Consider the following 72,089-nt stretch of genomic DNA (forward strand, 5'->3'; position numbering starts at 1 on the left):
AGTATGCTGTTTTAATGACTTTACAATATCATTTACATTGTGTTCCTTACATTTTCCCTAATTGTATGTTATATTAATCCTATATTTCCATCCATCCATCTTCATCCGCTTTATCCGAGGCCGGGTCGCGGGGGCAGCAGCCTAAGCAAAGAGGCCCAGACCTCCCTCTCCCCAGCCACCTCCTCCAGCTTATCCGGGGTAATACCAAGGCGTTCCCAGGCCAGCCGAGAGATATAATCTCTCCAGCGTGTCCTGGGTCTGCCCCGGGGCCTCCTCCCGGTGGGACATGCCTGGAACACCTCACCCAGGAGGCGCCCAGGGGGCATCCTTGTCAGATGCCCGAACCACCTCAGCTGGCTCCTTTCGATGTGGAGCAGCAGCTGCTCTACTCTGAGCCCCTCCCGGATGGCCGACCTTCTCACCCTATCTCTAAGGGAGAGGCCAGCCACCCTTCGGAGGAAGCTCATTTCTGCCGCTTGTATCCGCGATCTCGTTCTTTCGGTCACTACCCACAGCTCGTGGCCATAGGTGAGGGTAGGGACGTAGATCGACCGGTGAATTGAGAGCTTCGCTTTTACACTCAGCTCCCTCTTCACCACGACGGACCGGTGCAGCGTCCGCATTACTGCAGCTACAGCCCCAATCCGTCTGTCGATCTCCGGCTCCCTTCTCCCATCACTCGCGAACAAGACCCCGAGATACTTGAACTCCTCCACTTGGGGCAGGAACTCATCCCCGACTCATCCTATATTTCCGTTTTTATATTTCTAATGTTTGCCTTGTTTTCTTCACTGTCTGGTCTGCCTCTGTCTTGCCTGTATGGATGCATTTACACCGAAATGTCCCCAACAAAGGATGTTTTAATTCACCACTATTCCAGTGAAACACGAGTCTCCCATCTTCCTGCTACCAGTCTGGAGTTTTTGTTCACCAAAGCACACACCAACTTCATACTGACGGACAGATCACTGCCCTTTTGCCGCCTTGTCTGACCGTGTTTTGTGGCTGTGGTTCACTTCACCTCACTCTTCCCCATTCTTGTCATTAAATCAGGCTGTTCTGCAACCATGGCAGCCATTCACCCTATGGCTTTATTCATGGTGTATTTTACCCCTTCACCAAAGGCCGTTCTCGTTTCCAACATTATATTTGCAGTGTTCGTCTATCTATCAATATCTGCGGAGTATTTTTTTAACGAGTATCCTATTTTCTAAAGCACAGCATGTAAAGGGTAGCTCGGTTAGCAGGATGCTAGCATGTAGCGCTTAGTGAGACACGCCTCAGACGAGTTGAGCAAAGACCCCGTCTGTGTACTTTATACGTGAGCAATGGATTTAAATAAAATTAAGGTTTCAAAAGACAAACTTGAAGATAAAAAAATATATATACTCACCGGAGAGCCGCCAGGGTTTGCCGCTGGCATCTTGGCGCTCCTAAATTCAAAACTGCCTCTGCAGTCAGGCAGGGGAGGCGTGGAAATTGTCTTTGAGTTAGTCAAACGTTTTCCTTAGTTCGAGTAGATGATAAAAAAAAAAATAATAATAAATGGGATTTTAAGTAGGACTAGGCGTTCTGTAATGATCTCTATTTAGGAGAAAAACTTAATCACTCACCTTTAAACAGCTCTCTTTTAGGAGACACACTGCTGGCTAACGGTGTCATGTGATCAAACAGCGTAATTTAATTGGCTGAGAGCCACTCGACTCGATCTGGTGCTGATTGCTCTGGCTTGGGTCATTAAAGTTCATCACTTTTGCAGTTGAATTTTTGCAGGTCAATTTTTGCAGGTCAATTTTTTTCAGGTGAATTTTTGCAGGTGAATTTTTTTCAGGTGAATTTTTTGCAGGTGAATTTTTGCAGGTGAATTTTTGCAGGTGAATATTTTTGCAGGGAAATTTGGAGAATAAAAATTCAGTGTCATAAATTCAATGTCTAAAAATACTTGAATTCTGATGATACTATATTTCTTCCATAACTTGTAGTCAGTATTTTTGCAGCATTTGTATTTGCAGAAGTTGTTTTCGCAGCTTTCAAAGGTTCACCAGAGAAGTATTTTGAAACATTTGGATTGTTTTCAGAGTCACAGTTTACAGACCACGACATGTCTCAGAGAAAACACCAAAAAAGACCAAAAGTTCACACTAACTCTCCTCTCTTGACACAAATGGAAAAAATGATTCAGGGGCTCCAACGAAAGCGTAATCAAGCGCTGGAAGAAAATGAAGGTTTGCCCAAGAAGTATTTTGAAACATTTGGGTTGTTTTCAGAGTCACTGTTTACAGACCACGACATGTCTCAGAGAAAACACCAGAAAAGACCAAAAGTTCACACTGACTCTCCTTCCTGTAGACAAATGGACAAAAATAATCAGGAGCTCCAACAAAAGCTTAATCAAGCGCTGGAAGAAAATGAAGAAATTCTTTTTGAGAAGGAAGACTTGAACATAAAGCTAAGAGACGTGGAAAACAAACTCAAAGGCATGGTGGAAAAATACAGAGTGCTCCAAAAAAGGCATGAAGAAACACTGGTAAGAAATGAACAGTTACTTCAGGAGAACAAGCAACTACAAAAAAGACAGAAAGAAATGGATCGTAATCTTCAGAACACAGAGGACCAACAAACTAACAATAAGCAGCGCCAGCCTGACATAAAGATTATTAATGAGGGCTGGGGAATTTTATTTGGTCAAACCCAGGAGAGGATTATGAACCTGATGGACAAAGACAAGAAAAACAAAGCTGAATTAAAAGAAATGGCCAAGAGCTTCAAGACAGTGACACTCTTAATGGGGAGTTACATTGTGAAGTCCAACAAATGTTCACAGTGAATCAGGAGCTTAAACAAAAACTTGATGAAACACTGGACAGAAATGAACAGTTACTTCATGAGAACGAGCAACTACAAGAAAGACAGAAAGAAATGGATCGTAATCTTCAGAACACAGAGGACTAAAAAACTAACAACAGTACACAAGCCCAAGAGCAGATTCTGTTCCTGAGGAACAAAATCAAGAAAAAAAAAGCTGAATTGAAAGAAATGTCCAAGCAGCTTCAAGACAGGGAAGCTATTAATGAGGAGTTACAGTGTGACCTCCAACAAATGAACATAAAGAATCAGGAGCTCTCAAGGAAATTTCGATGAAGCGCTGGAAAGAAATAAAGAAATTCTTTATGAGAAGGAGGAATTGGACATAAAGCACAAAGGCACGCAGGACAAACTCAAACACGTGGAGGGAAAATACAAAGTGCTGGAAAAAAGGTTTGATGACACAGCACACAAAATGAAAGAGTTACTTCAAGAGAAAGCGCAACAGCAAGAAATACAGAAAGAAGAAAAACTTATTTCCCAGGACTTTATGAGGAACCATCTAAAACTGCAAGAATTTTATTTTGAAATGAACGACAAAACAACTGGGCTGAAAGTAGCAATGGAAAAACTGGAAAAACAATGTTCAGAGATGCAGAGTAGGATTGCTGAAATGCTGAGAAAAAACACAAAGCTTGAAGAACTTTCTAACAACTTAAAGCGCAAAAACACTGAAATGCAGGTGCAAAAGGCAGCATCTAAAGAACTTAAGAAAAGCTTGAAGAAAAACAAGCAAAATTAGAAGAAGTGGAGCAAAGATGCAAGAAACTTGAGATGCAAAATGCAGAAACAATCAATGAATTGAGAACCCTCATCCTAGAGAAAAAAACACTCGTGGAACAGCAACTGAAAAAGAAGAAAAAACGCTTCTGCTTGTTCTGGAGGAGGGACGCTGCTGCTTCTTCACCTGATGCCTCATCTTTCTCAACCTCTGTTCCATCAAAAAAAACAAAAAAAAACACCCCAAAGAGGCAGGCTCTCGCTTCAGCCACTAAGAGACCTGGGGACGGTATTGATCTGACCAATGAGCCCAATTTGTCTTCTGACGAGGGAAGCGCACAGAGTATTTGAAATCAACCAAGACAACTTTGCAGACTCCCCAGAAATAAACAAATCCTTACCAGCTGTCCCAAAACTCAGTGCTGCGGGCTGGATCAGATATCCTTGTGTTTGCATTGTTCCCACATCATCATAATTTGTTTCTCCAGGTTCAACATGGCAAGTGACCAAACGCCACAGCTGTTCGACTTCGAAAAAAAAAAAAGCCTTAAAAACTACTTTTCGAATTCTCTACCCTTAAGAAGACCACAAAAAATGTGTGATCTTCCTAAGGGTACAGAATTTTAATTGCTGGAGATTAGAGATCTCTCAAGTGAAGTAGATTTTTTTTTTTAAGATGTTTTGTTTGGTACTCTAAATACTATGACATCAAAACAATGTGATTTGTCACTTGCAAAGGATCAACCTTATTGCATTTTATATTTTCAAATGAAAGCACGGTGACATGGAAAGGTATTTTTCTTTAATGATCTTGCTTCAGCAATCTCAAATACTAAAGATTAGCATCTCAATACTGTGGATGCTTAATCAGCTTGTGTTTGGAGTAAAATGATCTTTGTCTGATGATTACTCTGACAACACGAACTGTTTTTAAAGCAGAAACAGTCTGTCTTATAGTTCTCAGATGTTACTGTTAGTTTTACAAACACATTCTTTTTCATGTCTGTCCATGTGGCTTTTATGGGTAAAGTGATTTTCAATAGTACAAGCATCATCTAACTTTTCTTTGCTCTTCAGTATAAATGCAGGAACTTAAAGGCTTTATTAAAAGTGTCACAATTTAACACTCAATGCCAAAAACAGATGCATGTTTTATCAACAGCTCTGAAAAAAAAAAGAAATGTAGAACATGGTCCCTCTCACTCTCTCTGTCTGTAAAAACCCCCAGTGAACTGGTAATCACTTTTAAACAATGGGGGTAGTTTATGGCTCTCATTAGCTGCAACGCCATGTAACACCTGGATGTTAGAATCCACCTAGGGTTTCTGTCTGTTTTTCCATGCTATCAGTATTTTTTTGTAAAATACTCTTTTTTTTGTTAAACTAAAATGATATCCATATATGCAGAAGCTGTATCCTTGCACTCCAAATGTCTAATTCTTGAAAGTTATCTAATCCTTCAGATTTGTGAATTTCAAAGCTTTGTCATTCAACTAAGCTTTCATTTAGCATTCTGATACACTGTTGAAGGGATGGATTAGCATAACCCGATTACTGACTTGCCCTGCATCTGTAAGAGAGGTTTTTATAATGTACACAAGGAAAAGTTTCTAATTAGTATGCCTTGTATTCCCTAGACGTTATACTGTTTTTTTTTTTTTTTGTTTTTTTTTTTTTTTAAATGACATCAGAAACAGCAGTATGCGACATTACGTGATGGCAGAGCTTCAGTTCATCCTTTGTCATTTTTTTTTTTTTTTTTAATAAATAGGACAGGGGGAATGAATGAGAGAGAGAGGGGGAGAGAAAGAAAGAAAACCAAAGGGGAGAAGAGACGGTGAGAAGGGGGGGGGAAGAGAGAGAAAAAAAAAAAACTCCTGGGTCACCTGTATGGAGAAAAAAAACAAACAAACAAACAAACAAAAACAAACAGAGGAGACAGCAAACAACAAAGAGCAACATAATAATAGAGAAAACAAAGCACCATCACAATAAACTAGCTAGTCATAGATATCAGTATTTACTAAGTAATAAACGATATTGTGCAGCACGCAAGATAGACAGCGCACAGTGTGCTTTGAGGCAGCAGCCAAGAAAGCTTTAGTCCGCGTCTGTGAATACCCATGTGTGCATACCTGTGTGGATCAGCATGCTTGCATTCCAAAGGTTTCTCCATGTAATGATCTGCTAGGGAGTGTGGGGGGGGCCACAGCCCCGTCCTCCAGGGTGTGAAGCGGGTATGGAGGAGATCAAAACTCCAGACATCCAGAGGCCCCCAGAACACAAGAGACCATGGAAGACCAACAGAGGGGCAGCCGCGCCACTGTCCCAGAAAGAGCTGAGGAGAGTCCCAGATGAGGGCTCGCCCAGCAGCCGCGGAGCAGAAGTCAGGGGGAGTTGCAGTGACGCGCCCGTGAGCTCCGCCGGCCCCCAGCTGCGCCTGAGTGACCGAGCCCTAGGCCGAGAGGCCGGGGGCACCCCACCTCCAAAGGGGCCCGAGCGAGCCCCAGGCCCCAGGCCCCGACAAGCGGCCGCCAAGGAGTGAGCCGGTGTGCACCCGGACGCCCACCCCCAGACACAAAGAACCACCAACACACCGACACCTGAGGGAGTCCGCCACCGGCAGGGGAAGTGGTGGTGGGTGGAGATAGGCCTCCAAACCTTGGAGGGCCTGAGGTGTCCCCAGAGAGGTGGCGTCTGATACCCAACCTGACATATAGACACAGACATACAGGCACACACAGACACAAACATCCATTCCCACCCTCATGCTCTCATATGCACTCACTCCACACTCAACCAACGTGGAGACAGACATAAAGAGACGCTGTACACACAATCACACTCCCCAAGCGTACTCTACAAACCGGGTCTAGGTACCCTTGCCCCTGGAGGGGGGAATTGCACCCAGACCCAGGTGGTGTTACCCTTTTCCCTGCGGTGGGGAGAGGCAGACCACCCCGACTCCGCAGCAGCAGGGAGGCCCCACACCCCAGACCGCAGTCGGACGGCCAACTCCTCCTACTAGCCCTCCCGCTCCAGCAGGCCGCAGAGAATGGGGGTGGGAGAAGACTCCAAACCTCCCTCCACCCGCTCATTGTAGTGTTGATGCATATGTGTTCTAAGGTGCAATTAAAACCCAGGAGGGCATGGAGCTACCTGCCAAGGAGCAGCAGGTAAGCGCATAGTCCCTCCTGCTAACCCTCAATGACTAAGTGTATTTAAAATTGAGAGGTGGGCAACGACGTCAGGGGTGAGGTATACACCCTGATGGTGATTTGGACTCCGTGATTGTGCCCACCCCCAAGATCCTATATGTATGTGTAATGAGAGTGTGAATAATGTGAATGTCTAAGTTGTGGGATAAAATTGAGGCATAACGTTATACTGTTATTAACACGAAAGAAAAGTTCACACTGTCTTCTGTGATTATAGTCTCACCAAAATGTGGCTATGGAAAAAAGTTCTGTGATTAGGTGAATCAGGCTTATAGTTTTTGTTTTAACGTGCTCATTGGAAAGGTTAGAGTAGAAAAGCACTTTACGAATACCATTGGTGAGATTGTCCTCTGAATACTTTCCTGTACTTCTTCATTCCAGCACCATGTCTCCTTGTCCTCTATCTGCTGTCGAGAGAAGACACCAAACACATTTTCTTGGTAGTTTGCCTCAGCACTGCAGCTGTACTTTGCCAGTCATCTGGTAATGATTCTGCAACATAGTCCTTGCTAACCCAAGCCCCAACCAATCTGATATGAAAATCACATTTTTTATGATTCACATTTAATTTGGGAAATATTTTTCACAGGATGCTCTTCCTGACACAACCCTCCCTATTTTTGCAGACTTGGGACTTGTGCTAGACTGTGCCCCCCTTTTCTTGGTTATGCTACCATGTTAAATATTGCATTAAAATAACATTTAGGGCTGTGTGTATATATAGATGTAATGCTAGTTTTCACTCATTGGTGGCTACTTCCTAATTTTATCAAAGAATAAAAAATTATTGATGGATCTAATTCTTCACGATTGCATGAGTACCACAGATATTGGGGAAACAGCTAAAGATTAAGGAAATGTTAAAATTTTTCCTACAAATTAATGAGATGCCTCTGCAGTTTAGAAACAACAAAGCAATGCAACCACCAACGCATAAAATACAAAATGTATCTTGTGGGAAGATATTAGTCAGTATGCTGTATCATTTCATGAGCTTTCCGGGGGAAATCTGCACAGAGATAATCATCATGGAGCAAAAAATTACTCCGACCCTTCTTACTGAACCTAGAGAAACTCGATGTAGGCAAAGTAAAAACATGCCGCAAGCCATGTGAGGGATCACTTTGTAAGTCTCTGCGTGTTCAGCTAAAGCAGACAGCAGAAAAAGTAGCTGCACTGTTTGTCCTGTGGGAAGAAGAATATGGTCGATACCCTCCTCTTACTCTGTCAGCTTAGGAAGCAGACTCAGTCAACTTCCTGGAATGTCTGAAAGAAAGAGACCGTTGCTATGGCAACATGTCTGTGGATGGTTTCTGAATAAAGAGTTGAAGTAGTTCAAACTGAAAAAAATAGCTTTAATAAATATCATACAAAGAAGTTGTCTTTCTTTTGAGCTCTAACCTGTTACACATTTGAAGATTCTCCCAGAGGAAATTGCTAAGTAAAACAACAACAATTTATTTCTGGTGTGTACCCCCAGGACCCTGGAGAATTTTGATCTGAGGGAGAATCTCATGTTGCTTAACAGCGGTGGCATCAGGAAAATTTTTGGCGTTTCCTTCTAATCATCTATTGAATTCGCTCCGGGTAATGACCTAATTCTCATTGAGCTTCATACTGTGGCTCCCCATCTATCCATCCCTTCAGTCATTGCTGCATTCATCCAAAAGATGCAAAGGGACAGATATGTAGACAAGCAGGAGAAACCATTGGCTCAATAATGGTCGCTTGAGAGGACTCACATGAGAGAGGGGTCAGTTTAGTCCGTCACGCCTGGCTTCATCATTATAGCTCTGGCCAGCTGTAAGGGATGTGTTTTGAGTGTGGCAGGACACGAAGCACAACCTTTTTTCAGGATAAGGACACAGTGACATTGAGTACCTCTTATACACGCTCACACATCATCATAAGCTGTAATAGAAAGTGGTTCACTAAAGAAAAGAATCCAGGTGTGTTCCTCTGAGCTTCTTTTTTTTTTATCTGAAAGCCTCATCATTTCTCAGTTACATGGCAATGTTCATGATGAAGGACCCTGTTATTCCTGCACTGAAGACTAGATGGTTCTTCAAGAAATAAATTGTCCAGACTGCCGGTGACCCCCTGCCTTTCTGCTACCTCTCCCGCTGCCTGTCATTTGGACTAATCTCCTGCCATCACTGAGGAAGTGTAATGGACAGTAATCCTCTGAACCATTCCACAAAGTAATACTCTCAGTGATGAGACTGTCTTTAAAGAGAAAAAAAAACTCTGACACCTCAAATCCATTTTACATTTTTCACCATCAATCACATTACATTCCTTATAGTTTAAATATTTTAAGGGATTCTGAGTAGGCACATTAACTGCCACTGACAAAGTAGTTGTCAAATTGGTAAAGAATATGTGTAAAGTAGCAGCACTGATGTGCATAGGGAGCCAGATGATCATAATCCTTTGATAGCTGGAATCCCATTAGCAACAGGTCTGTGACTTACAAAAGGAAGGATCAGATTATTGCTGTGATCGAGCATCATAAGCTGTTGACATTTGTCTGCTGAAGCTAGTGCTGCTGCATCCCCACACCGGTGTGGAGAACTCCCACAGACTACACACTGTTGGACTGATCTAAGAGACAAGCTTTATGTTCTCATCAGTGCTTGCATGAGGACTGTTAATGTACAGTAGCTGCAGTACAGCTGGATGATGAAAGCAGTAATTAATGCTACTCCTGGTATACATAGCACACTCCTCTCACTTTATTAAAATAGTCTTTTAGAAGCAAAACTTCATGTAGCTGCAAATAATATTAACCTACTTTATTTAACTTTGAAAAAAATGAATTTGTTGTCAGTATTGACTAGTAGTATAAATAATTTTCTTCTTTCATCAAAATTATTCAAACCCCTTCCAAAGCATTCTCACTCCCAACTCTTGAAAACACACGTAAGACCCTTTATGACATGAAAGACACTGATTCACAATACCTACTCACAGAACAAAGATGTCAAACAACCTACAAAAGCTTCCAAGTCAGAAGTCTTGTGTTCAGTTCCTGTCAGCAGGGCTTCAGTCTCATGCACTGCCATGCATGTTAAAACGTTATAGTGTACATTGAAGCATAGCATCTGTTGATGTTTGACTTTTGATATATAGGTACAGTAAAAAAAGAAAAAAGAAAAAAAAGATTGGAAACCTTTTTGAATCACCAAAATCTCTAAAAGTTTTACGAGCAACTATGGGAAATAGGGGGTTCATTGTGTTTGTTTTTTTCCCAGCCTGCTCAATGAAGCTATTAACTCTTTTTTTTTATTTTAACAAACAGATGACCAGTACAACTTTTTGTGAGTTAATATTGTGTATTTGTCTATAACTTTAACTTAATTTGTCCTTTATTTTTGTCAATTTTTTTCTCTTTTGATATATTTTTATTCTCTGAAAACAAGTTAGTGTTGAAAACATGACTTAAATTAATAATTCTACTTTATGCAAGTGCAGTTATTTGGGATTTGCATCAACAATAATGTTTATATGTGTGGTGTACCAAACTCAGGGGAAACTTCAGCATTGTGCCCACTTAGCCCCACGGTTTACTCACTACCATATGGTTTTCTCCCAGTATGCCTACACTGTGCCAACAGTATGTGTGGCAGAACCCAAACACAGGACTCACAAAGCACAACATGAAAACTTGTTTATAGCTGCAAAAACTGCAAAACAGTTAATCTGGGAGAAAACATGAGTAGGAAGGAAGAATCACAGCTAGAGGAAGAATGCAACAAGGAACAAAGGTAAACTTGGGCAATCTATCCACACAGAAGAACTCAGAAGGGACAGACGGAGGAAGCAAAACTGAACATCATACACACGAGACTAACAAAATAAAACAGGAAGTAACAAACACTGAGGTCAGGACTAGGACATGAACTTGACTGTGCAACAGGAGAATAAACATGCAAAGACATGACTGACTGGGGTGGAAAGAAAGGAAACACAAAAGATGAAACCTAACCTAATAAGGAACACAGAGTGGAAAAAAGGTTAACTAAAATAATCAAACAATAACATGTTTGATAACATATATAACGGAACTATAAATACTGAAAAAGAATGAGAACAAACCCCAAAACGTCCCACATGACAGCCAATAAATTACTTTTATTTATAGAAATAAAGTAATGTGTTATCTTTGTCTGCCTGCGTTCCTATCATGATCAACCATCACCGTGCTGAAGAGGTGGAGAATTTCACATATCTTGGCAGCATCATCTCGAATGAGGGGATCTCTGACCGAGATGTCGACGTCAGAGCAGGGAGGGCGGCCGGTGTCCTCCGACATCTCCAACCTATTTGGAACGTGACCTCCCTAAATGTTAGGGTCAAGATCAATCTATTGAACTCTATCGTCATTCCGATTGTCCTTTTCTGAGTGCCCTTGATTATGTTGCTTAAGTGTTTTGGAAGGATAGTTTGAATAATTTGTCAGATTTAGATTAAAACATATGTCAGCCTGCACAAACAAAGATAGCAAGATTTTACAGTGGGCTGTAGGAACCTAAACTGAACCTAATCTGAACCACAAAGTGCAGGTCCACAGTACTTTACCATCTGTGTAGTGCAGCATGTTGCCAGTTCTGTGTCTGCAACTACAAAGTGTAAACGTCTGCTCCATGTGGGTTTACAATTTCTTTTCTTTCAGTAGGCTGGCTCTCACGTAGTAGTGGTGACTCCCTAGATGACTGTAACACAATTTTGCCTTTTCAGCAACCCAGACATTCATGGAGGATTGCACAGTAGTAGAAATTGGCATCTGAAGACGATGCAGAGGAAATGATTTACAGTGCTCTCTTCTCTCTGTTGGGATAATAACTGCACCAGATCTTAGACAGGAAAAAAGCCAACAATGTTCCAATGGGCCAGGACCACAGCCAGAGGACTGACAATGTGAGGTGGTTCACCAATATTCCATGTTGTATTGAAAAGCATTTTGGGATTTCAAATTTTTATAGATATTGTAAATAAGGGCAGCTGTGCAGTTAAGTCCATGGGTATTTGGACAATGAAACCGTTCTTATAATTTATCAATCTTTGCAGTGGATTTTAAATTACCCGGTCAAGATGTTGAATATGCATTTGCTAGCTAATAAATCAATACAAGGTCCAAAGAGATGCCAATGAAATGCAAGGATGTTGTAATTAGGCTGAATAAAACAAAATAAACCATAAGAGCAACCAGATAAATAATCTGATACATCTTTAAAAAGAAGTAAAGCAGTGACCGGCTCAGCATCACCAAAAGGAAAAAAGTGAATGATCACAGAATTTTTTCCTTGCTTAAGAAAAACAACTATATGGCCAAGCTGAGTAACAGGAACACAGGAACATCTTTGCTGGAGTCGCTTTCATGAATGCAAATTCAAAGGGTTCATCACAAGGTGCACAAAAAGACTGTCAAATTTGACCTAGTGAAGGTGTTAACGGTTAGTTATAGTGCAAGAGAATAGTGCAAACTGCTGCGATGTTCTAATGATGACTAAACTGTACTAGTTAGGCGCAGGTCTTCTGGGGACTCGGTAGGTCACCAAAGAGCAAATGTGCACATTAGTGAAGTGAACTTGAAAGTCAAATTATGTTGGGTGGAGACACAATGGTTGCCTGTCATTTAATGCAGCAATTATATTGTGTCCAAAAGCATTGTATTTAATCCCAAAGATGTGAGCTATTGAGCAAAATTCTTCTGTTCAGTCTCATCAGGCTGCATCCGGCCTGATGAGACTGTGGTCAGCAGACTGCAAACGCAATCACCGAGAGCCCTTCTCATAATATCAGGGGACTTCAATCATGCCTCACTGGACTCCACACTGCCCACCTTCACCCAGTATGTGACCTGCCCAACCAGAGTCAATAAAACACTGGACTTACTGTATGCCAATGCAGAAGAGGCATACAGTTCATCACCTCTCCCTCCCCTGGGCAGATCTGATCACAACCTGGTGCACCTTGTCCCTGTGTATGAGCCCTTAGTGCGCAGGGAGCCACCAGCCACCCGCACAGTACAGAGATGGTCAGAGGAGAGCGAGGAGGCTCTTAAGGATTGTTTTGAGTCGACTGTGTGGGAGGTGATTTGTGATGACCACGGAGAGGACATCGACAGCCTTACTACATGCATTACTGACTATATAAACTTCTGTGTGGATAACACTGTACCTACCAGGACTGTACGGTGTTTCTCCAACAACAAACCTTGGATTACCCCAGAAATTAAAACCGTCCTCAAGCAGAAGAGGAGGGCCTTCAAATCCAGAGACAAAGAGGAGTTGAAAAGGGTGCAGAGAGAGCTGAGGGGACTGATAAGGAATGGGAAGGAGAGCTACAGGCAGAAGATGGAGAACCAGCTTCAACAAAACAACGTTGGTGAAGTCTGGAGAGGCCTCAGAACCATCTCGGGCCACAAACAGCAGACCTCTCTGCCTGGGAGGGATGTGAGATGGGCAAATGAACTGAATCATTTCTTCAACAGATTTGATTCAGCCATGAGGCAGTCTGCAACATCGGCTGCAGACTCACCCACCCCCACTGCTGCTGTTCCACCTCAGACACTTCACACCTCCTCTATTCACCCTGCTCACTCCCCCCCCACCCCCAACTGCAGCATCCAATACACACTCAACACAAGGCTCCAGCCTGTCTCTCTCAACCACCCAGGTTAGGAGGGAACTGAGGAGGATTAATGGCAAGAAGGCAGCGGGCCCAGATGGCATCAGCTCGAGGGTCGTCAGGTCCTGCGCGGACCAACTGTGTGGGGTGATGGAGCACCTCTTCAACCTGAGCCTGAGGTTGGGAAGAGTCCCACAGCTCTGGAAAACCTCCTGTGTTGTACCAGTGCCAAAGACTTCACGCCCCAAGGACCTCAACAGCTACAGGCCGGTGGCTCTGACATCCCACCTGATGAAGACCCTGGAGCGGTTGGTCCTGGCTCAGCTTCGGCGCCTAATAAGCTCATCACTGGACCCACTTCAGTTTGCCTACCAGCCTGGCATTGGAGCGGATGATGCCGTCATTCACCTCCTACATCGTTCCCTCGCTCACCTGGAGACCGCTGGAAGCACTGTGAGAATCATGTTCTTTGATTTCTCCAGTGCCTTCAACACCATTCTTCCCTCGGTTCTAAAGGACAAGCTGGTGAACTCTGGAGTGGACCATCACCTCACTACCTGGATCCTGGACTACCTCACCGACCGACCACAGTATGTGAGGACTCAGGGCTGTGTGTCGGACAGGGTCGTCTGCAGTACGGGGGCCCCACAGGGAACGGTTCTGGCTCCGTTCCTCTTCACCATCTACACTGCAGACTTCTCCCACAATTCCACCCAGTGCTTCCTGCAAAAGTTCTCTGATGACTCTGCAATAGTCGGCCTCATCACTGATGGGGACGACAAGGAGTACAGAGGTCTGACCCAAGACTTTGTGGACTGGTGCCAGCTGAACTACCTCCAGATCAACGCCAGTAAAACCAAGGAACTGGTGGTAGACTTCCGCAGGCACAAGCATTCTCCACTGCAACCACTGAACATCCAAGGTATGGACATTGAGGCTGTGGACAGCTACAGGTACCTTGGTGTTCATCTGAACAATAGACTGGACTGGACTCATAACTCAGACGCCCTCTACAGGAAAGGGCAGAGCAGGCTGTACCTGCTGCGGAGACTCAGGTCGTTTGGAGTGGAGGGCCCACTCCTGAAGACCTTCTATGACTCTGTTGTGGCTTCTGCTATCTTTTATGGCGTGGTCTGCTGGGGCGGCAGCATCTCTGCTGGGGACAGGAAGAGACTGAACAGGGTGATCCGAAGGGCCAGCTCTGTTCTAGGATGCCCTCTGGACCCAGTGGAGGTGGTGAGTGACAGGAGAACGGCGGCTAAGCTGTCATCCCTGATGGACAACATCTCCCACCCCATGCAGCAGACTGTGACAGCACTGAGCAGCTCCTTCAGTGGGAGACTGCGGCACCCACGGTGTGGGACGGAGAGATTTCGCAGGTCTTTCCTCCCCACTGCTGTCAGACTCCATAATAAAGACTTTAACTGATCAAGCACACACATCCATACATATGCAATAATACTAAGTGCAATAATCCTTTCTGTCATCGTTGTATTTTTACTCAGTTGTATATAGTATTTGTATTTGTATTCTATTTTTATCTTATTGTATATTTATTTTATTTTATTCTGCTGTATATAGTATTTTATTTTATTCTATTCTGTACAGTTGTGTACTGTATTTATTCTTATTGTATTCTAATTTTTGCCTCATAACTTTTGCACTGTCCACTTCCTGCTGTGACAAAACAAATTTCCCACGTGTGGGACTAATAAAGGTTATCTTATCTTATCTTATCTTATCTTATCTTATCTTATCTTATCTTATCTTATAATGACTGGCCTTGAAGGCATAGATGGAAATTCAGAAGTAGCTATCAGGCCGAACAGAAGTGACCCATCAACATATTTTATTGCAATGATCATTTTATATGAGGTTCAACAGGATACTGTTTGTGGTGGAAGCTTAGAGACAGACCGCATTCTGAAACGGTTTGGGATTTGGGAGCAGGTCTGGGTAATGTGGAGACAATAGTGGCACTATGAGGCAGACAGCTGGGTTTCCACCCCCATGTTCCATCCCCTGCCAGCCCCCACCAACGTGGCTTTGTTCCACTGGCTTAGATCACAGCAGACTCAGGGCTTCCCCAAACCCTCTGACATCACTGCCCAGCTGATAGGAGGCACAAAAGATCCTGCAGAAAAAATGCCTTCTATTTATAAACCGTGAATGAGCACCATGATTTCTCTCTGCACCTTCAGGCCAAACACTGCATTACAAGCCAGACAAGGGTGGCTGGGGGGTTGGGCACACTTTACAAAAAGCTTTGCTAATATCCAAAGGGAAACTGTCATTCTACAAACACCTGTTCCCTGAAGGGTTTCTATGCTTAAAACCCACAATGGCTCATATACACATTTATATGAAGTTCAAAGACTGTTTAAGTGTTTTACTCAAGCGAGAGTTTGTATTTATGTGTAAGCACCTCAGGCTGTAGGTTGTAGTCGAGGGTAAATGCAGGTCAATGCACCACTCACATTCTGAAATTGTTTTTGTACTCCATGTGATGGGTGACACGGGACACAATAAATTTGCTATATACAGGGTTCCTGCGGGTAAGTAAATTCTGAAATTTAAATCAACAAAATAAATATATATCAATATATTTTCTGAAATGTTGCTGAAGGAATTAAAATTGCAGGTGAAACTGTAAAGAATGAGATGGCCATGATTCAAGTTTCAGCCAGGTTATTAAAAATCTAGCAGTTTTATGTTAATTTTTTAACATTAATCGTTGACCATAACACCAGGTGCAGGATCCTAAGCTAGTGCAGAGATAAGTGTACATATGTTTATGGCTCTTATGCTCGAGTTAAAGTTATGTCAGGGTTTGAGCTTAAAAAAAAAAACAATTAAAGTAAGGTCTTCAAATTGCTTTCTTCTCTGAATAATGGTCAAAAATGCAAAAGGATTCAAAGCATCAAATTGCCATGATTATCAGATTATCACAAGCAGATTGCATTTAACTCCTAACTGAACTCCAAACTGATATTGCACTATTTCTGTCTTATTGCCTTTTAATCACTCTCTGCACCAAAGCCACTTTGAGGACAGCAAATAGAAACATCTTGTCTCAGAATGATGCTAAAAAACTAGTTCATGTGTATTACTTTTAGGCCGGACTTGTTATTTATTTTATTTCATTATTATCAGGTTGTTCTTAAAGCTCCCTGAAATGCCTTCAGTTGATCCAGAATGTTACAGCGACAGTACCGACAAGGAGAGAGCATAATTCTCCCATATCGGCTTTTTTCTCCACTGTCTCCAGCTGAATCCAGAATTAAATTTAAAAACAAGGTCTTGAATAATCAGGCCCCAGCTTATCTTAAAGACCTCATATCACCCCGATAAATAAAGCACCTTGAGGTAACTGTTGTTGTTAAAATTGACTTGAATTCAACTCTACACCTGCACAGGCTAGAGTCAAAACTCACTCATTTATAAGTAAATACACTTTACTTTTTAAAGTAAATTTTTAAATTATGGGATTTATTTTTCTCAGTGTGTCGTTGCTGAAATAAACTGCTTTAACATGTCAGTACAATGAGTTTGTCAGCATGGCTCACTCCCAATCTGTGTGTGTGTGTGTGTTTTTAATTAGTGTGTTTCAATAGAACCTCACACAGGTTTCCAGGCAGGTCATTGCTGAAAGGGTTGCGAATTTCACCTTATTCTGGAGAATACGGTGAAATTCGCAACCCTTTCAGCTGGTCTGAAACAGTTAAGAGGACACAATTTGTCAGGTAGGACTATATGTAGTCTGTACAGCCAGACAGCATTCAATAAAGGGGACTTGCTGGAGGGTTAAGTGTGCCCCAGTTTGGAGAGCTTAGAAAAAGAGCCTGCCTGGTTGTATTCATCAGAAGTACAAGGCTGATTGTAGAGCAGTCCTGCTCATGCTATATTAACTCAATGCATGCAGACAGGAGCTGAGGTGTAATCAATAAAATTCATATTTTACTTGTTCTGTGCTGAGAACAGCTAGAGAGAAATGAGCAGGTACTGTAATGATTTCTCCTAGAATTTCCCGATTCTCAGTCAGCAGTCTTTCACAGTCATACTGATATTGACAGATCTTGTCAAGTCTGAAAGACGTACTTGATGAAGCCTAGTAGACACTACACAACTGTTTAATTCAAGCAGTTTTCACTGAAATAATCACATGCAGAACTACCAGTTCAGTTACAGTACTTTGTCACGATAAACACATCTCTACCTCTTTTGTGAAGAAATTGTTTTATTGAAACATGTAACACAAGTATTTTTATCTATATCCTCCATACAGATACTTGGATAGATGACAAATGTGCTGTGTGTCGTATAAGTATAAGGTCTTGTTATTATGAATGAAAATAACACAAAGCTGCATTACTTGTTAGCATGTTACTCTGACACTGTAGCTTCACACATACAACTCATTCCAGACTGAATCATTATTACTTTTCAAAACTTTTCAAACTTTCAAATCTGTGTTCCCCAATAGATTTAAATAAAATCCACTCAGCAGCTGGCTGTAAACTTCACCCAATTTCATAATAACGCTCTAAAACTGAATCAGGCATGGGGAGAAAGAAGGGCATAAGGATTGGATTGCAAACTCCAGACATGACCTGCAACACCCCCTCGTTCTCTCATCCTGCTGGTTTGACCTCTGGAGCACTAACAAAACACATGACTTCATCCACAAAAGCTACACTGAAGCATTTATCTGATCATTAGCAACTTGAGCTAAATCCAGAGGGAACAATTACAGCAAAACTAAAGCACAGCCAAAGCCTCGATAGCCGTATGTGAGCTGAGACCGGGTACTGTGGAAGGTGTAAAAGCACTCGTAATGGAGCGTCAGTAACTTCTGGTGCTGCTCAGTGGTGAAGGATTTAATTTTGATTAATGCTGGCAATTAAACAGTTTAAAGGAAAAAGGAGGCCTAATGAATCTATTAGCCTTTAGACCAGAATGTAGAGGGAGGCCTTGAAACAGGCACTACTGCCCAACGCTCTTAATTTGATAGCATAAATCACTCCAAGGGCTTAGATTAGGCTTTAGTGCCATTAAATCCTGTTGAACACTAATGGCAAATGCAGAATGCCATCAGACCTCCCTAGTTAGCTCAGCCAATGAGAGATACTAATCAGTAATAATTACCATATGTTTACTTAACTGGGCCCGATGAGGGTTCAATTTGCGTGCAAAGAAAAATCTGTAAAATAGCTGGCAATACAAATGATATTACAGGAAAAGTAAACAACAAATTCAGTGTTTAACAGAATGTCACAGGCAATAACTCAACAAATCTTTGAATTAAAAGAACAGGAAGCACAAAAAACAGAGTCGTATCAATCTTCAGAGAGGATTAACCCTTTCCACAGGGAATCCTGAAGCAATGGGAAAATATCCCCAGATGGGAATCATTCATTCTGTTACACTGTGTGTTTCCACTCACTGTGTGTGTGATCTCCTCCCAAAACCTCCTCCGGGCTAGCTATAAGTCAGTACACATGGCTTAACCAGAGGAAGCAGGATGCCAAAAGCTAGCTCAGATCCTTCTCAATCACCTCACCAGGAGGGCCTCACTGGGGTCATTGGCATAGTTCAGCAATGATGTCAGCTGTGCGGTTACTACAGGTTAAAAAAAGAAGAGATACTATGGCCTTAAAGCTACAGTTTCATTCAAATTCTCTGGAACGTTTGAAAAAACTGAACATTGAGTTTGATAGTAACCTTAACTTAGTGAATTACTGTGGCCTGGTCATCTGTCCACCATCAGCGCTGGTCATTATGCATGCTTTGAGATTCAAAGCTGCAGTCATGAATTTGTAAATTACTTTAATGTTGCAGGTGGAGATAAATTTAAGCATTTATATACTGTGAAATAGATTTAATAATGCAACTTACTAAAATAAGTAACTAAAATCCAAATTAGAGTGAAGTAGAAGTTAAATAATATAATGTAGAAATACTTAAATGAAGTGTAAGTAAATGTAAACTGTGCTTCAGTACTTGAGTAAAGTTATATTCCATCCTATCTTATCCAGTGTGGTTGGCCACTGAACAGAACAATAGTACCCAGTTGCACTGGTGGGCATCATCAGAGGTGGGACATTGCCTCTGTAGGATACAAAAAAATGGAAAGTGAGTCTTAACTTTTTCCCCTCTTTTGCTCTAAGGTCCTTCAGATTTTGCAAAAATTGAGCCAGATCTTAATGTCTTTTACTCACTAAGACTCACCTACAAAACTTTCCAGCACAGCTAGATGGCTACCTTTGTCCACAGACAAACTGCTTGAAGGAAAACCTGCCTAAAGGAACTTTAACAGTAACTGTTGCAGAGAGTTTGTCAATATCCTTAACCACATTTCACATGAGGTTCATGCCTCCCCAATGAGCTGCATGCATTCCTATGTTCCAGTTTAGTATTATGATTACCTCCCCTTTTAATTTGAACAACTCACCCTTTATATTTGCCTAGTAAGACTCAAAAGGGCCACTGTATCAGAAAAGCTTAGCTTGGGGAGTTTGCTTGGTATTTATGGTTAAAACACTGAGTTGCAATATAATTGTGTAATGCAGGGCCTCCAAGTCGGGGACTACTAAAAGCTGGCTGTCAAGATTGGGGGTTTGAAGAGGTCATTTTTGTGCTGAGAGGACAGAAGATCTCAGAGAACAGAGTGTCTTTGTGCTCAATCCGCACCGCAGACCCCCTGGTCCTGTGGTGAGCCACTGAAGTGAGTGGAACTCCTTTATGTAGTCCTGCTGAGCTGCTACTTATGTTGTGTATGTTTATTTTCCCAGTGTGCCATGACACCTTATTTCACCTCCCCTATAAGTATCATTAACATAAGTTGATGCTGCAAATACATTGGCTGCCAATGATTTATCCCACAACACTCCAAGTATCCGGAGTTTTCACCCACTTATAGTGCTAACTGAGTGGAAAAGCTGCTGAAGCAGCATTTGGGTAAGCAAGTAATACTAAACCAGTTTTCCTATAAAACATAATTAAATTCTTTAAGGAGTATCAGTCCCTTAGAGTGGATACCTAACACCCAAAACAAATCAACTGAGGGAAGTCAATTTATAGAACAAAACTGCAAAACAGCAGTTTTTTCCTTCATTACCAATGACTTCAGGTAGCGATAATTAAACCTACTAAAATCAATATTTTTATAATAACCACAGATAATTTACCACATGCATTGTGAAAGAGCTTTCTTGTGTTACCATTTTAAATTATTTGGTTTACTACCAAAGCTCTCATTAACTTCATTAGCAGTTAATGAACATCAGATGGTTGTTTTCACAAGACTCTAATACTCAAGCTACAGTGTGCTATCTGCCTATCAGGAAAAATCATTGTATTTAGCTATTTAAAATAATAATACTTTTATAATATAATATATGTAGAAAACTGTAATCAGAACTAAAAGGACACTGAATGAAAATGTATCATATGAATGAGTCACAATGAATATTAATAGTGCTCAGCAATGGCTAGTGTGTGAACTGAAACTGGTTTGTTCACATCTTCTCTCATATGAGCTTAAATGGCAATGTTATGTATCTTAAAGAATGTTTTATACTGTCTTTTTCACGAGACTGTATGTGATGTCCACGGATTGACCAATGTAGTACCAGACACACCGATGTACCTTATACTGTATTGCATATTCTGTGATTAATCTAATCTAATCTGGAAAAGCAGGTTTACAATGCATCTTTGTCAGTGTTGAATCATGTTATGTTTCGCATGGTACAACATATAAGTGTAACTTCACACAGAAGAAAGTTATAGCAATAATAATAATAATAATAATAATAATAAGTACCAACAGTGGATAAAATAATTATTTGATCCCTTGCTAAATTTGTAGGTATGCTATCTTACAAAAAAATGAACAGTTTGCAGTCCAATTTGTTGGTAGTTTTAAGAGAGATAGAATATCAACAAAAAAATCTATAAGAAAAATGACATAAAATGTGGATAAGAGCAAACACGTTATTTGTTCATCACCTGGTTTCAGGTCTCAGGAAGGATCTTGGCCCACTTCTCTTTACATAAGCTCTATGGATAAATATATTAAGGCCCCCAACACTGCAGTTCTCAAAGTGTGCTTGTGATGCATATGATATACCCATGCAAAGTTTTAATATACTCATGCAAACCATCACACTTTCTGTGTTTGTTTTTGTGCCTGTAGATTTATTGCACCACCTGGTCACTCTCTGCATTGCCCGTCTGGTAATATCCCTCTGCCTCACTGCCTCCTCTCTCCACCACTAGTCTAAGGGCCCCCACCATGGCTCCCTATGGGATACAGTGGGGCAAAAAAGTATTTAGTCAGCCACCGATTGTGCAAGTTCCCCCACTTAAAATGATGACAGAGGTCAGTAATTTGCACCAGAGGTACACTTCAACTGTGAGAGACAGAATGTGAAAAAAAAAATCCATGAATCCACATGGTAGGATTTGTAAAGAATTTATTCGTAAATCAGGGTGGAAAATAAGTATTTGGTCAATAACAAAAATACAACTCAATACTTTGTAACATAACCTTTGTTGGCAATAACAGAGGTCAAACGTTTACTATAGGTCTTTACCAGGTTTGCACACACAGTAGCTGGTATTTTGGCCCATTCCTCCATGCAGATCTTCTCGAGAGCAGTGATGTTTTGGGGCTGTCGCCGAGCAACACGGACTTTCAACTCCCGCCACACATTTTCTATGGGGTTGAGGTCTGGAGACTGGGTAGGCCACTCTAGGACTTTCAAATGCTTCTTACGGAGCCACTCCTTTGTTGCCCGGGCGGTGTGTTTTGGATCATTGTCATGTTGGAAGACCCAGCCTCGTTTCATCTTCAAAGTTCTCACTGATGGAAGGAGGTTTTGGCTCAAAATCTCACGATACATGGCCCCATTCATTCTGTCCATAACACGGATCAGTCGTCCTGTCCCCTTGGCAGAAAAACAGCCCCATAGCATGATGTTTCCACCCCCATGCTTCACAGTAGGTATGGTGTTCTTGGGATGCAACTCAGTATTCTTCTTCCTCCAAACACGACGAGTTGAGTTTATACCAAAAAGTTCTACTTTGGTTTCATCTGACCACATGACATTCTCCCAATCCTCTGCTGTATCATCCATGTGCTCTCTGGCAAACTTCAGACGGGCCTGGACATGCACTGGCTTCAGCAGCGGAACACGTCTGGCACTGCGGGATTTGATTCCCTGCCGTTGTAGTGTGTTACTGATGGTGACCTTTGTTACTTTGGTCCCAGCTCTCTGCAGGTCATTCACCAGGTCCCCCCGTGTGGTTCTGGGATCTTTGCTCACCGTTCTCATGATCATTTTGACCCCACGGGATGCGATCTTACGTGGAGCCCCAGATCGAGGGAGATTATCAGTGGTCTTGTGTGTCTTCCATTTTCTGATGATTGCTCCCACAGTTGATTTTTTCACACCAAGCTGCTTGCCTATTGTAGATTCACTCTTCCCAGTCTGGTGCAGGTCTACAATACTTTTCCTGGTGTCCTTCGAAAGCTCTTTGGTCTTGGCCATGGCGGAGTTTGGAGTCTGACTGTTTGAGGCTGTGGACAGGTGTCTTTTATACAGATGATGAGTTCAAACAGGTGCCATTCATACAGGTAACGAGTGGGGGACAGAAAAGCTTCTTACAGAAGACGTTACAGGTCTGTGAGAGCCAGAGATTTTCCTTGTTTGAGGTGACCAAATACTTATTTTCCACCCTAATTTACGAATAAATTCTTTACAAATCCTACCATGTGGATTCATGGATTTTTTTTTTCACATTCTGTCTCTCACAGTTGAAGTGTACCTCTGGTGCAAATTACTGACCTCTGTCATCATTTTAAGTGGGGGAACTTGCACAATCGGTGGCTGGCTAAATACTTTTTTGCCCCACTGTATGTGGAATGACTGCAATTTATATGGTTTCCCCCCATAAATTGATTTCACTGATGGGCTTTTCATTGTCAAAGAACTTTTCACTTCTTTAATAAACATCAGTGGAAGTATGGTGTCTTTCCTGAGTTGAACATGCATCTCTGCACTGGTTTCCTACGTAAATCCCATTAATTATACAGCAGCAATAAAAAGTATCGGGGCAGTGCTTACAAAAATGCTGCACAGTTTCAGCTCCATCATTAATAATGTTTAACTTGGTTGACTCCATGAATATGTCGGAGTACTTTGTTCTGTACAGCTTCAGATTTATCTGTGGGTGATACATCGAGAGAGCTCAGCCAAGTCACACAGTTTTACCATTCAAACACAAGAAGAAAAGGCAGACAGCCAGGGTGGTGTTGCTAATGCTTTACTAGTCGAGCTAGAAACATTTGTTTTATCAGGTAAGCCGGCATGTTGGCACTGAGCTACTAAATTACTTTTTTTTTCTGTCAATTTTTATTTAAATATATACTGTATGATGCTTTTAGCATGTCGACATCTGGTTATTTGTAAGTAGTATAAATAAACTTCTTATGTTCTTAATTATTCACTCTCTCTTTACCTCTTGAGAATTCTCTCCATTTCTGTTTTGCAAGTTAACATCCACATTTTGGACAGCAGTAGAACGAAATAATAACTATTATTACCATTTCTGACACCCAGTTGCACCTCGTAAAAAATGTGAAAGATCCAGGTGCTCATAGTGCTCATAGACTTTGAACATAGATGATCAAAGCCTTTGGGACAGGCTTGAAATACACCGGTACTGTTCCTTCACATTGTAAGCAGACCCCAAAGACTGGTCTAGAAAAACTACACCTGCAACACTCAAAGGTATAGGCTAGCTAAGTAGTAGTGGCTTTTGTAATGAATAGCTACTTAAAACTAGGTGGAGGGCCACAACTCATTCGGGTATTTTTAATGAAGGTGTCTGTGTCAGGATAGTGCTTTAACCAGGGCTTTGAAAGTGAACCAGTCTTTACAAATTTGTACTTTCCCAACTTTATAATTTTCAAGGGCTATATGCTCCAAAAATACACACGACAGGGTACAAATTATTTCAAAAGAGACTGAGTTCATTTGTTTCTCTCCCAACGTTAACATTTAATGTTTAACTCTTTCATTTGAATCCTAGATAGGCCAAAGAAATTTGTCAGTGCAGCTTAAAAGCATAACTACAAAAAGAGCACACACCTACCCAGAAAGCAGATACATGAAGGCCTTACCTCGGCTGCCCCTGGCAACTCATTCGCGTGGGCATGGATCAAAAGTCATGAGCAGTGATTGACAATGATGATTAGGCCCGATTTCTGCTCTGATGTCACAGTGTACCTGACATCTGGCCCATTTGAGATAGCCAGATTAATTCTGAGTTCGTGCTTTAGTTGAGACCAGATGTGATCCATGCAGATTTCTTTCTATCTGAACAACTACAAGGCATTAGAAAGCAAAGTGTTCAATGGGACAGTAACTTTTATATTGAAAAAGTTTCCAGTAAATAGAATTTTTTGCTTGAAATAGCTATCCCTATCCCAGTGACTTCCTCATCTGAGTGCAGTCCCAGCTAACCTTAGAAAAGTGTTAATATGTTGTCTGGTCTGTAGTTTAAATTTTACATTTCTCAGGACTTTAAAAGTGTGTCATAAAATGTATGTAACTCAGCAACCAGTTAAGTGACAGACTATTTTGTATCAATATCAACTCCTTATATTGCACACTGGAATAATCCACTTCTCTTAGGCAGTGCTGGGGTTCCTAATCAAAAAAGTAATTTTACATTACTCATTACTTTCTAATAATTTTCAATACTCCTTAGCAAACAGGTGTAGTACGATGAAAAAGTGGTGGTAAAACCTCAGTGGGACCCAGTTTCCCGCACTAAATTTAACATACTCATCTTCATTTTTTTTCAGCCGGTTACATCTGCAAGCTATTAGATACTCAGCCGTGCAACTGGAGGGTCACAGTTAGAGGGCAGGGTCGAGGATGTCATCAGGATTTGTGTCCCTCTACATCACATGCAAAAGGCACTCATTTAAGAAAATGGCAACATCTGTGTAGCAGTCCATTCAGAGCTGAGCTGGGTCATAAATTAAAGGCTCCGTCCTGAATGTGTGACAGTGAGAACCATACAGAGATTTGCTTCTACCGTGAGGGAGTTTTTTTTGTTTTGTCCCCCAAATGTCGCTCAATAGGGAAAACTCCTCACATTATGCTACATTATGCTGCAGCTCTATCAGTGGGAACAGCAGACCTCGAAAGCAAACAGTAGCTGCTGACAAAGAAAACACAGCCCTAGTGAGGTGCCTGGGGCTTCGGAGAGTACAAATTCCAGCAATGAAAATAAAACCTCCTGTAAGTCCAGATCATCTGAAGACAAACAGACTGAAGCTTCTTGGAAACAACCACAAGGCAATCTGGAAGGATTCTGATGGTTATAAAACCATCCAAACAATAGAGTCTCTGTGAGACCATCGCTGCCAGCATACCACCAGCATGAAGAGAATGTACATTAAAGGTTTAAGAACATATCTGTGGAACAGTAAAGTGGTTGAAAATGAAGAGGCTTTGTCTTTAAACCACATAGAGGACTTGGATTGAATTAGTACAATATTACTGATTGTCAAGTCTTGTATTTCATCCATGAGGCAACCAGCTCTGGAAATCTGTATCACATCATCAGAACTTTTTCTTATTTGAACATGGGGTTTAATATTAAAAAACACTAAAGATGTATGAATCAGTGGATGGATGGATGGATGGATGGATGGATGGATGGATGGATGGATGGATGGATGGATGGATGATGGATGATGGATGGATGGAACTGTCAAGTCTCAGCTGTGTGGCAGGCATAAATTGGGAGTATAAGACTCAGAAGTCAATGTGAAAAAAACAGCTTTATTGCCAAAGCCTTGCAAAGATAAACTTATCAAATCCAGGAGCTGACAAAGAACAAACAGTAACTCAGACAATATATACTCACCAGGTAATTAGGGAGATTGGGAAACGGCAGGGATATAATATGAAAAACAAGATAAAAGAAAGAAAAACTGAGCACAATCCCCAAGGATGGGAGACTACCAAAATAAAACAGGAAGTGACCAACAGTGAGACCAGAACTAAGACTCATAAGCTTGACACAAAGACAGATGCAGTTAGGTCCATAAATATTTCAACAGAGAAATAATTTTGGTTCTGTACATTGAACTAATGAATTTTAAACGAAACAACCAGATTTTAAGCTTTAATTCAATGGACTTAGCAAAAAGATTGCATAAAAATGTGATGACCTAAAGCATTTTTATAACAGAATCCCTTCATTTCAGGGGCTCAAAAGTAAATGGAATATCAGAATCAGAATCAGAATCAGAATACTTTATTGATCCCTGGGGGAAATTAATTAAATATCTGAAAATAAAATGTTCATTTCTAATACTTGTTTGAAATCCCTTTGCTGGCAATGACAGCCTGAAGTCTTGAACTCATGGACATCACCAGATGCTGGGTTTCCTCTTTTTTAATGCTCTGCCAGGCCTTTACTGCAGCAGCCTTTCTGAAGTTTCATGTCCTCAACGTGTAAAATGTTCAACTGAGTGAAAATCAGATGACTGACTTGGCCAATCTTCTCTGCTTTTATAAACTCCTGAGTTGCTTTGGCTGTTTGTTTTGGGTCATTGTCCATATGTATTATGAAATGCCGCCCAATCAATTGGACTGCATTTAGCTGGATTTGAGCAGACAGTATGTCAGACAGTATGTCTGCTCAAATCCAGGTGTATTCTGAACACCTCAGAATTCATTCAACTCTTTCTGTCCTGTGTCACATCATCAATAAACACTAGTGTCACAGTGCCACTGGCAGGCCCGGCCCTAACCAATCTGGCGCCATAGGCAAGATTTTAGGTGGCGCCCCCCTAAATCGGCAGTGTAGTGTATGTACTCACAAGAAACCGAATAGCTTTGTCTTTGACCCTTTTTTTTTTACTTAAAGAAAGCAAATTCACAATCAGAATAATTAACAAGATAAAAAAATATATGAATAAATAAATGAATACAAAAATAAAAAATGAATATATGAAATACAATATATTTTACATACATAAACACAATAAAACGTGTCAACAAGTTGGATAAAATAAATTAAAAATACAATATAAATAAGGCAACAGGAACACCGCTTGATGCTGCTGCAAAACTGGTGGGTTGTGCTGCCCAGCCATGATGCAACAGGAAGACCGCTTGATGCTGCTGCATCATGGCTGGGTTGTGCTGCTGAAGTGGAGGCAGCAGCGGTAGATGTGGTAGATGGCCCAGGGGTGGGATTTAGAAACTTCAACAGTGCATCTGAAGAGAGGAGTATGTGACACCACTGAGTATTAAAGTCTAATAAAAACATATGATTCCAGGAATAAAATGAAATGATATAATATAAATGAAAAACCAAAGAGATATATGTATGATGTTAACTGATATGCAAATTAGATTAGATTCAATTTATTGTTATCATTACAGTGAAATGCTGAATAGCAGAATGCAAAGTAACAGTATAATATCATATGAGAATGTTATGTTATGATTATCTTTGACCGAATCAAAGATAGGGGGGGGGGCGTAATGTTGTAACAAATAATATTTCTATTAAATAAGCTTTACTTTGCATTTTAATTAACGTGGGATTATATTTTGTATTTAGAAATAATAGTACCAACTTTTCTTTTTTTTTTCAACATTTGTGGCACTGGTGTGGCGCCCCCTGATGGATGGCGCCCTTAGCATTTGCCTATACAGCCTATGCCACGGGCCGGCCCTGGCCACTGGCAGCCATGCGCGCCCAAGCCATCACACCGTGTTTTACAGATGATGTGGTATGCTTTAAGCTTTTCCACACTTTTTTCTTGTTATCATTCTGGTAGAGGTTAATCTTGCTTTCATCTTGCTTTCATTGATAAAATGGAAAAAGCTTTTCTAATAAAACATTTTGAGAACTGTGAAAAAGTCTTAAGAATCTTTTTTCCCTGAAAGTTCTGATTCTGCAACAATCTTTGCTATTACAGAATTCTTCCACACATTTTAAGGATTCACACTACGCACAATTAGCCAACAACTACTCAATAATAGTGAAGCATTTATAAAGTGACAATCAAAGTAGAGCTTTAAGAAGTGAACATTTGACTTTGATGTAGTCCCCATACAGCCAAACATAGAGCATGAAACAAACAATTCTTTTTAGCCCATCTACATCACCACATGTCACATTTTTGGAATCTTGTGCAATATCTTTCAGCCAGTCTTACATCTATTCACGATTTATCATTTAGATGACACATTCAAGTTTTATTGTTTAGTTTAATTGTTTTAAAACTTCCTAATGAAGTGCAATGCCAATAATTTTATTGTAAATTAAAAGCTGAGTGGAGAGCACTCTCCAAGGATCTATTCACTTACGTCTTCCTCCCCCTTTGAAGTGGTGGGGAAGAGCTGTTGTTAAGTGCTCTTTGCTGCTTTTGGTATTTTTCTGCATTTGAAGTTCTTGGATTTCTGATTAGAAGTCCTGTTCCCATGCTGTCCATTTTGATTTACAGATCCCTGAAACGCATAATTCTCTAAACTCCTCTCCATTGCTTTCTCCAAGTGATTCTTGGTGATTTTAGAGCTGTTCTACATACTCCATGTCAAGTGAATAACAAGCCTATTGTTTCACTGATTGATTATTGATTGATTTAAAGCTTTAATTGCCTACTTTCCACTAGTACTTACTCAGCTCAGCTCAACTGGGCTTGATTAATTTTTTAGGGTATTCCATTAGATGGTAGTACCTGATGCCACATACTTTTTAGTACCTGCTTGGCCAGGTAAGTCAATACAAAAATGTGACATCAGCAGACTCCATTGGCCAGTCAATAGCATCACTCAGTGAGTCATGAGATAGTGACTGCTATACGCTATAATGACCCTGTGCACACTAAGCTGGAACTAATTTGTAACAGAAAATGACTGAAACCGAGTAGATTCAAGCCAGGTAGGTTCTATTAGAAAAGAGGCATTAGAACCAGTTAATGTAACCACTCTTTCCAACAGTGACAAAGTTTATCTGGTTCTTACATCTAGTGCGTGTACAGTAAACTTAACCACAGTGGTTGCATTCATTTCTGAGCACAAAGAATTTCTTTGTAGTTGTTCTTCCTCCCTAATCCAACTTTGCATCTTTACTGCTGACTCTGCAAATGCAGATGCAGAAAACTGGAACCTAAATGGAAAGCGCATAATGCTTAAAAAAAAATCACAAATTTAAAGGGATCAATAAGAAATCAGCAGTTAAAGATGCCAGGTAAGTGTACTTCTCTGACATATCCAGGAATAGTCACAATCCAAGGTCATCACTCAACGGCTTAAATTTGGCTCTCAAGGGTTCTTTATGGAAAGATCTCGCACCGTAAAATCATTGGCCTGAGAAATGTGTGGGCAAAATTGAATCAGCTTGTTCACAAATTAAGCCCATTTCAGGTAATCTAGTTCAGTAACAACACTGTTTCACTTTTACAGTTTCAAAACAACTGATCTCTCAATTAAAATAATTTATCAAATGAAGTCCTCCACTTATAGCACAGATATGTCCTACAATTGCTCATTTTATTTTTAACACAATTTAGCAGTCATGCACGTTTTTACTTTACTTGAGAACCATTTTTAATTGAGAATGAATTAATTCCATGAATGTCTCTTCTATTTTCATTATTTTTCATTATTTAGTTTATTTATTTATTTATTTGTCTATCATATTGTTTCTTGGATTTTTCATATTCTATAAATTTCTTTCTTTGGAGAACTTTGTAACCTGAAAATTATTATTATTATTATTATTATTATTATCTTTAGTGTGACCTGCATAGAAAGTGTCATGGTTCTCAAGATCTGGAGAGGTCGTGGTGTGTGTATTGTTTGTCTTAACCTCTCCCACCAGGGCGGAACTGGACCTTGGTTCCCCGCCTCTGAACCCACCCTGAACACACACCTGTGGCTCATTCACACTGATCCTGGCAGACTACTTAAGATGGCAAGAGAGGCTGCTTCCTCGCTGGATCGTCACATTACCAAGTGTCACTGTAGTGTAACCTATGAAAATGTTCCTTTGATCCCCTAGAGTTTCCTCCTGACTTTGTTTTTTCCTCTGTGTACAGGCCTTCTAGACTCCCTGCCCGTCTTCCCTGCCGTCTGGATTTCTGTGGATGTGTGTGAGTGAGCGTGAGCTTCTTAGTGTGGACATTTTTGAGTTACGGATCGAGTGGAAGAAGAGCGTGTGTGTACCCCCGTCTTGGACCTTCCCTTCGGACCCCGCCCTACTCCCTGGAGCCCCGTGTTATCTGTTCCACTGTATATATGTATATATTCTCACTTGGTGTCACATTTCAAATAAACCCTCACCCTCTCTCTAAACTTCAGAGTCCTGCGAGTGAGTCCTCTGCCTACTAATCTGTGACAGAACGATCCAGCCACTATGGACTCAGCGGATTCTGACCCTGTTCAACGGGCTCTCCTCACTCAGGAAGCCCTGCTGGAGCGGCACGAGAAGATGCTCCACCATATCAATAAAGAGCTCTCCGCTCTTACACAGGCTCTCGCCCAGCGCACACCCCTGGTAAGCTCGCCCTCTCCGAGCGTAAACCCATCTCCGCGTGTAAGTCCCTCTCCATCTCCGAATCCCCAGGCCGCTGCTGTACCCCCCGACCCTCCCGCTGCCTGGCTAGAGGCCCCGGGGAGGACGATGCCTAGCCCCGAGCCGTTTACAGGAGAGCTGGAAAAATGTTCGGGTTTTCTTGCCCAAGTCTCCCTGTTTTTCCGTCAGCAGAACAGGACGTATGCCAGCGACGGTGCCCGGATTGCTTTCTTTGTTCAGCTATTACGAGATCGCGCGCTCCAGTGGGCTCAGGCGCTATTGAAAATCCTGCCGAATATCTCCTACCTCGACTTCCTGACTGAATTCAAAAGCGTGTTTGAAAGGGATGCTGCTGCACAGCGTCTACTAAATCTGAAACAAGGTAAACGCACTATGGCTGACTTCTCGGTTGACTTCCGCATTCTCGCTGTAGAAACCGGGTGGAAAGAAGAGGCAGTAAAGGAGGTTCTGCTCAACAATATTGCGGAGGATTTGAAGGATGAGCTCATGACGAGGGAATTACCATCATCTCTCAGCTCATTAATGTCCCTGTGCATTCACGTTGACGAGCGCCTGCGAATGCGCCGTGGGACGCGCCACTCAGTTTCCCAGAGTGCTCCGCTCAGTGTTGGGATTTTTGCCGGTAGTGCTGCTTCACCACAACAGCCGGCCTCGGTGGATGTGAGCCCCGGCGAGGCAGAGCCGATGCAGATTGGACGTGCCCGGCTTACACCAACGGAGAGGCAGCGCCGTTTCATGGCTGGTGAGTGTTTATACTGCGGCCGTCACGGACATTTCATCGCCGTCTGCCCCGCACGAGCAAAAGGGCGTGCCCGCCAGTAGAAACGGGGGTACTGGTGGGCGAAATAAACATCTCTCATTCCCCTCCTCATCTTTTGTTACCAGCTAAGCTCACTGCTCACGCCACCACTCACTCACTCAAGGCTTTGATAGACTCAGGGGCCGAACAGAGTTTTATTGATGCATCACTCGCTAAGAAACTGGGCCTAACTATTGAACCTCTGCCCCATGCTCTTCGAGCCTCATCTCTGAACGGACAGCGTTTGCCTGATGTCACCCATGTTTCTGAACCAGTCACCCTGTGTTTGTCTGGAAATCACACTGAATTAATCAGTCTGTTTGTTTTCAAAGCTCCGCTGACGCCTCTGGTTCTGGGCTATCCATGGCTGTTGCAGCATAACCCACTGATTGATTGGCAGGCGGGCTGTGTGTCTAGATGGGGGGAGGGTTGCCATATGACTTGCTTAAAATCAGCCATTCCATCCATTGGCTCCTCCGCATCACCCCCGCAGACTCCTCCGGACCTAACAGCAGTTCCTTCAGTGTACCATGAACTAGCGGAGGTGTTTAGTAAGGATCGCGCCCGTTCCCTTCCCCCACACCGGCCTTATGATTGTGCCATTGACTTGTTACCAGGAGCTCCGTTGCCTACTAGCCGACTCTATAGCCTGTCACGGCCAGAAAGAGAAGCCATGGAGGAGTACATTACTGATGCTCTGGCTGCGGGACTCATTCGGCCATCTACCTCTCCCTTGGCATCAGGATTTTTCTTCGTGGACAAGAAGGACAAGTCCCTCCGGCCATGCGTTGACTATCGGGGCTTGAATGCAATCACTGTCAAGAATAAATACCCGCTGCCCCTGCTGACCTCAGCGTTTGAGCTTCTCCACGGGATGAAAATGTTCAGTAAACTCGACCTCCGCAGTGCTTACCATTTGGTTCGCATTAGGGCAGGGGATGAGTGGAAGACTGCCTTCAACACCCATCTGGGACATTTTGAATATCTTGTAATGCCTTTTGGATTAACAAATGCCCCGGCAGTCTTCCAAGCCCTCGTAAATGACGTCCTCAGAGACTTCCTCAACCACTTTGTTTTCGTCTACCTGGACGATATACTCATCTTCTCCAGGTCAGTGTCAGAGCACGAAAGACATGTCAAACTGGTGTTACAAAGATTGTTGCAAAACCGCCTTTTTGTCAAAGCAGAGAAGTGTGAGTTTCATGTAACCACTGTTTCTTTCCTTGGATTCATAATTGAGCAGGGAAACTTGAGACCGGATCCTGGAAAGGTCAAAGCGGTTTTGGAGTGGCCCACACCCCCAAACCGCAAACAGCTTCAACGTTTTTTTGGGGTTTGCAAATTTCTATCGCCGTTTCATCCGTGACTTCAGCAAAATTGTCTCACCTCTTACTCACCTCACTTCCCCTAAGGTTCCGTTCCAGTGGGGACAGGCAGCCGCGGAGGCGTTCATTCATCTGAAACAACGGTTTGCCTCCGCTCCCATCCTCTCCCAGCCGGATCTCAACCAACCCTTCATCGTGGAGGTGGATGCTTCGGATGTGGGCGTGGGGGCCGTCCTCTCTCAGAATACTGAAGGTAAACTCCATCCATGCGCTTACTTCTCTCGTCGGCTTTCACCCGCAGAGCAAAACTACGATGTTGGCGACAGGGAGCTACTCGCCATCAAACTGGCACTTGAGGAGTGGCGGCATTGGCTAGAGGCACAGCCTTTCATTGTGTGGACCAACCACAAGAACCTCGCCTACCTTCAGGCAGCAAAACGCCTCAACGCACGTCAAGCCAGGTGGGCGCTTTTCTTCACCCGTTTCAATTTCTCCATTACTTACAGGCCCGGGTCCCGAAATGTCAAACCAGATGCTTTATCACGTCAGTTTTCATCCTCTGAGGGGGATCGGGAGGTGGCGTCGATCTTTCCTCCGGGCTGTGGCATAGGAGGCCTCACTTGGGAGATTGAGTCAATGGTGCGGCAGGCCCAGCGTACCGAACCTGATCCGGGGACAGGACCCCCGGGGCGGCTCTACATCCCTTTGTCCGTACGATCCCAGGTGCTCCAATGGGCCCACACAGCAAGATTCTCATGTCACCCTGGAATCCAACGCACCATTGCCTTTCTGGAACGCGCCTTCTGGTGGCCATCTTTAGCCCAAGATGCCCGAGAATATGTTAAAGCCTGTACTACCTGCGCCCAAAATAAGTCACAAAACACTCCTCCCGCAGGCTTACTTCATCCACTCCCTACCCCGGGTCGACCGTGGTCACACATTGCCCTCGACTTTGTTACTGGACTTCCACCTTCGGCAGGTAACACAGTAATTCTGTCTATTGTCGATCGCTTCTCTAAAGCAGCACATTTTGTAGCATTACCCAAGCTTCCCACAGCCCTAGAGACCGCCCAGCTGCTTACCAACCACGTGTTTCGCCTTCATGGAATTCCCTCTGACATCGTCTCTGATCGTGGGCCGCAGTTCACATCCAAGGTATGGAAAGAATTCTGCTCATCCATTGGTGCCCAGGTCAGTCTCTCTTCAGGGTACCATCCCCAAACCAATGGGCAGACGGAGAGGCTGAACCAGGAACTGGAAACAGCCCTGCGATGCGTGGCCTCGACAAACCAAAACACCTGGTGCTCGCATCTAGCCTGGATTGAGTACGCTCACAACAGCCACACCTCCTCCGCCACTGGAATGTTGCCTTTCGAGGCCTCGCTTGGATATCAGCCGGCCCTTCTCCCATCTGTGGAAGGTGAGCATCTCGTTCCCTCTGTGCAGCACCACCTCCGCAAATGTCGGCGACTCTGGCGAGCTACCCGTGCCGCCCTCCTTCGAACCAAGGAACAGAATCAACGGCTAGCTGACCGTCGGAGGTTGCCCGCACCCACCTACACACCGGGGCAAAAGGTATGGCTCTCCACGAGGTTCGTCCCTGTCCGCACTGAGTCTAAGAAACTCACACCCACCTTCATTGGACCCTTTACCGTCGAGGCTGTTGTTAACCCAGTCTCGGTCCGTTTGCAGCTCCCGCGTAGCATGCGTGTCCACAACGTGTTCCATGTGTCTCAGTTGAAACCACACCTGTCCAGTCCTCTGTGCCCTCCTTCCAGGCCCCCGCCACCCGCCCGGCTCATTGATGGCCTGCCCGCGTATGCCATTACGCGACTCATGGACTCGCGGCGCCGTGGACGGGGAGTTCAGTATCTGGTGGATTGGGAGGGCTATGGCCCGGAGGAACGCTCTTGGGTCCCTAGGTCGGCCATCCTTCACCCGGGTATGGTCCGGGATTTCCATCGCGCCCATGCGGACAAGCCTGGTGGGTCGCCTGGAGGCTCCCGTTGAGGGGGGGGTACCTGTCATGGTTCTCAAGATCTGGAGAGGTCGTGGTGTGTGTATTGTTTGTCTTAACCTCTCCCACCAGGGCGGAACTGGACCTTGGTTCCCCGCCTCTGAACCCACCCTGAACACACACCTGTGGCTCATTCACACTGATCCTGGCAGACTACTTAAGATGGCAAGAGAGGCTGCTTCCTCGCTGGATCGTCACATTACCAAGTGTCAAATGTTCCTTTGATCCCCTAGAGTTTCCTCCTGACTTTGTTTTTTCCTCTGTGTACAGGCCTTCTAGACTCCCTGCCCGTCTTCCCTGCCGTCTGGATTTCTGTGGATGTGTGTGAGTGAGCGTGAGCTTCTTAGTGTGGACATTTTTGAGTTACGGATCGAGTGGAAGAAGAGCGTGTGTGTACCCCCGTCTTGGACCTTCCCTTCGGACCCCGCCCTACTCCCTGGAGCCCCGTGTTATCTGTTCCACTGTATATATGTATATATTCTCACTTGGTGTCACATTTCAAATAAACCCTCACCCTCTCTCTAAACTTCAGAGTCCTGCGAGTGAGTCCTCTGCCTACTAATCTGTGACAGAAAGCTCCTTTACAAATGACCTATTCACTTGCAAAGCATATCTGAAAGTTTCCAAGCCAAAGTAGGACGAACTTGGCTAGAATGAGTCAAATGCAATTTTCAGTTTTCATTTCTCTTTCAAATGCATGATGTTCCTGCTGGACTCTGAATGTATGAGTCAATCTGAATGTAATCTTCACTGATTTATAACAGTTAATGCCTTACTATCACAATCAGAATGCATGAATTTGAAACAGGATTCAATCACAAACTGGTAGCAGGCTGATAGCAGACTGATTTTCTCTTATTGCTATCTTGCTGCCATCACAAAGCACCAAAGTCACTTTGAAAATGGCAGCTAACAGTGAGTGCTTGCAGACCCCATCTTTAAAGCAACCATCTCGAATGGAATGAATGAGTGGACAAGTTTAAGGTTGCAGTTATTTTGGTTGTACCACTTGTACCAGTGTCGCTCTAATGTGTAGCGTTTATAAAGGAAGAACATGCAGACTGCACACACAAAGGTTCTCACTGACTGGTGGAGTCAAAGCCAGGACCTTCTAACTGTGATCACTACTGGAACACAAATATATAAAACTGAAATATTTTAATGAAATTTTTTATTCTAACAAGCTCTGTGCTGTGACAAAAAACCCTGAACAATCTGGCATATATCTGTACAGAAGAACCAAGTTTTATGATTTAGATATTTTATGAGCTACATAAGCCTTGTTTGGTGTGTGTGTAATATATAACAGCAAATAAATTGTTAATATATAATATAGTGTACAATAACACTTAATTTGATAGAAATAAATATAGCTTGAATTTTTCTGCCCTTAGGACTCTTTGTACCTGTAACAAAGACACCAATTTTGCTAAAAGTTACTTTTGCTTTTTAAGATTTGGGGGTTTCACATTTCCAGTGTAATATGGTCCTCCTGTTGCCTGACTAGAATCAGTGTCACAAAGCATGTAAGTGAGTTCCAGTGCAACTTGAGCTACAGTGTGCCTTATGGTCTCACGTCACCACATACCAAACTATCACCAAATACAGCAGCCTGTTTAAGTTGTAGAATTTCCCATCTCCCATTCACATCAGCTGGTGCCCTGCATTGCTACCTGCTTTTTCAGTCTCTCTACCACCCAAATGTCCCTCCAGGTGCTCCAGTGGTGATGTTTATTCATACCCAGCTTCTTTGTGTATCATATTTGTTACGAGTGATGAACTCAGAGCTTAGATGCCAAAACTGTAATAAATTATTTCAAATGTTAAGAGGGTTTCTGAACTTTATTTATTTATGCCATAAATGCTGTGGATGTGTGAAGTGAATAATAGATACCAAAGAATACTTTCTGCTGTGGTTGCACAAAGCAGACAACTGTTCAGGGCCACCCAGATCATATTTACTCCATGTCAGTTGGTTCTAGATCATTTGAAGATTTGTAGACTGTTCTGTGTCTCTGAAAGCGTGGATATGGAATTGAGAACATGAACTTGTGTGACCTAAGGCTCGTACTACAAAGCAGCATTTTTTTTTTCCGGTATTATTTTCACTTCTTATCAGGATATATCACCTTGAAAACTTATGCCTTGAATCTTCCCTGCACCAGAACAGGTTTTGCTCCAGATTAGAGATCAACAGTCATGAAACTGTCACCACCTACTGACCAATCAGTTATACAGAAAATAGTGTCACCATTCCTGGAAGATAGCTTAGACCTCTGTGTGACAGCATGTTAATGTCTTAACATTTTCCTGATGAAAAGTAGGAAATATACATTCTTCTGCAAATATAAATTTGCATGTAGACTAATTTTGAATTCTATTCTTATATTTATTCTTTACTTACTCTCAAACTCTCCAAGGCTCCAGCTGAGAAAATAAAACCTAAAATTGTCTTTTAAAGACTAAATTGATAAAATGCTTGATTATAAGTCATCACATTCTCCTGTGTCCTAATGACAGAGCTGTGATATTGATTGGCCTGTTAACTTACACAGTCATCGTACTATAGTAATTCTTTCCCAGTTTTATTGACCATAATGCTTGAAGTATACATGTATTCATGTAGCACTGTTGATATCCTACTAAAATAGTGGTAGTACTGATTTATCTATTGTATTGCTTTTGTTCTGTATTATGTGTGTGACCTCTTTAGATTTTTCTAAAATTATAGTCCATTCTTCCTTTGTAAATCCACTGTTTCCATTAATCAGTAAGACAGGCCAGATGTTTTCAGCGCCACCCATTTGTGCGAATGTGCTCACACATAGATCAGAAAACCCCAAGTTAGCAAGCTGGTAACGAGGTTTGGATGACTGCTTCTCCTGACTGCCAGTGTTAGGGTAAGTGAATCCAGATGATGGAAAGATACCCTGGGTAGAGTGAACTTGTAGTGCATGGCCCAGAATGGGCGCATAGACTTTCACTACAACCATGAAGGTCTATGGACAAAACATTTTCCTTGCTTTGCACCTGTGGTTTCACAGGTGCAAAGCAATACCAGAAATTGAGTACTCATGTACTGTCCCATGTATTTAAATTTAGTATGCAGTTAGACTTTGTATGTACTGAGAATTAATGAAAGAATACATAAAAATATGTTTAAAATAAAATTATTATTTCCTGAAAATAAAACAACATTCAGAGTTCAAAGCTTTACCAGTAGTATCTGTCAGGTTTCAGTTAACGGACTCAGGCGCAGACCGGGACTCCTTACAGGATTTACAGATTTTATTTACACAACGACACCAGGTGATGCTATTTACAAAGTGCTGGAGGGAGGGGAGGGGGGTCCAGGGTTCCGGGGTATGTGAGGGAAAAGACGGGAATCTGACGCCCTCCAAAGGCTCTCTCTCTTCACTCCCCACACTGGGGAAACACCATCCACTCACTCGTCCACGGGATGACAGGCAGGCTGGGAAAGGTCCGGGATAGATCTGTACACAGAGATTATAGTTAGAGGCGTTACAGACGGAACGAACTCACAGATCCTTATTTACAATCTACTGAGCGACTGACGCTGATAACTCAACGATCCAGCGACGAGTGACACAGTGCTGCTGTCTTAAATCGGCCTTGTGATTATCCCGATAGGCAGCAGGTGCGTGGGCCAGGGGCGGGAGCCCATAATGAGCATCGCCCCGGCAGGGGAGAGAGAGAGAGAGAAAACATGTTGCCTAATACAGAATCAGCTGGTGAGGCACAGGGACCATGACAGTATCAGTAGTAAAACACCACTGTAACGTACAAGAATTGAATATGCAGAAAAGAAAATCTTTTCATTACAATAACAGATATTTGGTTCCTTCATCCAAGACATATTCCCATTTTAATTCCCTAACCACAACTCAAAAACATTAAATCCCTCATTTCTTTTCATTAGTTCGTCTCAGTTGCCTGATGTCAGTGTCTCATTAGGCATACTGTGCTGTGAATTAAATCAAATAAAATTTCTTCTAGATGCAATAATTCAGGAATACTGTATCTAGAAGGAATTTAGCTTTATCATCCCACTTCTCAGGAAATGGTATGCCATTTCCATAGATCAGAGCTCAAAATATGAAAGCTCTGAAAGCGTCATATCTTAAGCCAATCTCACCACCACTGTGTAGTATTTTAAAACAATGACTTCATATCTTACACATGCTTGCACAGTAAAAATGGCCTGGGCTGGGGCCAGTGACTCGTATGCTAACATTTGTCTCTGACACCCAGCATCCAGATATTAGAAAAGCAGGTGTCCATCTAGTGTTTATGCAAGAAAGCTTCTCAGACCAGGAAGCTTTCTTGATGTTTTCTTCAATTAACCTTGTTACCTTGGCACCAGGTACAGTTTAGCTTGGCAGATTTTGAAGATGTGGAGTCTGACCTTCCGTCATCTCCGGTTTGTTCCATTCCCACCAGCAGCTTACTTTGTTTCAAAGTGTGTGTGTTGGCAATGACTAATGAAGGACATTATGAGAATGTGTGTATTCACCACATCAGCAGGGGCAAGGCAACTCATGAAATGAAGTATGGAAGTGAGCTCAGGCTACCACAATGTGGGTAACACTGTTAGAACACCACATGAAAGAGGCTCCTCTGAGTTTTGTGGAAATCTGTGATCCCACACCCCCAACGGCAAACGTTTCCAGCAGTGGGTCCCAGCTTAATCATGGATAGAGTGTTTGCTGAGTGATATGTGAACAGCTACCATTAATTTCTCTGTATGTTTAAGTACATCTGTTGAATTTCTATTAGACACATTCAAAAACTGATACTTTTCTATAACTAGCAGTGTGATTTGTGATGTGAGGACAATTCAGGCATTTGCAATTGTAACCATAACACATGCTAAATTTTAGAAACTATAGGGTTTCTAAATTTTAGAAACCCTATAGTTTGAAAGTAAGTCCCCAACTTTTTTGGGGGGGGGGGGGGTGTTGGGTTTTTTTTCTTGTTGCCATAACTCTTTGCATATGGGTATCCGAAATGGGCAAAAATTCAATGAAAAGGGTGGAGATTAACCATAACCATAAATATCCTCAATGTTAGGAGTTTAATAAAAATTTGCCAGCTTAGAAGAACTCAGTCATGCCAACCCACAGCTAAGTTGGTGATTACCTGAAATGTTCCTAGTTTGCTTAAAAAGAGGTGAACCAACTTTTCCATCTCAGCTGGAAAAAAATGCTTTTGCTTATATAAGGTTCACTTCAAAGTAAGGGCAGATGGGGCTGCGTTCAGACACAGCCCTGCTGCTCAGTAGGTAACTTTACTGTAGATGAAGAGCACAGCAGGTAGAAACTCTTAACGCCCGGCAGCATCTCCTGAATGCCATTCACTATTTCCACTGAGTAGTAAAACATCTGCTAGCCCAGAGAACACACAGAGTGGTGTGTGTTCTCAAGGGCCTCAAAAAGCAATAGCAATAAGTGATTGTCTGGCATAGAATGATCTAAGACAAACATAAGAACTGAGCACAGTACTTCTGCCAAAACAGACACCAAGGGGGATGAGATAGTAAAACTCAATATAAAAAATAATGCTAGTGACCAAAAAAACCTAAGCCACCTCTCTTGTAAATTAGCTATGCTCATATACAGTATAGCTAACACGAAGTCACACATTGGTTAATGAATTACTGCTTTGAAACTTGAATTATCAGATATCATAAACCTGGTCACAGCAAATTCAAAAGTGTTAAATGTTTTGGTGTTAATAGTCTTCTTGCAAAAGTAGAGTTAATTTTACTCTAAGCAGAGTCACATTCTTTTAATGTAACTCTGAGGTGTAAAATGATAGTAGTTAAAATCGAGTGTTAAAAATGAGTGTTTCTCTGTCAAATCTGGAGGTGTTACAATGGAAACATTAACTCTTGACCTCTTAACTCTGAACTCCTACAGGGGCTATGACACCAACAGAGTAAATTCACAGACTCCGCCCCCAGCACGGCTCCAATCGAAGCTGAAGTGAAGCCGTTTCAGAACATTTTGCTCTACATATTTGAGTTGTTTGCCATGCTTGGTAAGTCATTTTTTCAAAGATTGTTTCAATTATTATTATGAGCTTTTACTTCTGTGGCTCTTTGGAGTTGAGACAAAGCTGTGTGAAAGGCATTAGCCATGTTGCTCGGTGATAGCATAATATTCTGTTTTAGCTAGCTGAAAGGTATTGTTTGCGGGCAAATACCACAGCCTTGAAAAAAAGGCTTGCATGTGAATTTTCAGTCAAACCTTTGGTCAAATACATCTAAAACAATGTCTAGAATGTGAAATGTTGGTATAATGGTGCTACTTGAAGCCTGAAAACGATCGCCCATAAAAAATAAAAAATAAAAACGAGCAGTAGCAGACATCCTGACTGGGTTCTACGTTAGCATAGATCCCTCCAGAGTTTTGTGCACACGGTTTAGGTAAAAATTAAAAAGGTTGAGGTTTTACATTTAGTTCAGTATTACCTGCTGCCTGTGTCCTTGTCTTTTGGGAAAATACTCTACACAAGTAATGGCTCAAAGAGGATTCCTTTTTTTTTTTACTGTGCTGCAATTGTTTACTGGATTATTTGTGCCATTAATTAGTGTCAACTAATTTTTATTCAATCTCCGCACAGGATATGCTTGTGAAGATGGAATATGGGGGAGAGCAGAAGTGCGTTGAAGTTCCACAAAGGGATGAATGAAGGACATGCATATTGTATTGAAGAAATAAGTGATGAGAATGCTGTTATTTGCATTTACCATGTCAGACCTTTTGATAAACAAAATTCTAATGAAAGTGAGAACATGTATACTGTTAAATCTTTCAGAAAATGTTTTGAAATTGTGGTGCACAGTTCAGAATAAATGTTTTTCAAAAACCATTGCATCTTTTTAGTAAATGTTTATTTCCAAAAGAAATTTCTAGAAGTTCAGAACAGTAAAATTCCCGCTTTTTAGAATGAATTAGAAGATAACTCTTACGTAGTTAAACTAAAATACTCTTTGAGAGTTAATATATAAACTCTTAACACCAAGTGTTAAATTATCAACTCCAGACAGATTTGGTGTTTAACACTAAATCAGAGTTAACGTACCAACTCTCCAAAAAGAGTTAAATTAACACTCTCTGGTGTGGACCCATATAGACACTTTAATAGTGTTGAAATCAAATCCGACAGTGTTAATTTGGACATGCTGGATTTGCTGTGCTGGTATGAAAAGTAAGGAAATTTGTGTTTGGTCAAATATTTTTTTGTTGTAAAATTGCTTATGAGCAATAAATCTTATTTAAAAGCCTGTTTATTTCCCCATAACTGGTGCCATACTCGTAAGGAAAATACATTTGTGGGTTGAGCAGTAGAGTCGAGCTGCCAAACTTACCAAATCTTCTCTGCCAATCCCAAACAGCTTATTCTGACTGAGTCTTGTTCCGTGTCATTTATTGGACTAGGTGACTGAAGTCTGAGGAAATGAGACATATTGGCAATTATCAACTTTTTCACTTAACAAACAGGGGGCTCAGTAACATGTGAAAGAACCATACACAGCCACAACAGGCTGGCACGTCACCTTTTAGAATAAATTTGCATTAGGTTAACGAACAGGCGACAATAATTTTTTTCAAAAGAACCGTATGATCTCTCACTAATGAATGCATTCACTACAGAGGTGAGGTAATGTAGTCATAACTGACTGCATGACTACACCTCACCATCAACCTGCCATGACAGGATGAAGAATCTTCTCCAAATGTTTCCTACTCAGACCTCATCTGAGAAAAAATGTAACTTGAATCAGCCAACAATGCAGTACAGTGAAGTTCTGTAATGAACAGTATATTGTGTACAAAGCATTTTCTCCATTAATTTCAACGGCCTTGTTTATGTGACTCCTGAAATTGTTTCAAAACAATGAAAACAGTATAATTTATTTATCTCCAAGCTTAATGTTAGTTATTTTAGAGATCAGATTACAACTCAAGTCTCCTATCAGGTATATACTTGAGTGAGAAAAACATCTTTATAAAAGTAGAAGGAACATGAAAGTACTCATTAACTCATTAACAAAGGCGAGGTAGGCGCGGAGGGCTACGGGCTAAGCTAAAGCTAACACCACACCGGCTGCCTTTACCCAGTATTTTTCTCGCCAATGTCCGTTCTCTGGCAAACAAAATGGATGAGATACGGCTCTCCATCACTAACAACAGACGGATTATGGACTCAAATGTCATGTTTTTCACCGAAACATGGCTGAACAACAGCTGCCCGGACAATGCTATCGAGTTAGCAGGACGCCACACACACCGAGCCGACAGGCTAGCAGATGACTCCGGCAAGACCAGAGGTGGAGGTTTGTGCATTTATATTAACAATGCTTGGTGCATGAACTCCACTACTACTGAGAGTCACTGCTCACCTAATGCGGAGTTTTTAATGGTCAAATGCAGACCTTATTATCTCCCCAGAGAATTCACTTCGATCATACTCACTGCCGTGTATATACCCCCCGACGCTAATGCTAGGTTGGCCATGAAAGAACTTTCTGCAGCCATTAACAAACACCAGAATAAACACCCCGAGGCTGCTTTTATTGTTGCTGGCGACTTCAACCACACCAACTTAAAGACAGTCCTCCCCAGATTCCACCAACATGTCTCCTGCCACACCAGAGGAGACAAGACTTTAGACCATGTGTATTCCAACCTGGCTGGAGCCTACAAAGCCACACCCCTCCCCCACATTGGACAATCGGACCATCTCTCCCTGTTCCTCACACCTCGGTATTCACCACTCATCCAACGTGTGAAACCTGCTGTGAGGACAATTAAAGTGTGGCCAGAGGGGACAGACGCAGTGCTCCAGGACAGATTTAAAAACACAGACTGGAATATGTTCACCCACACAGACCTGGACCAGTACGCCTCATCTGTACTGGATTACATCTCCAAAACCACAGACAGTGTCACCACCCAGAAACGGATCACCATGTACCCCAACCAGAAGCCTTGGATGAACCGGGATGTTCGTCTCCTCCTGAAGGCCCGCAACACTGCCTTTAGGTCAGGAGATGCACACGCCTACAGTACAGCCAGGGCTAATCTAAAGAAGGGCATCAAAAAAGCCAAACACCATTACAAAAAGAAGGTAGAAGAACACTTCTCCAACTCCAACCCCCGACGCATGTGGCAAGGACTCCAGACCATCACAGACTACAGGACCACCAAACCCTCCCCCGCATCCTCTGATGTCTCCTTCCTCAACGAGCTCAACAACTTTTATGCTCGTTTTGAGCGAGGGAACCCCACAACCACAACCAAAGCAGACATGACGCCAGACCACCAACCTATGACTCTCTCCCCCACCGATGTAGGAGCGGTGCTGAGCAGGATCAATGTCCACAAGGCTGCAGGCCCTGATGGCATCCCCGGGCGTGTTCTCAGAGCGTGTTCTGGGGAGCTTGCAGGAGTGCTCACAGACATATTCAATCTGTCCTTGGCCCACGCTGTGGTACCGGCCTGCTTCAAATCCACCTCCATCGTCCCGATACCCAAAAACTCCAACCCATCTTGCCTCAATGATTACCGCCCAGTAGCACTCACCCCCATCATCACTAAGTGCTTAGAGCGACTGGTCCTAGCACACTTCAAATCCTGTCTCCCCCCCACCCTGGACCCCCACCAATTCGCATACCGCCGGAACAGGAGCACAGAGGATGCAGTCTCCATCGCAATGCACTCTGTCCTCTCACACCTGGACAACAACAAGACCTACGCCAGAATGCTGTTTATAGACTTCAGTTCAGCATTCAATACAATCCACCCCTCACAACTCATCAGGAAACTGACAGACCTGGGTATCAGTTCCCTCATCTGCAAATGGTTACTGGACTTCCTGACCAACCGCCCCCAACATGTCCGGCTGGATAACCGCTGCTCATCTACCATCACAATGAACACCGGTGTACCACAAGGCTGTGTGATGAGCCCTTTCCTCTACTCCCTCTTCACCCACGACTGCAGACCTGCTGATGGTTCCAACACCATCATTAAGTTTGCAGATGACACCACGGTGATTGGCCTCATCAGTGACAACGATGAGGCCGCCTACAGGGAGGAGGTGGATCGTCTGGCTGAGTGGTGCGACAGAAACAACCTGCTGCTTAACACCGAGAAGACCAAGGAGCTCATCGTGGACTACAGGAGGAATGCTGACCCACATCCACCCATCCACATTAAGGGGACGGCTGTGGAGCGTGTGAGCAGCTTCAAGTTCCTGGGAGTCCACATCTCCGAGGATCTCACCTGGACGACCAACTGCTCCAAGCTGGTCAAGAAGGCTCACCAGCGCCTCTTCTTCTTGAGGACTCTGAGGAAGAACCACCTGTCCTCAGACATCCTGGTGAACTTCTATCGCTGCACCATCGAGAGCATCCTGACCAACTGTATAACAGTCTGGTACGGGAACTGCTCTGCCTCGGACCGGAAGGCGTTGCAGAGGGTCGTGAAAACTGCCCAGCGCATCGCCGGAGCACCACTTCCTGCCATAAAAGACATCTACAGGAAGCGGTGTCTGAAAAGGGCTGGGAAAATCATCAAAGACCCCAGTCACCCATCACATGGACTCTTCACCCTCCTGCCCTCTGGGAGGCGCCACAGGAGCCTCCGGACTAAGACCACCAGGTACCGGAACAGCTTCTTCCCCACAGCTGTCAGACTCCTGAACTCTGCCTCCTGACATCTGACCCACGTTAAACTCATGGACTGAACATACACACACCCACAATGGACAACTGTACCCTCAAACACAATAATAACATGGACTGAACCACCACTCACAACCACTAGCACTTTATATAGCCTCTGTAGAAACTATCTACACCCTCACTTATCTTAACTGCACTACTGTATAGCTCTGTGTAAATAATCATTCTGTACATTCGATAATCTTTAATCCTACAACTGTTTACAACTTGCATAGTTCCCATTTCTGTATAGCTGTATATCCCAGATTCTGTAAAGTTATTTATTTCATTTCATATTCTGTATAGTTTTTCATATTTATATCCTGTTCATATCCTGTACATAGCTTGTACTCACTACAGCCTGTACATACTTATAGTTATAGAATATTCACAACATACTTCATACCGTGTACATTATAACATACCATAATAGACCCATTTCTGTAATATACTCACATATCTATATTATTGCTAATATATATTGTAATATATCTATATCACTAAAGCACTTCTGGATGGATGCAAACTGCATTTCGTTGCCCTGTACCTGTGCATGTGCAATGACAATAAAGTTGAATTCTATTCTATTCTATTCTATTCTAACTTGAATTATTGCATCTTGCTGCAATTTGTGGCTGTAATTCTCCCTGCATGTAAGATGGAATCACATCCCCATCATCCTCAGTGGCCACCCGCAGTTTACATTTCAAATGGAGAACGGCAGCTTGTGAGCTCATGGCTGAAACGTTAGAGTTCTGGTAAACCTCGTCATTTCAGGATTTTGAGAGAAAGCTGTGTTTAGAAACTGGAGACGCAGAGGACCAAGGGAAAGTGGTCAAAATTATATCACTGATGGGAGCAAGCAAATAAGGTGACCATGCCGAGGAGGTGACAGTGATGGAGGGCATAATGATGGGTGGATGAATGGTTGGGAGACAACATTAATCATTCTCCTTACCAGCCACCAGTCTTTATATTTCCTCTTTCTAGAAATATGCTCACACAGTGCACAACTAGTGCCGGTCTCAAGCAGGGATAAATGGGGAAGCTTGCATCAGGGAGGGCAACAGGCATCAAATCGTTGCTATATCATCAACACTGAGTTTTCTCTATATCAGACTTATCAGGGCCCAGTTTAACAAGGACCGCCTCTGGTCCTGTTGGCCAACAGAGTTTCAGCAAAAACTGTGCTTCTGGCCAAAGGAGAAAAGGCAGGAGTGAAGAGGTGAGTGTAGAGACTTTAAATGTCGGGCTGTAACCGGTAAAGGGAGAGAGATGGTTGATTTGCAGATATATTGTGTTTGCTAGTAACCAGGTGGGACGGAAGCAAAGCCAGGAGCATCGGATATGGATTCAAACTGTTCTACCATGGTTTAGATAGGAAGAAAAATAGAGTATGGACATTCTTTAAGGAAAAGTCTGTGAAGGTGAAAAGAACGTCAGACAGGATCATGAATTTGAAGCAGAGTGAAAGTGGTACCACGTGAGGAAGTCGGGAGTGGCAGAGAAGTATCTGAGGGTGGTGCAGGATATGTGTGGACAGCAAGACAGTAGTGAGGTGTACCAGACTGAGCTGAATGGAGAGGATTAGAAATATATCAGTGTACATATACATACAGGGTACATATGAAAAAAATCCCCACTCGCCCCTGTGGGCGGTCAATCCTTCAAGCTTGGGTCCTCTACCAGAGGCCTGGGAGCTTGAGGGTCCTGCGCAGTGTCTTAGCTGTTCGTAGGACTGCGCTCTTCTGGACAGAGATCTCCGCTGTTGTTCCCGGGATCTGCTGGAGCCACTCGCCTAGCTTGGGAGTCACTGCACCTAGTGCTCCGATTACCACTGGGACCACCGTCACCTTCACCCTCCACATATTCTCGAGCTCTTCTCTGAGCCCTTGGTATTTCTCGAGCTTCTCATGTTCCGTCTTCCTGATGTTGCTGTCATTCGGAACCACTACATCAATCACTACGGCCGTCTTCTCATGTTTGTCTACCATCACTATGTCTGGTTGGTTAGCCACCACCATTTTGTCCGTCTGTATCTGGAAGTCCCACAGGATCTTAGCTCGGTTATTCTCCATCACCCTTGGGGGCATCTCCCATTTTGACCCCGAGACTTCCAGGTTATACTCGGCACATATGTTCCTGTACACTATGCTGGCCACTTGGTTATGGCGTTCCCTGTATGCCTTGCCTGCTAGCATCTTACACCCTGCTGTTATGTGCTGGATTGTCTCTGGAGCATCTTTACACAGCCTGCACCTGGGGTCTTGCCTGGTGTGATAGACCCCAGCCTCAATGGATTTTGTGCTTAGTGCTTGTTCCTGTGCTGCCATGACTAGTGCTTCCGTGCTGTCTTTCAGTCCAGCTTTGTCCAGCCACTGGTGGGATTTCTGTATATCAGCCACCTTCTCTATCTGCCGGTGGTACATACCGTGCAGGGGCCTGTCCTTCCATGATGGTTCCTTGCCTTCCTCCACTTTCTTGGGTTTCTGCTGCCTGAGGTATTCACTGAGCACGCTGTCAGTTGGGGTCATCTTTGTGATGTATTCGTGGATGTTCCTTGTCTCATCCTGGACTGTGGTGCTGAAACTCACCAGTCCCTGGCCCCTTCCTTCTGTTTAGCGTACAGCCTCAGGGTGCTGGACTTGGGGTGAAACCCTCCATGCATGGTAAGGAGCTTTCTTGTCTTGATGTCAGTGGCTTCTATCTCCTCCTTTGGCCAGCCTATTACCCCAGCAGGGTACCTGATCACGGGCAGGGCGTACGTGTTGATAGCCTGGATCTTGTTCTTACCGTTCAGCTGACTCCTCAGGACTTGCCTGACCCTCTGCAGGTACTTGGTGGTTGCAGCTTTCCTAGCGGCCTCTTCATGGTTGCCATTCGCCTGCAGGATCCCCAGGTACTTGTAACTGTCCTCAGTGTCTGCAATGTTGTCTTCTGGTAGCTTGATCCCCTCCGTTCTGATTACCTTCCCTCTCTTTGTTACCATCCGACTACACTTCTCCAGCCCGAACGACATTCCAATGTCATTGCTGTATATCCTGGTGGTGTGGATCAGTGAAACGATGTCTCGTTCACTCTTGGCATACAGCTTGATGTCATCCATGTACAGGAGGTGGCTGACAACTGCTCCATTCCATAGTCGGTATCCGTAGCCAGTCTTGTCAATTATCTCACTGAGGGGGTTAAGGCCTATGCAGAACAGCAGTGGGGACAGAGCATCTCTTTGGTAGATCCCGCACTTGATGGTGGCTTGTGCTATGGGCTTGGAGTTGGCCTTCAGTGTTGTCCGCCACATCCCCATTGAGTTCCTGATGAAGGTTCTCAGGGTCCTGTTGATCTTATAGAGTTCTAGGCATTCCAGAATCCAGGTGTGGGGCATTGAGTCATAGGCCTTCTTGTAATCCATCCAGGCAGTGCACAGGTTGGTCAGTCTGGTCCTGCAGTCTCGGCTGACTGCTTGGTCTGCCAGTAGCTGGTGTTTTGCGCCTCTGGTATTCTTGCCCATCCCTTTCAGTGCCCCGCTCATGTATTGACCCATGTGCCTGTTCATCTTAGCTGCTATGATGCCTGACAGGAGCTTCCATGTGGTGCTGAGGCAGGTTATTGGTCGGTAGTTGGAGGGGACCGGTCCCTTCTGGGGGTCCTTCAGGATCAGGACTGTCCGGCCTTCGGTTAGCCATTCCGGGTGTCTCTCGTCAGCTAGCAGCTGGTTCATTTGTGCTGCAAGGCGCTCGTGGAGTGCAGTCAGCTTCTTCAGCCAGTAGGCGTGAACCATGTCAGGGCCTGGTGCTGTCAAACTCTTCATACTGGAGACCCTTTCTTGGATATCTGCCACTCTGATGGTTACTGGACCCTGTTCGGGGAGGTCGCTGTGGTCGGCCCTCAGATCCCCTAGCCACTGAGTATTGCCGGTATGGGTTGCGTCCTTCTCCCATATGCTCTTCCAGTATTGTTCTGCCTCCAGCCTTGGTGGTGCTGTTGAGAGTACACCTTGGCTGGTTCTGTGGAGAACAGCTGGTTTATTCTCTTGCCTTCTATCTCTCTGGTGTACCTCCTCAAGCGGCTGGCCAAGGCTGTGTGTCGTTGCTTGGCAGTTTCCAAGGCCTCAGGTATGGACAGCTTCCTGTACTTCTTTGGCACCTTTCTCGTCACACCTTTCTGCAATTCCGATAGTTGGCTAAACTCCCTCCGTGCTACCTTGATCTTAGCCTCTAGCCTCCTTCTCCATGGAGGGTACTGCACCTTGTGGCTGTTCAACTTGTAGCCAAGCATCTCACTAATCACTGCTGCCGTATTGTAGATCAGCTTGTTAGTGTCAGTAATCATGGCTGTAGGTATCGTCCGTAGTGCTGCATTAACATCATCTAGCAGACCTTCTGAGGGTACTTCACGTAATCTTGGTAACTGGCTACGGGGGTCCAGGTTTCAAGCTTGGCCATGATCCTATTTTTCAGGTCAGTTCCTCTCGCACTCAACAATCCTTCTCCTAACGCACTTGGGGCTTGGTACCCAATCTCGGGTGGGGGAGATAATTTCTCCCCCCTGACCTGGCGTCCTGGCTCCCCCTTGCTGTAGCATTTATGTTGTACTTCGTTAATCTCTAGCCGTGAGAGCAGTCCCTTCTTTCGAATGTTGGAACACTGAGCTACTAGTTATGTGTATATATATATATATATTGTAGCATCCCTGGCTGAATGATGGTCTCTTATACTGATGCTTCACAGAGGTTTTATTGGAAAAGTTTTTATTGAAACATTCAGTGAAGACACTGAACCAGCAATATTAATACCATAACATCAAAGGAAACAAATTTCTCCTGCTCACATGTAGCATATACATCAAATTTACATCATTCAATTCATTATATCATCTCACTAACTTACAACTACACATAAAGGTCAAGGTCAAGGTTAACAACACATAAACTCTATTAAACAACATTTTGATTGCACGTAACTTATTCTGTTAAAGGAAACATTAACAAACCTTGTGCCACTGTCAGCCAGGTACTAATTGACAAAGGAAACGTACATATTTTTCACTTTAAGGCACACTATTTACCATATCCTAAAAGAAACGTTACTAACAAGCCCTTTAACGGTTTTGCGCGAGTTTCCTGTTTCAAAATAAAAGCATGGATTTCAAAATAAAACTGAAGTACCTTTCAAAGAAACATAAAAATATTTACCAAATTTAAAGGTCATTTACACTCCCACCAAATCATGAGTGTTTTAACAAAAGGGAGAACCATAACAATAATGATTTTTAAAAACAAATGACTTTAACCACAAGGCCTTTTACATAACAAAAACAAAGAATTATCCATGCATGAGCCTGCAGGTAATGTCCACAAGTCTTCATACAATAAAGGATATAGTTGTTGTCTTAGACAGCCTCTAAAAGCAAGATCAGTTTCTGAATGGGCCGTTCAACAATAGATGGCTTCCCAGAACATTGACCCTCCCTTTTCATTTTCTGGTCTCCAAGACGAATCTTAACTTTCCTCACAAGCCCATCTTTATCAGCGACTGTTTCTTCAACTCTGGCTAATCTCCACTCATTCCGTGGCAGATCATCCATCCTTTCGATGACTATGTCACCAACTTTCAGATTTCTTCTAGAAATATGCCAACGTTGTCTAGTGGCAATATTAGAGAGATACTCTCTTCTCCAGCGGTTCCAGAATTGCTCTGCTAGATACTGGATATGACGCCATCTCTTATGAGCATACATGTCTTCTCTGATGAACGTCCCAGGAGGTGGTAAGGCTCCAGTGGGTTTCATAGTGAGTAGGAGTCAGCGGTTCTGGACCATTTGGATCATTCAGGTTATCCACAGTGAGTGGACGGCTGTTCACAATAGACATTGCTTCGTAAAACAATGTCCTCAAACAGGCATCATCTAATCTTCCAGGTGAGAGTGAAAGAGTGGACCGAAGTACATTTCTTACTGTTCTGATCTGTCTCTCCCAGACACCTCCAACATGGCTTGAATGGGGAGCATTCATAATGAAGTTGCACTGCCTCTCAGCCAAGAATGAGGTCAGACGATTGACATCCATCTGTTTCAGCGCATTATACATTTCATTCTTAGCTCCAACAAAATTGCTTCCTTGGTCACATCTTATTTGTCGTACTGCTCTTCTTATGGAAACAAAACATCGGAGGCCATTAATGAAGGCATCTGCTGACATATCATTTACCATTTCAATGTGAATTGCTCTACAACAAAGGCATGTGAAAAGCGGACCATAACATTTATTCACCTTACGCCCTTGCTTTGTAAAAAATGGCCCAAAACAGTCCATTCCGCAATAAGTGAAAGGTGGAGATGGATCCACCCGCTCAGATGGCAGGTCTGCCATTCGCTGCTCCTCCACTGATCCCCTGAGTTTCCTGCATTTGACACACTGATGCACATGTTGGGAAGCATTTGAGTAACAAAGTGTTGCAGGTTACCTTTGTGGTGGCCATCTTGTTTTCCCAGTAAAGAGGAAGCCTGCCTCAATTGCAGCTCTTTTATAGGCCAGTCTGTATTAAGGTGTGTCTTTAGAGTATTTAAAGGGAGCAGGAAATGGATTGGGAGCCATTTTGAAAAGTTACTGTCTGCATGTGTATGATGTTGGCAAGAGATAATAAAACAATTACTTTAATTAAGATAGAGTGAAGTCTGATGTTTCCCTCACCACCCCTCACTGCGTAACAGTTGGTGGCAGCAGTGGGATTTGGTTACGCCTGTGAATGAGGGACCGAACACGCTGAATGAGGGGTGTAGGACGTGGAAGAAACCGTTGGACAAGGAAAAACCCCCTTGCTGACATGGAAGAAAGAGAAGGTGGACAAACAATTGAGCCAGATCCACCACCTGAAGGAGCAATGGCTAATGAGGATGATTTTGAACCAGTAGTACGACCTAAGCAGACTGCAGTTGGTGTCGTGAGTAAAGAACTTTCTGAATCGGATATCTTTGATGAAATTAGAGAATTTATGCGGCATTCCAAAAGAACAGAAGCAATACTGTTTGAACAGATAAAACAACTGAGTGACAATATACCAAGGCTGCAACATGTTGAACATTCTGAACTTCAACCTTCTGTCCAGAGTGACATTTCTACAGCAGCTGTTTGTCCAAAGCAAGAGGCTGGGAAACTGCCTCCACTATCAGCTGTGCAGCCACCTCACGGAGCCACTGAGCACCAAGCTGAGCTGCCTTCTCCATCTCAACCACTGCCTGCACAGTCTCAAATGCATGTCGTTCAACCTGCTCCAGTGCAGAGAGCAGAAACACACCGTGGGGGTGAGCCAAGAATACCTGACTTCAGGGAAGGTGAGGATCCTGAAAGTTTTTTTGTACGATTTGAACGCATAGCTAAAACGTGGGGATGGCCGCAAGTTGAATGGGCAGCTAGAGTGGTCACCTTATTGACTGGAAAAGCCCTTGAAGCTTATGCTGGCATGGATGAAGAACAGTCTGACTCTTATGAAGCCATTAAAGCTGCAGTGTTATCCAAGTTTAATGTAACAGAGGAGACCTACAGATACCGGTTCCGGAGCACCAGTGTACCCATGGGAGAGAGTGTGCATGAAACCTACAATCGGATAAAGGGACTCTATAAGCGATGGATGCGTCCTGACAGTCGGAGCAAAGAAGAGATCGGTGAAACCATTATTTTGGAACAGTTTCTTCGCGTGCTGCAGTCAGATGTCCGCACATGGGTGAAAGAGAACAACCCAAAGACAGGAGAGGAAGCTGCAGATCTGGCTGAACGTTACCTAGCTGCTCATCGTGAACCTTCTAAGTCAAAGATGACTGTGGGGAGACCAAGGTTTGGGGAGGTAAAACCTCCAGGGGTGACTAGTGTTGAAAGCTTGGACACTAGGGGTGGTAAGAAGCCTATACATTGCAGTCAAAGGTACAACCTCATTTGCTATTACTGTCAGCAGCCTGGTCATAAAGCTTCTTTATGTCCCCTAAGAAAACCAAAGTCAGTAGAGTTGTGTGTAGTTCCCTCCACAGGTCTTGAGGGGGAACTTACTGGTGATGGTTTAGTGCCACATAAACATGGGGTAGATGTTTCAATAAATGGCCGAACAGTAAAGGCTCTTGCTGACACTGGTAGCTCACAAACCTTGGTTAAATCTTCTATGTTGAGCAATGTATTACCTGACTTTAACAAACCTGTAAATATTACTTGTGTTCATGGGTGTCAAAAAGATTATCCAACAGCAGATGTCACTATTGAACTTGAGGGCCAAGCATTTATGTTAACTGTAGGAGTGTTGGATCAGTTAGCATATGATGTCATTTTGGGAGAAGACTTACCAATCTTAGACAGTTTGGTTCATAATAACTCTGAAGCCTATTCCTGTGCTGTTGTCACTCGTTCAATGAAAAGGGGTTTAGAACCACTGCCTGATGTAGATGAAGACTTATTTGAAGGAGGGAGTAAACTCAGGAAAACAAAACGACAACGTAGGCAGGAGAAAAATAAAAACAGTGGTAGGGCAAACTTTCCAGAACCAACCTTACCAATGTCTCCACCTATTGATCTTCAGTGGGAGTTTCCCAATAATTTTAGAGAAAGACAGGAAAATGATTCATCTTTAAAACCTCTCTTTAAGAAAGCATGCAACGTGGATGATGGAAAAGAAAATGATGTAGGGCTTAAAAGTGTAACTGGAGAACCTTTCATAATAAAGGATAAACTTCTGTATCTAGCGGACATGGAGAAACCCAGACTTGTTGTACCAAAAGAGTACCGATCAGTAATCCTGCATTTGGGCCACACTGTACCATGGTCAGGACATTTAGGACAGGCAAAGACTTACAATCGTGTTGCTCAACGTTTTTACTGGCCAGGATTGTACAAGGATGTGGTTGACTACTGCAAAACATGTCATGAATGTCAGAAAGTGGCTCCTACCAAAATTTCAGACAGAGCCCCGTTGCAAACATTACCAATAATGGATGTACCTTATGAGAGAATAGCTATGGATATCATAGGTCCTTTACCTAAGAGCAGTAGTGGTCATAAATATGCATTAGTCATTTGTGATTATGCCACAAGATATCCAGATGTTTATCCACTGCGTTCTCTGCAGGTCAAACACATTGTTCGATGCTTAGTAGACCTTTTTTCCAGAGTTGGCATTCCAAAGGAGATCCTGACAGATCAGGGTACCAGTTTTATGTCACATTTGATAAAGTCTCTTTATGACCAACTTGGTGTAAAAGGTATTCGAACTACTCCCTACCATCCAGAAATGGACGGTCTGGTGGAACGATTTAATGGTACATTAAAGCAAATGTTGAGAAAGTTTATTGATGATACTGGCAAAGGTTGGGATAAATGGTTGCCTTTTCTGTTGTTTGCATACAGAGAAGTACCACAGGCTTCAACTGGTTTCTCCCCTTGTGAGCTGCTCTATGGAAGGCAGGTTAGAGGCCCCCTGGATATGCTGAAAGAGAACTGGGTGGCTGGAGTGGCACCGGGGTCTACTGAAGTGGCTTCGACGATGAACATCATTTCCTACATATTGCAGATGAGAGACAAACTGGAAACATACAGAGAACAGGTTAGAGACCATATGCAGAAGGCGCAGCAAAAGCAAAAGGTATGGTATGACAAGCATGCCTGTGAGAGAGAACTAAAGACTGGTCAAAAAGTTTTGGTACTTTTGCCTACTGGACCAAGTAAGTTGCTGGCTAAGTGGCAAGGACCTTATACTGTGGCCAGAAAAACCGGCCCAGTGACATATGAGGTCATTTGTCCAGAGAAACACAAATCAAAGCAACTGCTACATGTAAACTTGTTAAAAGAGTATCATGAAAGAAACGCCCCAGAACCAGGTGTGAAGCAAATCCTGATGGTACAAGATGTTCGGCCTGAAGACAGTGGCATTCTGGAGGTTGGAGAAGCTGAGATGAGCCCATTCAGAGGCATGCCCAAATCTGAAGACCCTCCTGAACATCTGACTGAAGATCAGTGGCAACAGTTGAACGAGGTGAGGCAATCCTTTCCATCTTTGTTCTTAGACACACAAATGTCATAACAAATGTCAAATGCGAACAAATGTCATAACACATAACATCATCTTGAAAGACACAAAACCTCTTCGTCTTAAGCCTTACAGGATACCAGAACGGATGGTGGAACCATTGAGGAAGGAGGTTCAGATGATGCTGGAACTGGGAGTGATTGAGCCCTCAAGGAGTGAGTGGTCAAACCCCATTGTACTTGTTCCAAAGAAAGACTCCCCTCAACTACGATTTTGTTCAGACATGAGAAAGCTAAATAGTATTTCCTGTTTTGATTCGTATCCGATGCCACGGATTGATGAGCTACTGGAAAGACTAGGAAAGGCTAGATACATTACAACCTTAGATTTGTGTAAGGGTTACTGGCAAGTGCCCTTAGAGCCGTCCTGTAAAGAATACACAGCCTTCCAAATTTCAGGAATGGGCTTATTTCAGTACACCGTGTTGCCCTTTGGTCTTCATGGGGCACCTGCAACTTTTCAAAGGTTGATGGACATTGTCCTTAATGGTTGTTCAAAGTTTGCAGCTGCCTACCTGGATGATGTGGTGATTTACAGTGAGTCTTGGGAGGAACACCTGCAGCATCTAAAGGTTGTGTTGGCAAAGATCCAGGAGGCTGGTTTGACTCTGAATGTGAGCAAGTGTGCCTGGGCACAAGAAGAGGTGAGGTATCTAGGATACATTGTTGGCCATGGACAAATAAAGCCACAAGTTGAAAAGGTAAAGGCTATACGAACAATTCCCAGACCTAAAACCAAAAAGCAAGTGAGGTCGTTTCTGGGCTTGGTTGGCTGGTATCGGAGGTTTATTCCCCATTTCTCAACCTTGGCAGCCCCTCTTACAGATCTCACGAGAAAACATGCTTCTAAAGTGATGTGGAATGACGACTGTGAACATGCCTTCCAATGTTTAAAGAGACAGATTTCTGAAGCCCCTGTTTTGCAAAGCCCGGATTTTTCCAAACCATTTGTTGTACAGGTAGATGCCTCTAATGTTGGACTTGGAGCAGTGCTGGCTCAAGGAGAAGCTGGTGAAGAAAAACCTGTGCTTTTCTTAAGTAAGAAGCTGTTTGACAGGGAAAAAAACTATTCTACAGTAGAGAAAGAAGGACTGGCAATTAAGTGGGCAATTCGTTGAAATATTATCTCCTTGGAAGAGAATTTATTCTTCAGACGGATCACCGATCCCTGGTGTGGATGCACTCCAAGCAACATCAGAATGCGAGGATACTGCGCTGGTGCCTAGCCCTCCAGCCATACCAGTTCACCGTCCAGCATTGTCCGGGTAAGAACAATCTTATTGCTGACTATCTTTCCCGTTTGCCGGAGATGTGTCGACCAGAAGGGGGGGGGGGTAGTGAGTAATGTTGGGAAGCATTTGAGTAACAAAGTGTTGCAGGTTACCTTTGTGGTGGCCATCTTGTTTTCCCAGTAAAGAGGAAGCCTGCCTCAATTGCAGCTCTTTTATAGGCCAGTCTGTATTAAGGTGTGTCTTTAGAGTATTTAAAGGGAGCAGGAAATGGATTGGGAGCCATTTTGAAAAGTTACTGTCTGCATGTGTATGATGTTGGCAAGAGATAATAAAACAATTACTTTAATTAAGATAGAGTGAAGTCTGATGTTTCCCTCACCACCCCTCACTGCGTAACAGCACATAAGATGCAACAGCTCTGTTCATTCCTGGGATCCAATATCCATTTGATCTGATCTCGTTGATGGTTATACCCCTTCCTTGGTGTTTAACCTGTTCATGATGATGAGCTATTATCATCCTCGTTATATGGTGAGATGCATTTTTCAGTCTTCCTCCCACCTTGAGGATTCCATCTTTGTCAAGAAAGGCATCCAATCGAAACAGTTTACTCTGGCGTGAAAGTTGTAAGCCATTACTAAGTAGCTGAATCTCATCTGGATACACTCATCTCTGTAAATCTCTTGTAATGATGAGCTGTGCATCCTCTCACTCCTGAACTGTTCTGTGACTTGTTTACTTGTCACTCTTTGCTCGCCGAAGAAGTCGCGCAACAGCTTGTTTGACCTTGCACCATGAAGAAAACTTTGACAAGCGGTCTGAAAGAGTCGCTTGTTCTGCAGACTCCAAATTTAGTGCTTGAACCCTTTTAACTTCAGGGTCCCCAAATGGGATTTCTGGGATTACCTCTACCTCTGGTGATACCTCTTTCTTCCATAAGAACTTGGGTCCAGTAAACCAGTTCGATGTCAGAAGCTTGCTTGCACTAGAACTTCTCGATGCAAGGTCTGCAGGATTCTTGTCAGTAGAAACATATCGCCACTGCTCAGGAGTTGTACTGAGATGTATTTTCTGAATCCTATTTGATACAAATGTGTGGAAGCAATTTGCCTTGTTGTTAATGTACCCCAGTACAACCTTGGAGTCCAGAAGTATTCATCAATCCCTGAAATTCCCAGTTCTTCCTTTAGAGTATTGCTTGCTGCAACTGATACAACAGCAGCAGTCAGTTCTAACCTGGGGATGGTCACAGCTTTGATTGGAGCAACTCTGGACTTTGCCATAATCAGAGCACAATGAACAGTTTCATTTTCATTCACATGTCTCAAATATGAGCACTGGCCATAACCATACGTGCTTGCATCAGAGAAGTGATGTAGCTCTCTCTTTGTGACCTTTCCAAAGTCAGCTGGTACATAGCATCGGGGTATGGTGATTTTATCCAAATTTGCCAGATCACTCTTCCAGGATCTCCAGACTGGTTGCAGTTTACTGATGAGTGGGTCATCCCAACCTGTACCATGCCTACACATTTCTTGTAGAACCCTTTTCTTAGTTAGCAGGAAAGGAGCAATAAGCCCAAGTGGGTCATAAAGAGAGGCAACAGTGGATAGTATACCACGCCTGGTTTCTGGTTGGTCCTTCAAACGGGTATGGAACCTGAAACTGTCTGACTCAATGTGTCAGTGGATTCCTAAGGCTCTTTCCAGCGATGAATCACTAAAGGCAAGATCAAGAGCCTTTACTTCAGTGGCACACTCAGATGGTGCTATACTCTCAAGCACCTTTGCATTGTTACACACAAATTTGTGTATTCGCAGACCACCCATAGCACAGAGCCTTTGGGCTTCTTTTGCAAGCTGAATAGCCTCATCTACATCTGCTATGCTTGTGACACCGTCATCCACATAGAAGTCCCTCATAATGAATTGGGAGCCCAGAGGAAACAGGCTCTCGTTCTCCTTAGCGAGATGTTTCAACCCATAGTTGGCACATCCCGGTGAAGATGCAGCACCGAAAAGGTGAACTTTCATACGGAATTCCTGCGGCTCCACACTGAAGTTCCCATCCTTCCACCACAGGAAACGTAGATAGTCTCTATCCACTTCGCGCACATGAAACTGATGAAACATCCCTTTGATGTCAGAGCAACATGGTTCTGTCGAAATCTGATAAGAACACCAGTTAGAGTATTTGTCAAATCTGGGCCCGACAGGAGATGATCATTTAGGCAAGTTCCCTTGTACTTAGCCGAGCGATCAAAAACCACTCTTTTTTTGGAATGATAAACTCCATGGTGTGGAATATACCATGTTTCACCTTCCTTCTCTTCACAAAGAACTTCTTCAGCATCATTGTTTTTAATTACCTCATTCAAAAACATTGCGTAGTGAGTCTTGTAGTTCTTGTTGTTCAGCAGCTTTCGTTTGAGATGGTTGTGCCGGATGATAGCTAACTGCTTGTTATTGGGAAGGTAGGGTCTCTCTTTAAAAGGGAGAGGCATCTCATAGTGACCATGGGCGTTCATGTATATGCTTTCCTTTAGCATATTCAGAAAGAGGATGTCATCTTGAGACACTGTTCTGCTGTCCTTGCTGATGTCTTTAAAGTCAGACTCAAGTATTTTAATGGCATCGGATGGCGTCACTGGAGGAAGCTCTTTGACAGTTGCTCTATGGCATATGTTGTCGACAAGAGGAGATTCAAGCTGAGGTGGTGAGCAGCCTATGATGCTCCATCCTAGGTCTGTGCGGACTGCATAAGGCTCATTATCTCTTCCTTTTTCTTTTTTCTTTTTTTTTCTTTTTTTTTTTTTTGCCTGTCCCGTTTGGCTCTTTTGCCATCAGAATTATTGTCTAAAGGCAAAGAAAGATGCCCAACGGATTTACTTTACCAAATTGACCATCCCAGCCTTGCCATAATGGTCCATTTGATTCACCTTTTATTGTTTATTTCATTTTCACTTGCTGAATACGGGACAGACTTGACTGGAGGAAAGAAGGGGAGAAAGAAAGAGGGAAAGAGAAACAGCTGAGAAGAGGGACGGGGGAGAAGGGCAAAAAACAAAAACCAACAGAATGGGCAGGAAAAAAAATGCATATATCAATCACCTGGATCACCTGTTGAGAAAGAAAAAAGAAAACAAGCAGAAGAGAACAAGAGTAATAGAATAAACAACATCACAATGATATATGGGAATATGACAGTAAATACTAAATATTAAACATTATTGTGCAGCACATAAGATCAACAGAACACAGTGTGCTTTGAGGTAGGAGCCAAAAAGGGTGTAGTTTGTGGGTGTGATCACCCGTGTGTACACCTGTGAGCATGGACGCGCTTGTTTTTTTATTTTTTGTTTTTTCTTAAAAGGTTCCTTCATGTAATGATCTGCTAGAGGGTGTGGGGGGGCCACAGCCCCGTCCTCCAGGGCATGAAGCAGGTATGGAGGAGATCAAAACTCCAGACATCCAGAGGCCCCCAGAACACAAGAGACCAAGGAAGACTAACAGAGGGGCAGCCGCGCCACTGTCCCAGAAAGAGCTGAGGAGAGTCCCAGATGAGGGTTCACTCAGCAGCAGCGGAGCAGAAGCCAGGGGGGGTTGCAGTGACGCGCCCGTGAGTTCCGCCGGCAGCCAGCCGTGCCTGAGTGACCGAGCCCCAGGCCGAGAGGCTGGGGGCACCCCACCTCCGAAGTGGCCCGAGCGAGCCCCAGGCTCCAGGCCCCGATAAGCGGCCGCCAAGGAGTGAGCCGGTGTGTACCTGGATGCCCATCCCCAGACACAAAGAACCACCAACGCACCGATATCTGAGGGAGTCCGCCACTGGCAGGGGAAGTGGTGGTGGGGGGAGATAGACCTCCAAACCTTGGAGGGCCTGAGATGTCACCAGAGAGGTGGCGTCTGATACCCAACCTGACATATAGACACAGACATACAGGCACACACAAATACAAACATACATTCCCACCCTCATGCTCTCATATGCACTTACTCCACACTCAACCAACGTGGAGACAGACATGAAGAGACGCTGTACACACGATCACACTCCCCAAGCGTACTCTACGAACCGGGTCTAGGTACCCTTGCCCCTGGAGGGGGGAACTGCACCCAGACCCAGGTGGTGTTACCCTTTTCCCTGCGGTGGGGAGAGGCAGACAGCCCCGACTCCGCAGCAGCAGGGAGGCCCCACACTCCAGACCACAGTCAAACGGCCAACTCCTCCTCCTAGCCCCCCCGCTCCAGCAGGTCGCAGAGAATGGGGGTGAGAGAAGACTCCAAAGTGCTTGTTCTACATCTAGCCAAGGCTCATCTAAGAGGGTATGTTTTAGCCATCCTGAGATAAACTGAAGCCTGTTGGCTAAGAAGTAGTGCTGAAAGTTAGGTAGTTCTAATCCTCCTCTATCCTTGGTCTTTTGTAGTGTTTTTAAGATTATATGTGGGGGTTTATTTTTCCAAAGGAATTTGGACATACATGAATCTAGAGATCTGAACCAATCTTGTGGCGGTTTAGTTGGGATCATTGAGAATAAATAATTTATTTTTGGTAAGACCATCATTTTTATGGCGGCAACCCTTCCCATGAGTGATATGGGTAGACATTTCCACCTAGCCAGATCCTATTCTACCTTCTTTAAAAGTGGGAAATTGAAGGAAATTTCCATCCCGGGGTATTCCGAATCTGGGTATTATTTCATTGCTCAACTTTTGACAGACTACTTCTGCAGTTTCTTTTGAGGTTGGATAAGCTTCTACTCATTTACTAAATTGATCCTGGTAGTACTTGATGCTTCCTTGCGCTGGCATGTGTGTAAAATCAATTTGTAATGTATGAAATGGAAAATCTGGTTGTGGTAAATGCTGATGTTTTGCTTTTGGTTTTCCTACATTAGTTCGTGCACATGTTAAACAAGTTGCTAATATGCTTTTTACTGCATGCAATGTTTTCTCAATTACAAATCTTGATTTTACAAATAAATCTTGATTTTACAAATCTTGATCTTGATTTTATTGCCCCTATTACCCCTCTTTGTCCGACATGACTCACCGTGAAAATGTCGGACAAGGACTGGCAGCGGGGAAGATGTGAGGGCAATCAAACCCTCAAGATTTTTATATAGGCCATCCTTGTCATCTAAGGTACAGTCATTATTCTCCCAATAGGTGTAATCAGATGCAGAGGCCTGTTCTTGTATGAATTTTAAATCAACATTTGTGTCTAAATAGTCTGGGAGTTTAACAAGTGGCAGCTGTACGGGCACAGATAATACTTCCTGTGGAGGTGCTGCAGCTGTGATGCACGTCTGCTAAGGCATTACCTGTTGCTTCGTCTGTGTCAGCTGTACTGTGTCCTTTCTTTTTCACAACTGCAATGGCCGATGGCAGCTGTATAGCCTGCAAAAGTCTTTGCACAAGATCAGAATTAGCAATCGGTTTTCCATCAGCAGATCTAGATCCTCTTTGTCTCCACAATGTGCCAAAGTCATGTACGACGCCAAACGCATAGCGGCTGTCTGTGTAAATCGTCACACGTCTATCCACATGTAACTCACAGGCACGTATTAAAGCCATGAGTTCTGCTTTTTTTGCTGAGTGAAATGGTAATGAGTGAGCCTCTAGTATTATGTCAGGCAATGTGACCACTGAATAGCCACAAAGAAATGAGTTGTCATTCGGCCTTGAACAGGACCCGTCCACATAAACCGTGGCTGAGTCTGGAATAGGTGTTTGCTCTAAATCTGGACGTGGTGCTGTGGATTCCTGTATACGTGTCATGCAGTCATGAACGTCAAGCCTGTCTGAGCCATCCTGTCAGTCAGAGGAACACAGCATAGGATCAATAAATGTGCTGGCGAATTGGGTGTGCTGCTTGCTTTTATAGTGAGATTTGCATATGTTGTGTAGTTATGTTTGCTAGAATGGTCGTGACCTGGTGATTGGTGTGTAGGATAGTGTCATGTGAGAGTGTGAGCTTCTCGCAGTCCCTTATCATGATAGAGCAAGCTGCTACTGCCCTTAGGCAGGCCGGCATTCCTGAACAACCACGGACAGCACCTTGAATAGAAGGCTACTGGACGGTAGCCACTGCCATGCTCTTGGGCCAGTACACCTGTGCAGGTTCACAACAGTCACACAGAATGTGGTCATGAAAAGAACAGTCTGGTATCCACTGTCTGCAATAGTTCACCATGCCTAAGAAGGACAGCATTTCCTTCTGTGTAGTGGGCCGAGGGACGGAGGTCACAGCTTTGACCCTGTCTGCAGTCATGGAACGTTTTCCGTGAGACAGTGTAAATCCCAAATATTGAACAGAAGTCTGACAGTACTGCATTTTCTTTGCCGATGCTTTGTGGCCAGTCTGTTGGAGGTGCTGGAGAAGCATGTGTGTAGCAGTTTGACATAGTTCCTCACTCGGAGCACAGAGGAGGAGGTCATCCAGTACAGCCCTCCGGAGGAGTGAAGCTGTCCAGGGTAGCACGGACCACCATTGAGAAAGCAGCAGAGCTGTCTACCATGCCTTGGGGCAGACGGGTCCAAGTGTACTGCTTATTTCTATGTGTGAATGCAAATAACGGCTGTGTGTCTTCATGCACAGGCACTGAGAAAAAGGCAGAGCATAAATCCACCACAGTAAAATGTGTGGCTGTGGATGGAATAGATGTCAATATGCTGGGGACGTCTGAGAGGTGGCAGAGGCATAATGACTGCATTAATTTGCCTTAAATTTTGTGTGAAACGCCATACGCCAGGTTTGTTAGGCTTTGGCACAGAATTGACAGGAGTGTGGGCTTTGTTACTCCTGTAGTCAATAAATCTCCTATGATGACATCTAGAGCTGAGGCTTTTTCGGCAGAAATGGGACATTGCTTGACATATACTGGCTTGTTGTATTTGTACACGTTTTTTTTGGCACAGTGTGTGACGTGGAATACCAGAAAAAGGATGTTGAGTTCATTCTCTGCTGAGGCGTCCAGCTGACACAGAGGCTTGTTCCTTCTCCATGATGTGGTGCATAGGGCAGAGAAAACATAAGCTGTTATCAGTGTCAGCAAACATTTCACCCTTTGTGTTAAATGAAATACACAGATTCATTTTTGCCATTAAATCCCTGACTGCATTTAAGTCAATTTTGTCTCTGGACATTGTTAGCAGGAATTTCTTTAGATTTTTAAAGAAATCGGTGATTTTGTCATTATTTACCCACAAAAACTCTGCAGTTGTGGATGCTTTATCATGCTTTGGATCTAATTCACCTATCTCTCTTATGAGTTGTGACTCGGTTACTCCAGGAATGCATTGACACAATATGTACCTGTAATCCGGACCACCCAAATGGTGATATCTGGTACTTCTCTGTAGTGCAGAGACAAAGGCTGTAGGATTTTTAAGAGGATCGGGAAGCTCTTTAATAGTTGCCACTAATTCTGAGATTTTAGGGGGCTGAATACAACACTGATCTCCTATTATCATAAAGGGGTAAGTGTCATTGACGTCACTAGATTTTGGTTCTGTTTGTTTACTACCGCGAGTGTTGGCGTGAGGACCTTTGTCATTCCGGCTTTGTTTTTCCTTTTTTCCTTTTAGATAAGTCTTTATTAAAGTTCGGGTAACAGGTATTTCTTTAGCTACCTCTAAACCTCTAGCTACGATATCGTGGCGTTTCATGTGGGTGTCTATCGTGGACACTGCCTGATGCAAAAGTTTTTCTTCATAGTCGTCTAAATTGTTTTTCATAAGTTCCTCACATTCTTCTTTCAAAAGTTTTTCTCTTTTTTTTTATGTTCTGCTAATTCTTCCTTGCGGCGTATATATTGTTTTTCCTGATCTTGTTCAATTAGGTGTCTAAGATCCGTTGCATGTGATTCAGATTTTTCATCGCTTTCTTTTGAGCTGGTTGGATCAGAATGCTGACATTGTTTACGTGCAGCTGCTACAGCGACTATTAATTCGGTCTCATCGTAAGGGTGTGGGGCTGTAGGCTGAACGGCTGAACATGCAAGACTAGCTTTTCCTGCGGTAGGTTTATGTTCTTTGCTAGAGCCTGCACTAGTTTTATTTGATGTTAAAGCATCTACACCTGGTTCCGGTCCCTTTTTCCATAGTGGTAACATTTGATGTATCACGTCGCGGCATTCTATCATATATTTTCTACAGGACTTTTTAAGCAGACTACTTTTCTTATCGCAAATGGTATTCAACATTTCTACTGACCTGGTTTCTGGCGATAATCGTTCGGGATAGGGCTCCGAAAAGAGATTAGAATGCATTGTACTTACAGTTCTTAAGTTGTAAACAAAGTCAGTCACGTAAGTACTTCCGCATGTTCTGGTTACGTAATCATGGAAGTCTTCACCGATTCGCGGACGTGAGTTGCACGTGACCGGAAGTGGGAGGCGTACTGAGCCGTTATTTGAAACTTTATATATTTTTTTTTTTTTTGGTTTTACAGTTGATTTCGATTTTTTCTCGGACCTGTCTGTGGTCTTTGAATTATTCTGACCCATGTTCAGTGATTTCCAGAGGGGTTTACACGCTTTGAAGGATTTATGTTAGTATTTTGCTGCGGCACAGCTGAGGTTACTTTAAATTTATTGCTAGCAATTTTTGTTTGGGTGAGCAACTTCTCACTTAACGAGCAGCTTCTCGCAATACAACAGGCAACTTCCTGTGTCTTTCTGCTTTTAATTTACTTTATTCGGGGACTAAGGAAGTCGTCAGTGTATCTCTCTGGATCACTAAGTGAAACTTCGTCAGCATATCCCGTTTCTTTTATAGGTTGATCACTGAGAGAGGTATAATACGGTCTTATATAAATATAAAAGACGCATATTTACCTTCGTCAGTATCCCACTTCTGACACCAAAATTGAAGGAAATTTCCATCCCGGGTTTCCTCCGTGGCGTGAGCGATAAGCAGAGTTTTGTCCTTTCCTTATAAGACTCCTAATTATTCAAAGTAACACTCAGGTATGCCGTTCAGCGGGTTAGTTACAGCGCCGGGAGTAGCTTGGGAGAACAAGGAAACACAGACTGCTTCAGGTTGCTTTCCCATAATCAACTCAAAGGTTTATTAAGTACACAACAGCTTATATAGAGGAAAAAGGTTCGTGTGTCAGCAGGTTCTCAGTTCAAACCGGTACAGACCAAATAAGGAAACGTCTTCCTGCCTTGTGAGCAAAGAAGTATCCTTTGTGTAGTTTATCTCTTCAGTTACAATTTATGATCATCCCAGCAAAATACACTCCTAGACATAGAATACAGAGTTCTTTCATTAGTGAATTCTGAAACAAACCACCTGGCTTTTTAACAAGCTCTTTTCTAAAAGATAAGGAAGGGAGGATGGGAGTAAGGAAGTGGTCTCGTCTCTGTGGTATTTTCGACCTTGGGGTACCAGCCTGTGATTCTTACACATCAATTCTTGGGTCAGAGAGAAAGAGAAAAACAACTAGTAAATGGGCCTTATTGAGTAACAGTTTTCCTGTATAATATCACAATAAAACAATATCCTGTAAATGCTACCATGGTATCAAAATATCACAACAGATATGGTTTAATTTAGTTAGATCTGCAAGCTTGGGAGAAACATTAATACCTAAATATTTTATATTTCCCGATTGCAGTGGTGTAGAAGAGGAATTATGGAGGGAGCAATTAATCGGTAGGACTGTAGATTTTGACCAGTTAATTGAGTAATCTGATATTCTTGCAAAAGAGTTTATCAATTCAATCACCCCAGAGATATTGGTTTGTGAATTTTGGAGAAAGAATAAAACATCATCCGCATAAAGGCTGATTTTATGTTTCACGTTCTTGCATTTTATGCCCTTAATTACTGAATTCTGTCTAATTGCTGCTGCTAGTGGTTCAATAAAAATTGCAAACAGTGAAGGGGAGAGTGGGCATCCCTGCCTGGTGCCCCTCAAGAGACAGAAGCTGGAGGATGTCTGGTCATTTGTTCTGACACAAGCTGTTGGGGAGTTATATAATATTTTTAACCAGTTTATGAAAGAAGATCCAAAACCAAATTTGTGTAAAGTTGCAAATAGAAATTTCCAGTTAACTCTGTCAAATGCTTTTTCTGCGTCTAAGGAGAATATTGTAGTTTCTAGGTTTTTACTGTATGAGTAGTCTATCAAATTAAGTAATCTACGTGTATTTGTTGATGAGTGCCTACCTTTTATGAAACCAGTTTGGCCAGGATGAATTAAGAGGGGGGTTATTTTCTCCAGTCTCTTTGAGAGAGCTTTGCAGATTATTTTAAGGTCTAATAATAATAATAATAATGGATTGGATTTATATAGCGCTTTTCAAGGCACCCAAAGCGCTTTACAATGCCACTATTCATTCACTCTCACATTCATACACTGGTGGAGGCAAGGTACGGTTGTAGCCACAGTTGCCCTGGGGCAGACTGACAGAAGCGAGGCTGCCATATCGCGCCATCGGCCCCTCTGGCCAACACCAGTAGGCAGTAGGGTAAAGTGTCTTGCCCAAGGACACAACGACCAGGACAGAGAGCCCGGGGATCGAACCGGCGACCTTCCGGTTACAGATACGCTTCCCAACCCCCTGAGCCACGGTCGCCCCATCGTCTACATTAATAAGGGATATTGGACGATAGCTTGAGGGATATACTGGGTCATTGCCTGGTTTTAGCAGGAGATTAATGTTTGCAGAATTCATATTTGATGGAAGTCTGCCCTTTTCTTTGATTTCCAACAACGTTCTGTAGAAAACTGGTGCTAGAATCGACCCGAATTCTTTGTAGAATTCTGCAGGAAAGCCGTCTGGACCTGGAGCCTTATTATTGGGCATACTTATCAGGGCTTCCTGGAGTTCATTATCTCTTCCTAGGATGACCTGTCTTGGTGCTAGTACCTGTGAGCAGTTATAGCCTATTAGAAGACCAACTTCACAGTCTAAATGTGGCGGAATATCATCTGCTATTGCTTTGAGATGATTCCAATGCCTCGCCGTTTCACTGGTAGGAATGTGCCTTCGATTCACTGGTATGCACTCTTTGGTATAGGCAGGAGGGAGATCAATGTGATTTGTGGAGGTATAGCCACGCACTCTGAGACCTGAGACTCTTTCACTGTGTGTTACTGTGTCCTTTCCGATCATGGTGGTTAGCTTTAGCCTTACAGGATAGGTCTTGGTTGTCAAGCTACGACTAACATCTTCATCAATAAACACAGTGTCACTCTGGGTGTTAAGCCAGACATAGACATAGACCATAGACAACCCTTTCTATTCCTGGGTTGTTGGAAGAGGAAACCCAGACTGGCAAAATCATGGATGTAGTCGTAGATGTGTGCTCAGTCTCTGTATTGAGAGACAATGTCGTAACTGCTTCGTCTGTATTCTGATTAGGGGCTAACACAGGATTCATGTTGGAATATCTGTCGTCATGAAGGCAAGTTGGGTGTCGTCCCTTACAGATATCACATAAGTGTCTGTGGTGGCAGTATTTAACATTATGGCCTGGTTTCAGACAACCATAGCAGAGTTTGTTTTCCCTTACATACTTTCTTTTCTCTTCCAGAGGCGTTCCTTTAAACTCTGGACAACTATGTAGGCGGTGTTTGTTATCATGACAGAACATACAAGGGGGTCTTTAAGCTTGTCTTGGATGGTACATTCTTCTCATTCTCTGTAAGTGTCTGTGTATGGAGAACAGTAGATTTATTTTTCCTTTCTTTCAGATGATGTTTCTCTGCAGGTAAGTCTGATAAACGTAATGCATGGATGGAAGTTACTGGGTTACAGGCAATCTCTGCTTCTAATGACATGAAGTTGACAAAGTCCTGAAAGGCTGGAAATTCCTGTCTGTCCTTCATAAACTGGGTCACCTTGCGGTTCCACCTTGAAGCTGCCCACTCAGGTAACTTTTGGACCAGCTTTTGGTTCTCTTCACAGTCATTCAGAATGTCCAGCCTTTAATATGAGGCATGGCTTGTTGACATGCATGTAGGAAGTCGGCGAATGCTCTGAGTTGTCTTGCATCCTTTGAGTGGATCTTTGGCCAGCTAGCTAGTTTTTCTCTCTTGCTCTCTGCAAGACGAATGGTTGACCGTACCTGCTATTAAGGCGATCCCATGCATCCTCATACGCTTCACCATCCTCCCTGTAAAAGATACCATCAAGTGTCTTTTGTGCAGGACCTCCCACATATCTTCTCAAGTAATGCAGTTTGTCAGCTGAACATATGTTTCTTTTATCTATGAGGGATATGAATGAAGATTTCCATTCAATTTTATTTATATATATATATATATATACGCTTAGCGTACAGCCTCAGAGTGCTGGACTTGGGGTGAAACCCTCCATGCATGGTAAGGAGCTTTCTTGTCTTTATGTAAGTGGCTTCTATCTCCTCCTTTGGCCAGCCTATTATCCCAGCAGGGTACCTGATCACGGGCAGGGCGTACGTGTTGATGGCCCGGATCTTGTTCTTACCATTCAGCTGACTCCTCAGGACTTGCCTGACCCTCTGCAGGTACTTGGTGGTTGCAGCTTTTCTAGCGGCCTCTTCATGGTTCCCATTCGCCTGCGGGATCCCCAGGTACTTGTAACTGTCCTCTATGTCTGCAATGTTGCCTTCTGGTAGTTCAATCCCCTCAGTTCTGACTACCTTCCCTCTCTTTGTTACCATCCGACTACACTTCTCCAGTCCGAATGACATTCCAATGTCATTGCTGTATAGCCTGGTAGTGTGGATCAGTGAATCGATGTCTCGTTCACTCTTGGCATACAGCTTGATGTCATCCATGTACAGGAGGTGGCTGACAACTGCTTCGTTCCGTAGTCGGTATCCGTAGCCAGTCTTGTTAATGATCTCACTGAGGGGGTTCAGGCCTATGCAGAACAGCAGTGGGGACAGAGCATCTCCTTGGTAGATCCCTTGGTGACTTGTGCTATGGGCTTGGAGTTGGCCTCTAGTGTTGTACGCCACATCCCCATTGAGTTCCTGATGAAGGCTCTTAGGGTCCCATTGATCTTGTACAATTCTAGGCATTCCAGTATCCAGCTGTGGGGCATTGAGTCATAGGCCTTCTTGTAATCAATCCAGGCAGTGCACAGGTTGGTCAGTCTGGTCTTGCAGTCTCGGCTGACTGTTCTGTCTACCAGTAGCTGGTGTTTTGCGCCTCTGGTATTCTTGCCAATCCCTTTCTGTGTCCCGCTCATGTATTGACCCATGTGCCTGTTCATCTTAGCCGATATGATGCCTGACAGGAGCTTCCATGTAGTACTGAGGCAGGTTATTGGTCGGTAGTTGGAGGGGACCGGTCCCTTCTTGGGGTCCTTGGGGATCAGGACCGTCCGACCTTCGGTTAGCCATTCCGGGTGTCTCTCGTTAACTAGCAGCTGGTTCATTTGTGCTGCCAGACGCTCGTGGAGTGCAGTCAGCTTCTTTAGCCAGTAGGCGTGAACCATGTCGGGCCCTGATGCTGTCCAACTCTTCATACTGGAGACCCTTTCTTGGATATCTGCCACTGTGATGGTTACTGGACCCTGTTCAGGGAGGTCGCTGTGGTCTGCCCTCAGATCCACTAGCCACTGAGCATTGCCGTTATGGGTTGCGTCCTTCTCCCATATGCTCTTCCAGTATTGCTCCGTCTCCAGCCTTGGTGGTGCTGTTCTCTTATTGTTCCCTTGCCACTGAGAGTACACCTTTGCTGGTTCTGTGGAGAACAGCTGGTTTATTCTCCTGCCTTCTATCTCTCTGGTGTATCTCCTCAAGCGGCTGGCCAAGGCTATGAGTCTTTGCTTGGCAGTTTCCAAGGCCTCAGGTATGGACAGCTTGCTGTATTTCTTATGCACCTTCTTTGTCGCACCTTTCTGCAACTCCGTTAGTTGGCTAACCTCCCTCCGTGCTACTTTGATCTTGCCCTCTAGCCTCCTTCTCCATGGAGGGTACTGCCCCTTGTGGCTGTTCAACTTGTAGCCAAGCATCTCACTGATCACTGCTGCCGTATTGTAGATCAGCTTGTTAGTGTCGGTAATCGTGGTTGTAGGTATCGTCCGTAGTGCTGCATTAACATCATCTAGCAGACCTTCTGAGGGTACTTCACGTAATCTTGGTAACCGACTACGGGGGATCCAGGTTTCAAGCTTGGCCATGATCCTATTTTTCAGGTCAGTTCCTCTATATCGACTAAAGTGATATGACTTTAGTCTCATGAACAACATGAGCTAATTGTTATTTACTAACTAATCTTAAATGACGGTTCAGTACAGAAATGAAGCCCAAAAATCATGTTTTACTGTCCTGTGGTCTCAGCCTCAGATACTTATCAAATCGCACAAAGCTCTTGTAGAAACAAACAAACAAATGAACAAAATATGTTCTCCTTCATTTCTGTCAAACCAAGTTGTATGACACGTTTCCAGCGGTTAGTATCATGGTTGCTAGGCAACCTGGGAAGCGCGACGGAGACTAGACCATCCCATACAGACAAACTTGCCGTTTATTTTGCAAATCGAGCTCAACACTGCCCCTAGCGTCCTGGAGCACTTCCGTTGTGCTTTGGAATTTGCATGTGTTTTGGGGTTTGCATGTGTTTTGGAGTTTGCAAGTGTTTTGGAGTTTGCAAGTGTTTTGGATTTTGCAAGTGTTTTGGAGTTTGCAAGTGTTTTGGAGTTTGCAAGTGTTTTGGAGTTTGCAAGTGTTTTGGAGTTTGTACGTGGTTTGTCTCTAGGGGCCACCGTACATAACATCAAAGGAAACAAATTTCTCCTGCTCACATATAGCATATACATCAAATTTACATCATTCAATTCATTATATCACCTCACTAACTTACAACTACCCATAAAGGTCAA

General features: G+C 43.4%; 2 long non-coding RNA genes across 3 annotated transcripts in view; one reads left to right on the top strand and one right to left on the bottom strand.

Moving 5' to 3' along the window:
• LOC146657107 (uncharacterized) overlaps nucleotides 1-1,819 on the bottom strand; it is a 3,920-nt gene extending 2,101 nt beyond the window's left edge. The window contains exons 1-2 of one of the 2 annotated variants that reach the window (XR_014914201.1): nucleotides 1,614-1,774; nucleotides 1,394-1,506 (exon numbers count right to left, since the gene is read on the bottom strand). This is a non-coding gene — a long non-coding RNA (uncharacterized LOC146657107). Of the gene's footprint in view, nucleotides 1-1,393 lie in introns of both variants that reach the window. The other variant, XR_014914200.1, reaches the window with a different exon arrangement.
• A 39,352-nt stretch (nucleotides 1,820-41,171) lies between these two features.
• LOC146657108 (uncharacterized) lies at nucleotides 41,172-42,111 on the top strand. Its single transcript, XR_014914050.1, has 2 exons — nucleotides 41,172-41,277; nucleotides 41,863-42,111. It is a non-coding gene; the product is annotated as an uncharacterized LOC146657108 (long non-coding RNA).
• Nucleotides 42,112-72,089: the final 29,978 nt, after the last annotated feature.

This window comes from Rhamphochromis longiceps, linkage group LG12 (genome assembly GCF_057381845.1).
Source record: "Rhamphochromis longiceps isolate RC_006_pf linkage group LG12, R_longiceps_female_GT1.1, whole genome shotgun sequence".
Lineage (NCBI taxonomy): Eukaryota > Metazoa > Chordata > Actinopteri > Cichliformes > Cichlidae > Rhamphochromis > Rhamphochromis longiceps.